The sequence below is a fragment of the Peromyscus maniculatus genome, chromosome 3 (genome assembly GCF_049852395.1).
Source record: "Peromyscus maniculatus bairdii isolate BWxNUB_F1_BW_parent chromosome 3, HU_Pman_BW_mat_3.1, whole genome shotgun sequence".
NCBI lineage: Eukaryota > Metazoa > Chordata > Mammalia > Rodentia > Cricetidae > Peromyscus > Peromyscus maniculatus.
The window spans coordinates 87409827-87481915 of record NC_134854.1 but is presented as its reverse complement, the minus strand read 5'-3'; the positions used below and the strand labels follow the sequence as shown (position 1 = coordinate 87481915).

At 38.3% G+C, this 72089-nt stretch overlaps 1 long non-coding RNA gene and 1 other non-coding gene across 3 annotated transcripts; one reads left to right on the top strand and one right to left on the bottom strand.

Annotated features, from left to right (window-relative positions):
* Positions 1-24606: 24606 nt before the first annotated feature.
* LOC143272166 (uncharacterized) lies at positions 24607-57331 on the bottom strand. Of its 2 annotated transcripts, XR_013049602.1 has the most exons (7): positions 57257-57329; positions 39006-39051; positions 34675-34844; positions 33236-33390; positions 29420-29578; positions 29001-29059; positions 24607-27479 (listed from the first exon to the last, which is right to left on the bottom strand). It is a non-coding gene; the product is annotated as an uncharacterized LOC143272166 (long non-coding RNA). The 2 variants fall into 2 exon arrangements; XR_013049601.1 differs by lacking the exons at positions 24607-27479; positions 34675-34844 and having other exon boundaries at positions 27669-29059; positions 57257-57331.
* Positions 57332-71591: 14260 nt separating this feature from the next.
* LOC121828462 (U4 spliceosomal RNA) lies at positions 71592-71725 on the top strand. Its single transcript, XR_013050264.1, has one exon. It is a non-coding gene; the product is annotated as a U4 spliceosomal RNA (small nuclear RNA).
* Positions 71726-72089: the final 364 nt, after the last annotated feature.

Below are 72089 nucleotides of genomic sequence, written 5' to 3'. Positions count from 1 at the left end.
CATTCTGTCAGACCAAACCAGGAAAAGTAAGCTATAGTTCAGAGCTGTTCTATTCCATTTACTATGCAAAGCCCATTCTTGGTGTTTGCAACTCTCAGTCCTTTTGAATATTCTGGCAGTGTTCACTTTTTCCTCCACCACTTTTAAGCATGCTAGAATCTCACTGCAGCCATGCTTTGAAACCCTTCCCTAATGACCAAGCTCCCTTAGACCCCCTGTTTCACCAGAGATAAAATAATCCTTCAAAACTCACCACTACTTGATGAGTTAAGCATTGTGGCTCTTGCCTGCTCTGCCATGGCCTGTACATGGCCATCCGTAAATACAGATGCTACAGTGATTTGTGGAACTCTCTTCAAATGCAAAGCAGGAAATAGAGACAGACAGAAGTAATGAGAGTGAGAAAGAGCAAGCAGCAGACACGGGGTGGAGTTGGTGATAATGGAAATGATCAGCCTCGTTTCCTTTGAAATTAGTTTATGCTTTCAAGTAATTAAAATGTCAATTAAAGATAATTAACTAACAATGTAAGGAATATTTCTACTCCTTGATTCTAAAAATCCAGTAATACGAAAATTTCCACCATCTTTTTACTGTGCCCCTCTTCTTCCCCCTTCAGCTAAAATGCACGGCTTATGATGGTGTGCAGAAGGCTTGTGCCCACTTTCTTGCTCCTCTGCTCCTATGCATACACCTAGGTGCATAAATGCATTGTTTTCAATGGTTTACATGGCTGAGTCCTACCATTTCGTGTTGCTGGTAATTTCACAGACTGGCAGATTGATGGATTACATTTCTTTGTGTTTGACAGTTACACTGGATATAAATATGCTTAAACATTAAAACATAATTTCGGGGTTGGGGATTTAGCTCAGTGGTAGAGTGCTTGCCTAGCAAGCACAAGGCCCTGAGTTCGGTCCTCAGCTCTGGAAAAAAATTTAAAAAAAATTGAAAATAAAAAATAAAACATGATTTCATTATGGTTTTAACATCTTTTTTCTACTAGAAATCATGCATGCATTGTACTAGATTTTGCTAGTACAGAGCCATGCTTTTAATTCTGGCTTTTCTTCTTCCCTCAGATGCCAGTTATAGAACTGGGGAACTGAAGAACAAGTGGGAAGGTAAAAACTGTGGAATTCAAGCAGTGTTGGGAGGCGACCCAGGGCTCCCTGGCCACCTCTGCTGACTCTGTATGGCTGGGACAAAAGATTGAAACCCAAAATTCCAGATGGGACAAAGAGCTGCCAACTTCCCAGAAGGAAAATTTCAATCCTAAGAACTTTTTTCTTGGAGGTGCTTTGTGGCAATGCATAAAAGATAAATATTTTGAACATAAGTTTGCAAGCCATCCCCCAAAAGCACATGTTCACATTTAGGCTGTGCACACTCCACTCCATGCCTGGTGTTCTTCGGTTTCAATTTGTTTGACCCAATGTGTAGATCCTGGTGCTCTCTAGGACTTCTGTATTTCAAAGGGAAACTTGTATGTTTAAAGTAGAAAAATATATCCAGATAGCAGCCTTTAGGGCCCTGCCACCTCTTGGTTATACTGAACTTCACACATTGAAATCCCTTCCAATTTTCGTGGAATCTGATTCTACAAAGCTCATAGGCCTGACTTCTGTTTCCAGGTAGCCCCATTGACAAAACTGAGGTAATAGAATACAAATACAAAGAAAAATCAAAATTATCTGGCTAAGAAATGTCATTTGAAAAGAACAAAGAACATTAAATTAAGCTACAGGCTTTTCAAGGTGACACGCCATCATGTGACACTCAAGGACAGTTTGAGGCAACCTTGTAGTTTGGGGACCAAAGGGACATAGTTATTCTTTGCTTTTGTCTTTTTATAACATGATTTGAAGTTAAATATGAATGTTTCATTTCTAATATTGTGATGGGATAGTGAACATTTGAAAACTGAAATCTGATTTTTTTAAATCTGATTTTTTAATTAACAAAGATAGTACAGAAAAAGCATAAGAATATATACCATATATAATATTTCAATAGGTTTATTGATATATGCTCTGAAAGTACCTGTGATTAGTTTAACAAGAATTGGAGGGGCTGGAGAGATGATTCAGTGGTTAAGAGAACTGGCTACTCTTCCAGAGGACCTGGGTTCAATTTTCAGCATCTACATGACTGCTCACAAGTGTTTGAAACTCCAGTTACATACTTCTGCCCTCCAAGGGCACTGCACACATGTGGTGCCCAGACATTTATGTAGGAAAAACACGCATACTCATATATGTAGGCAAAACACTCAAACTCATAAAGTAAAATAATAATATTTACTATAATTAAAAAAAGAGTTGGAACAAAAAGATTTTCTTTTTTTAAAATCACCATCTATTAAAAATTTGCATAAATCCCAATGTAGTAACCTCTGTGTATATTATAGTATACTGTGTGACATCTTCACACCATTCATGCATTCCAATCCACATCAAAATGATTGTTACAGCGTGTGAAAATGTTCATGCACAGTATAACATAAATATGTTTATTTTAGAGACATTCATTCTCAATCTAAGAATGCTTTGGCTGGGTTTTTGGTAAATATCCACATATTCTTCACCACCATGCAAAGGGAATTCCATTCTGAATTCAGTTATAAATAGTCCTTTTTATCGTTTTATTTCAATCCTTTCCTAACTTAGTGCTGTGGATTGAACTCAAGGTCTTGCTGGGAAAGCCCCCTCTCATGAACTTAGGAATATAGGCTAAAATGTATACTGCCATCAAAGAGCACTTCTTTTATTCCTCACTTTTAAGAGAATGATCTGTAATACTGACAACACAAAAGCTGCTGGGAATATCTGTTCAAAGGTATGAAAAATTTTTAACAAAGCCTATCAGTAGAAACATTATTTCAATATTCAGTATTTACCATTTAGTGTCCCTAATGTTTTTAACTTCTAAGGGTACAATGCCAGGTTTCTCTAAGGCACAAATTATTCCTCTCTTCATTCAGAAATAGCTTCTGAGCATTCCAAATAGCAGTCTCATGGTGGTACCACACTCAAAATGATGTGTGAAACGTGCATTTTAGAACAACCACATTGTTAAAGGAGAAGAAAAAAAGACCCATAGCTTCATGTTTCATCTATATATCATCAGTGAGTGTTACTCATAAAGGATTTGAACTCCCTACACACATGTGTCCTTTCCACCATTAAAATGGATTCAGGTGCTTGGCATGGCTGTCTCAAGACAGGCTTTCTGTAAATAATTGATGGTGGCGGTCTCGCTGCTCCATTGAACTTATATCGGGATACACTCACATTGCATTTACAAGACCTTCATACAACTGCCTGGTCTGCAGAACATGTGGGGAGTACCTGATAGGTTATTTTATTAATATAAATCATTTTCACTTTCTCCAGTGACAAATTGCCTGAAATTAGTTTTTTTACACCTACTACGACTGAACATGATGAGAAATTCATCTGTAGGCCACAGCTGTGTGTTACAAAAATTACTAACCCTTTGCTAGTGAAGGAGGTGACTGCCACAACACAAGAACCAACAAGAAATTTATTTAATGGGAGAGAGAAATTCTATATTTCAAATTCCCACAAAAAGTATAAAAGATTGCTTGTTGACATTTTAAAATCTAAGTTAAAACTCTATCCAAAAGTGTATTGTTTCCAAACATTTTGAGCCATCCATTAAAAAGGAATATTTATGATTGAATTCAGAATGGAAATCCCTTTGCATGGTGGTGAAGAGCATGTGGATATTTACTAAAAACCCAGCCAAAGCATTCTTAGATCAAGAATGAATATCTCTAAAATAAACATATTTATGTTATACTGTGCATGAACATTTTTATGGCTCTTTATATGCTTCAATATGCAAAGCCCAGTGCATGCACCATTCACTCAAGACAGAAAAGAGGCCTTTGTGAGGAGAAGAACACAACCCATTTGTGCACACATGCCACATGGCTCCAAACACGGGGCACACACTCTGACAATTACTTCCACCTGTCGTCCCTGAATGACCACTGCCCTCCTACAAAGTCTGTCAAAGGAATCTAATGGTCTGACTTTGGAACAGTTGATTGACATGGAATGAAAAAATAAAATGCAACACTACCATCAAACCTTATAGTAAAATTAGGGACATCATTGAGATATCACAAATATGTCTAGTAATATTCAGAGGGTAATAAGCTTGTGCTTTTGTTGGTCCATCTAATGCATTCATTGATAAGATTCTAATGTGATTATTCTCTGAAAGAAAAAAAAACTTATTTCTACTTACTATTAGTAAGATTTGTCTTCAAATGAAAGGTAAAGCCAGTGTTGAAGTTTTGTGATATGGCATCATATTTCACCATAAGCCCAGCACTAGGTATGCTAGGTACAAACATACAATAAAGCTAGACTAATGAATGACACAGTTCTGAGCTGTGGCCTTCAGCCAACAGTCACCTCCTAGAGCAAGGATTGACTCTTCAGTTTCAAGCATGGGAATAGAACATCATGTTTTAAATGAATTTCTAGAGGAAAAACAAAATGCAGGTCTGGAGAGATGGCTCAGCAGTCAAGAAAGCACACTGTTCTCCTAAAGGACCAGGATTTGGGTCTCAGCACCCACATAGCAGCTCACAACTGCCCGTTACTTCAACTCGTGGGAACCCTACAGCCTTTTGGTCTACACGTACTTGGTGCACATAAATTCACTCAGGTTCAGACGTACACATAAACAAACAAAAATCTTCAAAAAGATAAAACAAAATATATAATAAAATATATTTGTGGAAATTCTAGTATATTTTGCTTTAGTTATTAGATTTTGTTGGATTTGGGGGGGTTGTTTTGTTTCATTTTGGGGTTTTTTGTTATTGTTGTTGTTTTATGTTTTGTTTTGTTTTGTTTTGTTTTGTTTTGTTTTGTTTTGTTTTTTCGAGACAGGATTTCTATAGGGCTGACCATTCAGCACAAGAACAGTTTTAGGTCATGAGAATGGATTAAAAATTGTCATGTATTGAAATACCCTAGGACCTAAAACCTTTCTTGTAGAAGTGAGCACATTAAGAACATTTTAAAATCAGCTCAATACTGCATATCAGCAAAAATGTGCTGAATGGTCAGCCCTATAGTAAACCTAATGATGAATTAGCTAAATTGTATGATATTTCACTGGAAATTTAAAAAATGAATAATTACAATAAAATTATAATCTTAAAATTATTTTTTCCTAAATATAATGAGAACATTGAACATGAACCTTCAAGATTTAAAAAAAACAAACAAACAAAACTATCAAGGTACTTGAGAAATGGCCCAGTTGTTAAGAGTATTGGATGCTTGCCACAGGACCTGGGTTCAATTTTAGAACCTGCATAATGGTTCACAACCCTCTGTCACTTCAACTTCAGGGAACTTGATGCCCACTTTTGTCTCCCATGGGCACCAAGCACCAGACCAGACATGTATGTATGTGGTGCATGTACATACATGCAGGCAAAACACCCATACACATAAAATAATAATAATTTTTAAAGTATGACAGTAGCTTTTTAAGATCAGAATATTAAATGGGCTTTTAATTTTAATTCTTTTTAAATCATGAACAACTAGTATAATAGAGAATAACTGTTCAAAGTTGTCAAATCTGTTTCAAATTATTTCTTAAAACAAGGTATATACAAATAGGCAAAGAAAGTAACATGATTTTAGGAGGTTTTTAATTTTTTTCTGTAGAATAGAAATCCTGAAAAATCAGGAACCTTTTCTCACATATGGTCCCAGTAATACTTAATTCCAAAAGCTCGTCAATATCCCTCCTCCAACAAACCAGAACACTCACCAATTGTTCAAAATGAGACAACGGGGAATATTTCTATAAATCACCTTGAAACAAAATGTAAAGGACTGTCATGTTGTTTGGGAGATCTTTATGAGGTTTTTATGACTAGACACAAATAATCAAAATAAAACATTAAGGGTTGAAAAAATTCAATTCTCAGAATATTTTTAAATCATCGTAAGAAAAGGCATGTTATTAAAAGTTTCTTATGGTAATTTGTATTCTGTCAACTGAACATTTATTAACATTTAATTACATGATATTTATTAGAAAAGTTTTAAAGTTGTGTGTATAAATAAAAGCAGCAGCGATCAGCAGTTGTTTGTGTATATAAAGGAAATTCATTGTACAGGTTCACTGTAACCTGTTAGTCTTGCCATTTCTCGGTGCACTTTCCTGCCTCGCTTGTTTATCACTCCAAGACAAGCCCCACTTAAGTGGTCCTGACAACACTGAGTGTAATCAAGGCCCTTCGAACCAAGGAAACAGAATTTATTTTGTAGTTTGCAGGGTCATCAACCCTTAGCTTCTGGAATCTTGTGTGTGTGTGTGTGTGTGTGTGTGTGTGTGTGTGTGTGTGTGTGTGTGTCTTTATACAGGAATTTATTCACAGAATTAGCATGGAGTATGTACCTGAGGTTTCATTTTGTATGTATATATGATATTTAAAGGTACAGGAACACCATCAGGGCTCGAGAGTCTGGGAAGCCACTGCATCCGTAGTTTGACTATTCTTTCTTTACTCCACTTGTCTGTAAAATGCCCTGCTGTAGTAGGGCAGCTGGCTCAGCTAAGCTGGTTATTCTATAACTGCGGTATCAAAAAGAGACACTTTTTCTTTAACCTTTAAGGAATCATAAGGTGAAAATAACTAAAGCACTGAAGCAGCTTCTTCATCCTCAGGGCCTTTTACCTCTTTATTATTATTATTATTATTATTATTATTATTATTATTATTATGCTTTTTAGTTTTACTTTTTTGTCTTCCAGTCTGTTTTAGAGTACACTAATCAGAATTGTTATGTGGGTGTTGACTTCCAAAGGGATCAAATTTATTCTGTGGGTCTAAACAATCTCTTATCAAATTCCAAAGAGCAAATCCATCAGCAGGAGACTCTCTTGGCTCCTGCAAGTGATATTGTCTTTACATGTTCACCCACAAGTCCCTCTGTCCAAGTACTTTAGCCATATGTCACAAGAACAAGAATGCAGATGAAAAATCTTAGGGAAAAAGCACTCTTCAAAATTTTTGTCTTAAGTTTTATTCTTGATTCTTCTTTGCCCGTTTTTGTAAGCCACCCTCCGGGTCCAACTTCTCCAATTTATCTATAAATTACAGCCATACTTACTCTTTCTCCCATACTCAAGTTTCCCTGTTCTGGTGACAGTTGGGGTCAAAATAGGGCATTGATCCTCTGGAACTGTAATTATAGACAGTTGTCAGTCATCATGTGGTGCTGGGGATTGAATCTGGGTCCTCTGGAAAAGCAGCCAGTGCTTTTAACTACTGAGACATTGCTCCGGCTCCCCTTTCACTTTTTAAGGTACAAGTGGTAGCTACAACTGATGATTACAATTATCTCTTTTATTCATTTTTTCCCATTATTCTAGTCACAAGGTATACTTTTACCCTGCCCATACCCACATTTCTTTACACACACACACACACACACACACACACACACACACACACACACACACACACACACAACTTTCCAAGCAGAGTGACACATGACTGAAGGATGACCGCCATACATGCTTGGGTTGAATCCATCATTACAAGTGCTCAAATATAGATACAAGAATTATTTCATTCCTTCCCATTTGTGAAAGGGTGAAAATATTAGAGAGCTTGCAGCAGATGTAATCTGCCATGCTGTTGTCTGGCACTTGCCAATGTACAACAAGAAGAAATCGAGCTCTTCTGAGAAGGGAGGAGAAGTTTGAGGTAGAGAGGGAAGCACAATGCTCTTACTTCTGATTCAGGTCACTGTCTGTTCCCATCCTCCACCCTCCACCATTAGTAATCACCTGAGCTAATTTTTTTCTTTCCTCCAATACCACCACTAAATGAATTTCCCTAAACATGCTTTGATATCAGACTCTGCTTGAAGGGTTTATATTCTCCATTTGAGCAGAAAGAAGATATATTAGTATCACATCTTGATTGAAAATTCTGAACCCTATAAAATCATATCCTAAAGTTCTCATTATTGTAGTTACATGTTAATTCTCATTTGTTACCTCATTTACTTATCCACTTAAATAAAGAAATACCGCTTTCATGATAATGTTGTTCAGTGATGAAATCAATGAGATCAGCACCAAGGATTGAATCTCCAAGTTCAATGTTGAGATCTAAATTTTGTGATTTTTTTTTCTTGGTAAAGTCATAGGCCCCCAAAACAGAACTTCTGACACAAAGAACAATGTAATATCTTCCCTTAATTTGAAGACATGTCCATGTAATAATAAGAAATTTCATTCATATGAAATTTTATACACATTACAAGATTTTACTTAACCCTGCCACATTGCCAAAAAAAAAAAAAAATACCATGTCTTTCTATCAGCATTCTTCTGTTATTGACAAAATCTAGTAGTGATTTTAAAACTTTGGGATACATTAATGAGACTCTTTCAGTTCTATGCATGTCATGAATCATGCTAAACCAGCTCACAGAGGCCATCTATATGCTGGTGTGTGAATCCAATGCTAAGCTGGTGTTTTCTTCTAAAAGAAGGCTGAAAGCAGAAACAGCTGGCAGCTGTAACTTTACCTAGAATGTTGTACACCATAGTGACATCCTAATGGAAAAATAGTATCAGGAAGCCCTCACCATACATGGAGAACCATGGAACTTCCCTCTGCTTGCTGGGGAAGTCTAGCCCGGCACACAGCTGACCAGGCACACACTCTGAGAAACCCTGATTCATCCTCATAGCCCACTCCAGGGTGTCTCCAGAAACTCTCATTCTCCCCAGAGCAGAAAACCAGACCAAAGATTTAGGTTTGAATTTAAAGATTGTCATTCTGGATTTTATTGCTTTCATACCTTTCTCAAATGATTGGAGGTGGAATCAAGGCAAACCTTTTATTTCAACAGTTTTTGTCTTTTGTGGAAAGGTTTTTCAGTGCTCTTGGAAAGAGTTTCCAAATACATCAAGAAAAAAAATTTACCACTTCTTATCTTAGAAAGAAAATGTCAATTTTCAGCAATTGTGAAAAAATAAGATGTTAATTTGTAAACCCAAATCTACTTAAAAACAAAAGGGGTTCTGTCTTCTGTGGGTGCCTAATAAACAGAAGAAACAGTGTTAAGTAGAGTTAACTTTTCAGGCTCATTCAGAGTCCCCTAGGTTTTCTTCCATATGGTAGCAATTGTATTTTAATAAGGAAACTGATGGGGTGTTTATAGTATTACCAAGAAATCAGAAACTGCGGAGTCTACTTGGCTTGGGATTGTCTATATGACCTCAGGCAAGTTAGCTTGCCAATATTCATCTCAGCTTAATTATCATCCACACTGTGATTTGAGAAACGCAGTGAGCTCTAAGGTGTCCTGCAGTTTGATGTTATTTTCTTTTCTCCTGCTTTGCCAGTAGCTCTTCCAGACACAGCTCTGGGCTCTCCAAAGCATGGGTACTTTGAATATTAAATGCTTTGGAGAAGTTTTAATAGGTTCAGATGTCAACTCTGGCTACCTTTCGTGTGAAATTCTCAAACGCTGTCTGTTAGTAAGACTGATATTTGAAATGACTTGTTGGGTCATTAACAACCAAAGTCAATATTTCAGGAGACCTCCTCTATTAATATTATTTTCCATATATGTTGCAGGACATTTGATCACATTGTGAACCCCAAGATTATTTTATTTGCATTATTTACTAGGGGGAAAAACTGTTTCTAGTTGGGTGTGGCTCAGTCCTAGCACACACCTTTAATCCAAGAGCTTTCTGTTTGACTATTGTAAACAGTGTTAAACAAAGTCAACCATAGATTAAGAGGTGGAGGAAACAACCAGTTGACAGGAAAGAAAAAAACAGAGAGAGTAAGAAGGAGTCAGGAAGTCAGAGAGACACACAGGAGTAGAAGGGAAGGGCATTCAGTTTGAGTTTTGTTTGAGGGAAAAAAAAATCTATCTTTTGAAGGAAAAAGCTATCTTTGAAGGAAAAGTCACCTTTCTGGGATGTTGCCAGATAAGGAAGGTCAGCCATTGCTTTCTCTGCCCCTATGAGCTATCAGGTTTTTACCCCAACATCTGTCTCCCGAGTCTTTATTGGTAGAATCGAACAATTGAGATTTAGATAAAAACAACACATCTATTAATGCAGCGTGCCTAATGTTTTGGCAAAACAGGGTGAGTGGGCACATTTTCTCTTATCTCATAAGAGTTTTATATATAGAAATCAATTGCCAATCTTCTCAGCTTGTTGAGAAAAGATGTGTCTCTGATTTTTCCTTGCACACATTAGCTGTGCATAGAACTAAACCCTCAGGAGGCTACTGAGCCCTTTCTGCCCACCACAAGACAAGTTGTATTGGAGAAATTATTTTGGCCACTCCACGTAGTTAAAAGGATATTTATTTAATGGCGTAACTCACAAATTAAGTAATGGGTAGGTCGCAGGGTCTGGGGAAGGTGTAATGCAGTCCAGCGGTGTTTTCCGGAGCTCTGCACAGTCAATCTCCACCGGTCAGCGTTCCGGCACCGAGAGTGCCCAGAGAGAGCGCTGGCCCATCGAGCTCTCGGGTCCCCAGGCGCCTCCCCTCGCCCCGCCTCGCCTCGTATGCGTGACAGTTGCCAGAGTCTCAATGGGGGTTGGAACTTCCAGAACCAAGCTGGAATGGCTACCCACTACAAAGTTGTTTGCAGAACAGAATCCTCTGGTGACAGCAGGGCTGGGTGAAACTCTGACTACCCATTTTGCTTCCAGAGTACCACAGTATGATGTTCTTCACACTTGGTCTTTTTCTAACATCCTCTGATGGTTTCTCCCCCAATGTCAACAGGGAGGGCTTTGCTCTCCTCTCCCTCCCAAGAATGGGATTAATGACCACATATCTGACAATGCAGCCCAGATCAATTTTCTCAGGTACTTCCTTTAAAAATCTACCTGCCTTGGCGTGCATCTGATTCATTGATCCTTACATTCATTTCAGTTTTGACAGGACCAATGCCGAGTGTCATGGTCCACTACTGTCTCAATAGAACTGTTTTCTTGGACTTCTCTGCCTCTATAATGACATCGCCATATGTCTTATTACTCCAGCCAAATCCTCTGTCCTGTGTGTGCTTTAGCAGCAATCCTGTCTGCTTCTTCTGAAAGTATCCATGTCCCTTGTCTTCTGCATCCACCTGCTCCTTGTCTCTGCCCATTCCTTCATCTTCTGCCTGATCTCCTGCCTCACTCTTGCTCTCGCTATATACAAACAATGTCATTGCTTTGAAATGAAGATTGACATTTTTCTCTTTAAACTCATATTCTTCTGTCATTGAGTCCTAAGTAAAAACTCATCATAGACCACAATACCCTGAATAACCGACCTTCCATACCCCTCTAAATACATGTAGGACCTACCTGTCCTTGATCACTAGTCTCCAGGCACATTTGCCTACCCATTGTTGGAATATGATTGAATTACTCACCTTTATCATTGTCATAACAATGTACCTGTTGTGATGGTTTGTTTTATAGCTGGCAGAATACCTCCTATTTGAGTTATTGGCCAAGGAAGTCCAAAAGATCTCCCAAACAATATACACTGTTGCCATGGTGCTCAGTTACATGTTATAACATGACAATAAGACCTTACTGTGGAAGACACCACACACTTAAGTTCCATAATTTGTATGAATAAAGATAGTACTGACCTGGAGGTCTCTTCCCTGAGGGTAGTTATCAGTGTCAGAAGGTGATATGAAAGCTTCCAAGGTTGAGAGTTATCAATAGTTCTATCCAGCTCTGAAATCTGAGAACCATAATGATGGGACTGGCAAGATGCCTAAATAGTGCAACAGTCTCACTTCTATTTTGAGGTAACCAATAAGTGTATAATTGAACCTGAACCCTGCTCAGTTACAGAGAACTTGTGTACTCTGTACTCCAAACCTTGACAAAAACTCATGGAAAGGTCATAGGCCCTAGAGGAGAACCTACTAATACTATATTACTAAATAATATAGTTTGCAACTGCCTTCCAAGTAATGATCCCTATAGCCTCAGATAAATGTAGTTCTCATGTGTCATCAAAGAATACTCTCTTTGAAGCAGATGAGGACTATTATTGAAATACACAACTTGTCAAAATACAGAGAGTAAGTGACTGTGGGCACCCACTCCCAAATGAGACATCTATATACAATCCTTACAACTAAGGCTCATGAAACTTTGTGGAAGAGGGGGCAGAAAGATTGTAAGCTTAAGGGCTGGGACAACTGCTGTGACAGTATCTTCTGGACAGGACAGGGATGTTACTCCCATGGATTATGCACAGTATGGCTGCCTAAACAAGACTTATAGAGAGTATAGCAGTTGACATTCCAACATGATGGAGGAAATTTCACAAGGTCTCACCCCTAGATGAAGTGCTATAGACAGATAATGATTGCTGAAGGAGGGTGAATCAGTTTTGGGTGTTTATTTGTTTGTTTGTTTGTTTTGCTTGTCTCAAGGATGAGACATCAATTCTAATTGATCCTATCTAAACACATGCAAAAAAAATAGTAACACTAATTGGACTCAGTAGGCGTGTGTGTGTGTGTGTGTGTGTGTGTGTGTGTGTGTGTGTGTGTATTGGTGGAAGTATTAAGGCAACTCTACGTAGTTAAAAGGGAGGTTTATTTTATGGGGTAACTTAGAAGTAAAGGGATAGGTTACAGGGTCCAGGAAAGGTGTAGCACAGTCCAGCAGTGTTCTTTGGAGAACTCTGATTGGTCTACCTCCAGTGTCCAGGATCCAGGAAGAGGGCTGGCACATCTGGATTTTGGGTCTTAAGTACTCCTGTCTTGGCCCTACTTTGTAGGCATGACAGCCTCAATTGGGGTAGTACTGTCAGGGCAAAGCTGGAACAGCTACCCACTGTGTGTGTGTGTGTGTGTGTGTGTGTGTGTGTGTGTGTGTGTGTGGTCACCACATGGATTCAGATTGTTGACTCTCCTAGAGCTGGAGCTGCCCAGAATGGGTGCTGAGAACCAATCTCCAGTTCTCTGGAAAAACAAGAGCTCTTAACAGCTAACTCATCTCTTCAGGGCCATGATGGTTACTTTTACCATCAACTTGATAAAACCTAGAACCATTTGGGAAGAGAATCTTAATGAAGAATTGTGTAGATGATGTGCACCTGTGAATATGTCTGTGAAGGGTTATCTTGATTGTTAATTGAGGTAGAAGACTCAGCCTACTGTGAGCAGCACTATTCCCTTGGCTGGGCCCTAAACTGCATGAAAGAAAGAAAGCTAAGAAGCAAGAAAGCAGGCAGCATGAGTGCATTCATTCATCTCTCTTCTTTACTGAGGATATAATGTTATTAGCCAATCTCAGGCTCTTGCGTCCGTGACTTCCCCTCAACCATGGACTGTAATATAGAGTTATAAGCTAAATAAGCATCTTTATTCCCTAAGTTGGTTTTGGAATGATATTTTATTACAGCATCAGAAATAAAATTAGTGCACTGTGGTGATTTAAATGAAAAGGCCCCCATAGGCCCATAGGGAGTGGCACTATTAGGAGGCATGGTGTGGCCTTGTTGGAGTAGGTGTGGCTTTGCTGGAGGGAGTGGGTCACTAGGGGGTGGGCCTCGAGGTCTCAGAAGCTCAAACCAGGCCTAGTGGCTCAACTGTCTCTTTCTGCTGCCTGTGGATCTCAGTTCCTTCTCCAGCACCATGTCTGCCTGCATGCCACCATGCTTCCTGCCGTGACAACAATAAACTAAATCTCTGAACTGAGAGCAGGTGTCAATTAAATGTTTTCCTTTATGAGAGTTGCCATGGTCATGGTGTCTCTTCACAGTAATAAAACCTCAACTAAAATAGACATCTAGGAGCCTCATAGATAGTAAATTATTTAAGCATATATAATTTTAGAAATTATAGTCTATGGTCACCAGATTCCATTGTTTTAGGCCTCATGCTGGTGAGACCAAACATCATGATAGGGAGTCTGAAATGGAGCCAGGTACCTTGCCTCAAGGTGGACAAGGAGCAGAAAGAGCTATGATGAGGGTTTTAATCAGGCTTCACATTCCAGTTTCCATCATCTCCCAATGATTCATTAAATTGTGGATAATCATTGACTAGGTCAGAACCCATATGATCTAATCTTTTTCTAAAGCCCGCACCTGAACATTGCATTGAGAATCAAATGTTCAACATACAAGCTTTGCTCTGTCCAAGATAGTAAAGACACATCATGTCACCACATAGTAAGCATGGCTGTCTCATTCATATATCAGCTTAGAAGTCAGCTCTTCCAAAACAACCATTGCAAAGTAGATTCTTCCCATTTTATATGTACCACGGCACATTTTACTTTATAGAAGGCTTCCTGCTGCCTTCAATCATTGTGTTAATTTATCTGCTACTGTTTCTATTTATTGCCAGTCTCTGACATTGCAGCATAAACTATAAATAAACGCTTCTTTAAATACTCATTTTCCAAGCCAAGTGTCATCTAAATATAGTAGCTTCTCAGTAAAAAGTTTATTTTTAAGATAAGCTAGTGAATGAACTGACTTCATTCTGATTCTTGACTTTTTTGTTCTGTTATTCATTAAGATGATCATATATCACCTATAGCTTCTATTTTTTTTTTTTTTAGTTTTTTTTTTTTTTAGTTTTTTCGAGACAGGGTTTCTCTGTGTAGCTTTGCGCCTTTCCTGGAGCTCACTTGGTAGCTTCTATTTTAACAACACTCAAAACAATATAGCTTTCTTTCTTACCAACATTTGTTTTAAGTATGAAACTTGAGCATGAAGATTTATAATTGTGCATCTCATAATTGAGAAGCTATGTTGTGGTTTAAGGGTACACAAACTCTGCCTTTAACTTATTAACTCATTGATCTTTTATCAAATAGTATGTATGCTTTATTTCCTGTGTTCAGTCTCTCTTACAAGAAAATGAGCTGGGAAGAAGCTCTGTTCTGTTCAGATGCCTGACTTTTCTGAAACTGACAATGTCATCTACATAAACTTCAGGAAGCCTAGTAAACAATTTGTAGAGCCCATCTTTGATTCTGAATTCTAGCACTAAGGTTTCCATTGCTCATCAATACTCAGTTTGCTCCCACAATACAGGGAAAACAATTCTTGAAAAAACAAACTTTTCTCTTATTTGTTTATAAACACACAGTCTTGATACTGTCTTCATGCACAAGTTTGAGCAGTAGATTATGACTTATTCATACCTGAGTTTTTGTACTTAACATATCCAGACATTGTATAAGACAATTGGTAAATAGTAACAAATAATAAATATTCATTATCTTGAGGGATGTTGCTTTTCAGGAACGCACAGTCATAATCCAGCATGCTAAGTGTATTTATTATAGGCAGACACAAGTGATCACAGCAAAAAAATAGAGGTGATGGATATTGGAGCACTGGGTTGAATCTTTCTTACATTCTAGGTAATTTACATTTTTTGTACAAAATCTCAATTTCAGAAACATTCTGGAAATCTTAGAAATTGACATCATAAAGTGTTAAACCTTGACTGAGGTTATATACCTAGAAGATGGTCTAGAATGCCAAGCCAGGCAAACCCGACTGCAGGTTACAGTGTTGAAAACAGACACTGGAGGATGACAAATGGTTTTAGAGTATTAATATCAGATGGTGACTTACTCTAGACCAGTTATAGAGTTGGCAGGTGGACATGCACAGCATATGTTTAAAACTAGAGTCCCCAGGTCTTTTCCACATATTAGAAATGGTCTAAGGAATGGAAGGCTGTGGGACCATATCTATCAGTGAGGAGATCAGGCTGCCCCTAACCCAGGGCATGTCAATCAGCCTGGTAAGGCCGTTATTAAAATAAGGAATAAAGATAATGAGTGCTGGGAGGATGTGAAGATAGGGAGGCACTGGGCACACTTGATGGCAATGCAAATTAGTACAGCCATGAGGGGAATTGGCACAGGGATTCCTCAAAAGAGTAAAACAATTGATATATGATCAAAAATTCCACTTGCCACACTTTGATTTCTGTTGCTGTGATAAACAACATGACTAAAAGCAACTGGGGGACAAAAAATGTTTTATTTCATCCTATAACTCTCAGATCATAGTCCATCACTGTGGGAAGTCAAGGAAAGAACATGGAAGCAGGCATTGAAGCAGAGATCTTGGAGGAACCCTGCTTACTGGCTTGCTCCCCATAGCTTGCTCAGCTTACAATCTTTTAGCACCATAACCACTTGCCTAGGTGTGGTATCACCCACAGTAGGCTGGGCTTTGAGCCAGTAATCATTAATCAGGGAAAGAACACCTTTCACAACAGCCTCAAATAATCTTAAGTATCTTAGCTTTAGTAGCTTGGTGCTAACTCTAACAAAGCAAGTAAAAGAATAGAATAATAAAAACTTGAAGACACTGAAGGAAGAAATTAAAGGGGATATCAGAAGATGGAAAGATATTCCATTCTCATGAATCAGTAGAATTAATATAGCGAAAGTGTCCATCATACCAAAATCAATCTACAGATTCAAAGCAATCCCCATCAACATTGTAACGTAATTCTTTACACATCATGAAAGGACAATTTTCAGGTCCACACAGGAACACACACACACACACACACACACACACACACACACACACACACACACACACCAGGATTGCTAAAATAATCCAAAGCAATAAAAGAACAGCTGGAAGATCATGACCCCCAATTTTGAATTGTACTACAGAAATACAGTAATAAAAACAGCATCGTATGGGCACAAAAACAGGCACTTTGATCAATGGAATCAAATTGAAGACCCAGACACAAATACACACACCTATAGACACCTGATTTTTTTTTTATAAAGAAGCCAGAAATACATATATACTGGGGTGAAAGGACAGCATCGCTAACAAATGGTGCTGGTCAAATTCAATGGCTACATGTAAAGAATGTAAATAGACCCATACTATCACTTTGCACAAAACTGAACTCCAAATTGATCAAAGACCTTAAAATAAAATTGGATACACTGAACCTGTTAGAAGAGAAAATGAAGAGTAGACTTGAACTCATTGGCATGGGAAAAGACTTTCTGAATGGAACACAACATAGGCACTAAGATCAACAATTAACAAACGGGACCGCCTGAAGCTGAAAAGCTTCTGCATGGCAAATGACACTATCATTTAGACAAAGCGGCAGCCTAAAGAATGGAAAAAGTTCTTTTCAACTATACATCTGATAGAGGGCTAAGATCCAAAATATATAAAGAACTCAAAATACTAGATATCATGAAAACAACCCAATTTTTAAAAATGGGGTGCAGTTCTAAACAAAGAATTTTCAAAAGAGGAAATTTATATGGCTGGGAAACAAGGAAGTGTTCAATGTTCTTAGCCATCAGGGAAATGCAAATCAGGACTACATTCTGATTTTATCTTACACGGGCTGGTATGGCTAAGATCAATGACATTTCACGCTGTTGAGGATGTGAAATAAGCAGAACACTCCTCCTTCTCTGATGGGAAGACAAACTAGCACAGCCACTATGGAAATTAGTGTAGTGGTTCCTCAGAAAGGTGGGAATCGATCTACCTCAAGATCCAGCTGCACCATTTTTGAGCATGTACCAAAATGATGTTTCCACCTACAATAGAGACATTGGCTCAACCATGTTCACTGCTGCCCTGTTCATAATAGCTAAAAACTGAAACCAAACCCTCAAAGAAAAATCAGCCAATAAAGAAAATGTGGTATATTTACACATTGGAGTATTATTCAGCCTTTTGTGAAGTTTACATGTAAATGGGTGGAACAAAAAAGAAAGGGAGGGAGGGAGGGAAGGAGGGAGGGAGGAAGGGAGGGAGGGAGGAGAGAGAGAGAGAGAGAGAGAGAGAGAGAGAGAGAGAGAGAGAGAGAGAAAGAAAGAAAGAAAGAAAGAAAGAAAGAAAGAAAGAAAGAAAGAAAGAAAGAAAGAAAGAAAGAAAGAAATCCTAAATGAGATATCCCAGACCCAGAAAACAAATATGGGATATATTTGCTTATATGTGCATATTTGCTTTTAAGTAAATGATAAACAAGCTACAACCCATAGGACCACAGAGGTTAGGTATAGAGTAAAAGACTGGGTTGGGGGCAGATAAATCTTCCTAGGAAAGAGAAATAGAATAGAACTTGTGGATGAGTAGGAGAGGCTTGAATAGTATTAAGTGGGAAGAAAAAGAGGGAACTGAGGACGGAATGGAGGAGAGACAGATAAAATGAAGGATCATTTGAAGGGTAGTATGGAAATCTAATACAGTAGAAACTTCCTAAAACATAATACATATATGAAGCCAATCTAAATGAAATTGCCAAGTAATGGGAGAAACAAAGCCCCAGATGATCATCTGTTATCTTCATTACTGGAATTGGGCTACTTCTAATTGAGTTCTTGGCCAAGGGGTCCCATGGGAACCCCAAACAACCCCAGGCTGTTGCCAAAACTGTAGGTTGTTCTTCAGAAACTGACAGCAAGACCCCATTTCTGGAGACAAGACATACACAACTCATCAAACGTGGAAAAATCCAGCTGGTGCCTACATAGAACCTTCACCCTTATGTTCTGGTGTCTTTGTTACAGGAAAGTACTCTGCATAGTAGCTAAGGAGAAACATAAACTCCAGCCCAGCCATAAACCCTTTGATCTACAATGGTGTCCTGCCTGTAAGATATGCTAGTGCAATGGTGGCATAAAATTTGTGCCAATCAATATCTGATTTGACTTAAGGCTCATTCCATTAGGTGGGACCCATACCTGACACTGTTTGGGTGACCAAGAACCTGAGACTAGATAGCCCAGAAACCAAGGGAAAACCAAATGCTGTTGTTCTAAAATATAAAAACAAGACAAAAGAGCAGCAACAAAATAACTCCTAATGACATTCTGCTATGCTTTGTTCAGCTGACACCAGAGAAGCCCCCCATTCTTGCCATTCCTCCTGCAGCAGACGTGAACAAACACAGCCAGATGTTGCTCAGAGACTGAGAAACCTTGGAACACTCAGCCCTAATGTGGATGTCTCCCTCAGGGCTCATGGAATCCTGAGGAAAAGGTTGGCAGAAAGAGAGTAAGAGCAAGACGGGATGGAGGACACCAAGAAAACAAGCCCCTCTAAATCAAAATGGCCATGCATATATGAATACATAAAGACTGAGGTAGCATGCACATGGCTGTACGAGTCTAAACCAGATGGGATCCTAGCGCTGAAAGGAGAGGTGGGGACATGCCCCCATCCAAAACCCAAATGCAATCTCCAATTGATAACCACTTGCATATGAAAATTTCACTTCCTCAAAGGAGTTTCAGTAGGAAAATAAAGTACTCTTAAGGGTAGGCTGCATGCCCAGTGGTAGATAGCTAACAGAAAACAAACTCAATGCCATCTTGAGAGGGTCCTTATCTTACAATGTTCTGTCAAGGCTTTTGATTTTTCATTTTTTTATCATATTATTTTTTATTTTACTTTACATATTATTATTTATTTATTTATTTATTATTTTCATTTTCTCCCTTTTTACCCTCTCAAGGCCCTTTGTGTATATTATAGTATAACTTCCAGATTAGTGTTTCTATGGGATTCTGGAATGCAAGAACACATGGGTCTGTTTCTTCTGCCTTCTTTTGGGTTCCTTTCCTTCTGTTTATTTGTTTTGTCCAATTCCAAAGAGTTAGTCTTAGTTTTATCATTCTATTTTATTATTATTATTATCACTTAGAAGCTTGTTTATTTTCTAATGAGAGACAAAAGGAGGTTGGATCTAGATGGGTGGGCATGTGAGTAGGAACTGGGAGGAGCAGAGGGAGAATCAGAATGGCTATATATACATATACACATTGTGCATGCGAGAGAGGAGAGAGACAGAGAGACAGAGACAGAGAGAATCTACTTTTGATTTAAAAAAAAGAAAATTAGCATGGTAAATGTTAGGGAAAATAACTTGTTATATTAGCCTGCCTTTCATAAAAGCAAAGTTTAAAAGTGAGGACTCATCCATGCAGGATTTTTCCTAGTTCTGTTTTCTCAGGAAACATCAGCAGTTTGCCCATGCCCATGGTAAAATTCTCTTTATTTCTAAGAAGGAAGGTTGATGCACAAACTCTCATCCTGAAGAATTATCCTTAATACCTATCTCCTGATCTGTGTTGCAGTTCTCTGTTAACCCAACCATACCCTTGTTTTAGTTTAATTTCTCAATGAATAAAAAGAGAAAATAATTTAGATTCCATGTATTCTGGATAGTTTTGTGTTTCTTTCATTTTTATGTATGTATGTATGTATGTGTGTATTCAGGTGCCTTTAGAGATCAGAAAGGGGTATTGGGTTCCATGAAGCTGGAGTTACAGGTGATTGTAAGCCACTCCATGTAGGTGCTGAAAACAGGACTCAGGTCCTCTACAAGGGCTGCAAGCAATTTTAACTTTTTACCTGCTGAACCATCTCTCTAGATCCTGCCAGCTAGTTTTAATTACCAACTTGACCCAACCTAGGATCACCTGGAAAAAGAGCTTCATTTGAGAAACTACCTGGATCAGGCTGGTCTAAGGATACACCTGTAGGGGAGTACTAATTGATTGCTAATTAAGGGAGAAGACCAATATTGAATGTGGGTGGCACTGTTTCATGGCCTGGCTGGGCTCTAGACAGTGGAAGAGTAGAGAAAGCAAACACAAATGAGCAGGTAGCATGGATGCATTTGTTCTCTCTTTGCTCTTAAATGTGCCTGTGAAATAACTAGTTGCTTGAGTTCCTCCCCTAAGTTTCCCAAAAACCTGGAACAATAAGAAAAACTAAACCCTTTCTTTCCTAATTTTCTTTTTAAATTTTTAAAATAAACTTTGTTATAAAATTCTTGCCCTTGGTTGACTCCCAAAGGTGGAAGATGAGTCCACATTGCTGACAACATCGTGCATTTCAGAAACAGGGTTCAGAAGCCACTAAACTGGAATTGACCTGAATGCCCTCTCTCTGAGGACTAACTTTCACGGTACCAGAAGGTGCCATGCAAGCTTCCAAAGGAGGGAGGCACCCAACAGTCCTACCGAGCTGTAACTCCTATGAGCCACATCAACAGCCGTGGGATGGGAACCCCATGTGTGCAGTAGTAGCATACATAACTCAGGCGCAACCAACAGCTCTCTAATTGGATGATTGGATGTTAACTGCTCAACAAGAGGGAACACTTGACTGGTACTGGAAATCTAGCTACCTAATCAGTGCTAGTAAAGTAGTGGTTATAGATTGAGGAGAATCTACAACCATGAATAAACAAAACAGCATAATCCCTAACAATAATCTGTAAACATTTGTTCTTATACTCATAGGTAAGTGTAGTCTTAACCCCCCATTAAGGAAACTTTTCTTTGCAACAGACAGAGACCACTACAGAAATTCACAACAAGTCAGTATGCATAGTATGGAGCCCAGTCCCAGTGGATAAATATACAAAATACTCCCATGCCTAAGGCTCATGGAATATTGTGTAAGAGAGTGGAAAGATTGTAAGAGCCAGAGGATTAGGAAGTTTGCTGTGAGATTGTGTCTCCTAGTAACATCAAAAATCTATACCCATAAAGTCTCACCAACATGACCCCCTAAACTGAGTAAAGCTGGAAGTGGGAGAGGTGGTACCCCCAGGGAATGGCAAACCTACTGGTTGTCCAGCACCAAAAGGCTAGCCTTGAAAACAAACATCCAAGTAGCATTATACAGGTTATATTTAAGAATATAGATGTATACACAAATGCAATAACAATAGATTTTTTTAAAGCCCAAAAATTTGGAGATGAGCAAGAAGAGATAAATGGGATAGTTTAGATGGAGAAAAGGGAAAAAATTGTAATTAAGTTATAATTTCAATATAAATAAAAATTTCAATATAAATAACAAAACCTAACATGATAGAAATAGATCTAGAATAGAGTGTTTGACAATTATCTTTCTCAGTAATACATTCTTGTTCTGTTACACATTAGAATTGTTTGATTTGATTCCTGTACAACTCAGAACAAATTAACCATCAAGACAGAATCCCAAGACCAAAAGGAAAAAAAAATCTCTTTAATGTAAAATAGCAAATGACAAGGTCCAAGTTATGTTAATTATTTATCTTCTTAAAATTTGGTAAAAATAGAAGACACCACCATTCCTTCTTTCTGTGAAATTGCCTCAGAATTAAGTAGGCCAAGAATCTATTGTGTATGTTGAGTTTCAACTCCAGACAGCAGCTCTGATACAAGAACAGCCTTGTCATAAAACCACTATGTGCTGCCACTCACTGAACTGCAGCAACTCTCTCTCTCTCTCTCACAGCAACATTCTCTCTCATGTGTCTTCCTTTCCTACATTCCTTTTATTAAAAAATCCCCCAACTTAATTCTGTAACAGTATTTATAAACAAAATACCAATTTTGCATATTTATGGGCATTGGAAAATTATGTTCCTTTGTACTTAATGATTCTCATTAAAATACATTTTTTCAAAGTCTGTGAATGCATGTTTTACTATATACATAACCCCAACACACAACTCCCCCCTCAAAAAAAAAAAAAAGAACCTTGAAAGTGAGTTGTTAATTTGAAGTATTTCTCTGAAATTCTTCAGGGAGCTATTGAGATTATACAAAGATAATGAGAATTCTTATGACTTTTTTATGACAACTGTTAAGATGCTTAAGTGCAATTAAACTCAGTCCAATTGCCTCTCATTCGCCTCTTAATGGAAAAGCCACAGGGTGACCATGTGTTTCCACTGTAAACTTATAGTTCATCCCCTTTAGCATAGTTGAAGGATGTAATGCACATGACACCCTCTCCTGAGCATGGGGAATGAGCACTCACCTAAGTGACTGGCAGAGTGCATCACTGGAGTTTCTAAAAAACTAAAATTCCTATCAAGAATCATGTGTGTGCTTTTTCCGTTGCTTCAGCTCTGAGTTTATGGCCCTTGATGCAAATGAATACAGATTTCAAGTAAAACTATAGACAAATTAAACACATAGATAATTAAATGGTAAGAGCTAGAGACATGCCAGGCGGTGGTGGCGTACGCCTTTAATCCCAGCACTTGGAAGGCAGAGGCAGATGGATCTCTGTGTGTTCGAGGCCAGCCTGGTCTACAGAGCAAGATCCAGGAAAGGCACAAAGCTACACAGAGAAACCCTGTCTTAAAAAACCAAAAAAGAAAAAGAAAAAGAGCTAGAGACATGTCAGGGAGTGGATGTGCATGGGCTAAACAAGGAAGCCAGAGAGTGGGGATGGTAGGAAAAGAAAAGAGGGTGGACACCTCTCTCCTTCTCCATTCATAATCATTTGCCAGCCCTTGGAAAAACACCGTCATACCCTTGAACTCTATAAACTAATCATTAAATGAAGCAGAGGGTGCATTACGAGCAGAGGATTCACCAACAGACACAACACCTAGAATGCAGTCATGCTTTGTGGTGAACTCCTTTGAGGCTTCTTCTGTCTCTCAGCTTAGGTGTACATTCCTGAGTGTACCTACCTGAGTGAGTGAGGTTCTGTGACAGTGTTGGTTTGGGCTCCAGTGTATCACGTGCACATCCATTCTCTTCCCCAGGTCCCAGCTCCCTAGAAATAACGGCTAGCAGTGTGGCAAGGCCTCCTTAACTCACAAATCACCATTCCATTGCTGAAAGGGTTTCAAAAAGTACTGTTCAATTGGGTTATGATATTATCTCTCACGTATATATGCCTCCATTTACTGCCCTCCTCTTGGAAAATTAAGGACACTAAGTAGGACACAGTAGGGAGTTATGAACTCTCTGCTGTTGCTTTAACACATTACTGTGATTCCAGGGCTTGAAGTAAACCAAATGCATTATTTCACATTTCTAAAGTTCAGAAGTCTGAAATGGGGGGCTGAGTTTGCGGTAGAGTGTTTGCCTTATATACATGAGGTTGTTTGTTTGTTTGTTTGTCCATACAATAATATAATCTCATCATTTCCCCCTTCCCTTTGTGTTGCACCAGTCCTAATTGGTCTTATAATAAAATCCTGGAGCCAGATATTGGGGTAAATGCTGAAAGATCAGAGGAAACAAGCCATAGCCACTTCTCATCTCACCAACAACTTGGCCAAAGGGGAAGAACCTGTCACCACGAATCCTCAGGCTGAATGCCCCTGAGTCCTCAGCTAAAAGGTCTGAGTTCCTGTCCCCTCCTAACTTATATGCCTTTCTCTGCCCAGCCATATCACTTCCTGTCTCAACCTTCCTAGTGCTGGGATTAAAGGCATGTGACTCCCAAATACTGGGATTAAAGCTGAGAGCCATCATCACCTGGCTCTGTTTCTCCTTTAGAATGGATTAATCTTGTGTAATCCAGAATGGCCTTGAACTCACAGAGATCCATATGGATCTCTGCCTCCCAAGTGCTAGGATTGAAGGTGTGTTCCACCACTGCCTAGCCTCTATGTTTAATAGAGTGTCTGGCTCTGTCCTCTGATCTTCAGGCAAATTTTATTAGAGTACAAAGTATCACTGTACCTTTGCTTGCTCCAAACCCTCCCATATACCTCCTTGCTCTCTTTCAAATCATGGACTCTTTTTTCACTGACTGTTGGTATGTGCATATATGTATACATATATATTCCTAAATATGTGAATACAACCTGCTCAGTCTATATAATAGTAGGAGTAGGTATGTTTTCAATGGGGATCATCTGGTATTGAAATACCAGATGGTGTTCTCTTCTTAGGGAAGACTATTCTCCCACTCTCAGCAATCCTTAGTTGCCTGTAGTTCTTTGTATAGGGTTGAGGCCTCCTGAGCTTTCTCCCATTTTTGGCGTGTCTATCATGGTTGTCCTTGTTCAGCTTGTGTCTAGGCAGCTGTGCATGGCATTGTATTAAATGAATATGTATGACCTCATATGTAGTGTCTAAAATAGATCACTTATATTGGTGCTTTAATTGTTTTTATGTCTATATCATCTTCTAATACACAGCCAAAAGAATCTTTTTTGTTAGTATTTGAAAAACTCTTACTGAATTAAATGCTTCAAGAAATACAAAAGTATTGTTCTTTGTTAGTTCAAAGTTAACATCCTGTGGGTTTTATGTACTTTTATTCTTTAGGAAAGAAATTGTCATTTTGGTTTGAAATTTAGAGATGCTGTTCAAAACCTCAAACTCCAAAATGATTCACCATAGAAGTAATTCACTGCACTTTTTCATGTTCTGTATTAACTTGTATGAACACACTTCAAAGATATTTTAAAACAGAAAATAAAATTTTAGTATATCACTAGTTTGCAAAGTTTATTCCTTGTTTTTTGTTTGTTTGTTTTTTGTAGTCCTTGACATCAACAATTAAACAGAAAGAAATTGATCCCATTTCTATAGTAATACCCCAAACCTGATACTTTCTCCATTACTTCTTAAAGAGAAATGTTCATTTCTAAAGAAATATATGGATTAAACAATTTTTCTGTCCCAACTCTACCAGGAACTTGCCTGGATGAACAGAGCTGACCTTCTGACGTCTTTCTCCACCAAGAGCAACACTTGTGACAGAATATCCAATTATTTTTTATTGAAGATGTCTATCATCTTTTTACAGTTCTTTTTATTCAGATGATTAGCTTAGCGACTGTGTGCTCACTGTTAGATAGTAGAGGCCTAGCCATAGTCTGCTGTCTCATTAAAGTCACCTTCTGATGTCCATGCTAGGGACATGGTCACAGCACCAGTGAGCTGCAGGCCCCACCTTTGTACCATTTAATGTTATAATTTAAAGAGATCAGTAATTTATCACAGACAACCTAGTAAATGCAAAACGACAACTTAGAGATTTCATTATATCTAAAAAAAAAAAATTCACAAATACAAACCCATAATGAGTACATAGGCCATACACAGCATAGAGGGTACCCCTCCAAACCCTGATGTTAAATTAATAACATGATGATTTATTAATTTTAAATGGTGTTTCCAGAAGCTGGAGAGAAACAGGGAGTGGGGAGTTATGGTTTAAGGGGTATGAAATAGTAGTTTTATAAGACAAATGGAATTCTAGGTGCAGTAATAATTGTACATTTATATGTGTAGTACCACTAAAAAGTATATGTAAATGATTACATTTTATTTTAGCATTTGATATTTACGTTTACACTTTACTGTATTTTGCCACAGGGGCTGGAATGGGGCTTAGCACTCAAGGGTGCTTCCTGCTCTTCCAGAGTGTACAAGTGCTCACAAACACCCGTAAGTCCAGCTCCAGGAGATCCAACAGCCTCATCTTGCCACTGGGTATCTGCACATATGTGGCATATATACACATAAATAAAATAAATAAGTAAATCTATCTTTTGATGCAATAAAAAAATGTGCCAAAACCCAATTTTGTGAGCAACAATAAAGCAAAAGTCACCTCAAATATTTCAGGCCAGGGAAGATTTACCTGTAACCTAATCAGTAGTGTTAACAGTAGAGAAATGATCAGCATGGAAACATGGTAAGATGAAACCCAGTGTCAAATGGAAGAAATAATTTTAAGGCTACACAGTTATCTCTTCAAAATTCTAGAAAAGTTCAAAAATCTCATATAAGAAAATTAATGTTTTCTTCCAGTCTGGCTGTAGTCAGTAATGACTAGGCCAGTTCAATAGTAACTTTTAGCAAGTAACTATATACATTTGATTTCCAGACAAATCAAATCACAGACTAGAAACTACTATAAGAGATATCTGCCCATTATACACTGAAATTGTCTTCAATGTTTTGTTTTAGTGTGAATTTATATTGGTTTTTACCATCTGTCTTCCATTTTAACCACCAAGCTCAGTCTCCCTTCACAAGACGACTCAATGAGAGACACAAAGCATTTCTGAGACCTCTGGACCTCCATCCCACAGGAGATCCCAACTGTTCTTGTCTGCCAAAAGAAGGTAATGATGGGGTAGGAGACAGTACAGAAAATCATGACAGGTTGGCTGTGCCAACATACAAACTGTACTGAGATGCCTCAGCTGCTCCTAGAGCAGCCTTTGGAAACACCATCCTCTGGCTTTTGTCTGGAAACCACAACTGCTTCTTATGGAAGGTTCAGTGGCCAAAGCTGCCAGTGGTAACTTTCCACACAGCACACGGAGTAAATAAATGCAGCTTTTGCTTTTGAAAAAGTTAGCTAACATTACTGACTCCCAACTGTGGGTAGAAACACAATGGTCAGGATCCTCCTGGGAGGACTCTCCTTCTTCTATTTCAAAAAATTGCTGCTATTAATGTACCCAGCATGATTAATTGTCACGCCCAGAAACATCAGAGCAAGCACGACAGACAGAATTCTTGCCTGGAAATAAGTAAAGCATTGTTGATGCCCCATGGCTCTTTCCATTCATTTCCATTCTCTGCAGTGCTGCAGATGTGTGGAGCTGGAAGGGTGCTTCCAGATCATTTAGATTCCCCATGGTCCTTTCCTGAGCAGGAGAAAGAAAGAAGTCACAATGAGTAAAGCTACTTATTCAAATTCACAAAATATATAGCAAACCCACAGCCACAACTTGGTATTCTTGTCAGCATATAAGCATCGGGGCACAGCTATAAACCCTCAAACTAGATGGTGTTCTGCACTCCATTCAAGTGAGAACTCTGCTCTCCCTAGGGGGACCATCAACCCACTTACATTAAATAGCTGAAGGATGAAGGGTGCTGTGGATATCGCTCTGTATGCTGTGAATGTGTTGCTCTGATTGGTTGATAAAATGCTGATTGGCCAGTAGCCAGGAAGGAAGTATGGGTGGGATAAGCAAACAAGGAGAATTGTGGGAAGGCTGGAAGGCTGAGTCAGTAGATGCCTTCCTGCTGTCCAGGGAGCAGCATGTAATGGCACACAGGTAAAGCCATGGAACACGTGGCAATATATAGATTAACAGAAATGGGCGGAGTTTAAATGTAAGAGCTAGTCAGTGGTAGGCCTGAGCTAATGGCCAAACAGTTTTAATCAATATAAGCTTCTGAGTGATTATTTTATAAGTGGCTGCAGAGTCTGTGGGGCTGAGCAGGACAGGAGAAAACTCCAGCTACAGAAGGGCACTTCATGTTGCTCACATCACCTGCAGCACAATATCTCCTGTAATTTAACCTTTAGTCCCCAAGTTCAAGACAGTTAGTAGATCCCAAAGCCATGGTGATAAATAATTTCTAACTTTCGTTAACCTCTGTCTTATTCAAAATATCCAGGTCTTCCTGGTCCTGATGTGGTCCACAATGCCAGCATCCTGAAGCATGTCCTAAGAGTCTGACAAGAACATCAAGACAGAACTATGTTGGTTTGAATGAGAATGGCCCTCATAGGCTACATTTGAATGCTTGGTTTCCAGTTGGTGGACTGCTCAAAATGATTAAGAGGTGTGGTCTTGTTGGAGGAGGTATGTCTCTGGGGGCAGGCTTTAAGGTTTCCACCAGGCCCAGCCTCTCTCCGCCTGTTCCCTGTAGATCAGATGTTAGCCTTCAGATACTGGTTCAGCACCACGCCTGAATGCCTGCATTCCTGCATACTTGCCTGCTGCCATGATGGTCATGGACTAACCCCTGAAACTGTAACCAAACCCCAATTAAATTTTTTATTTTAAAGGTTAGCTTGGTCATGGTGTTTCTCCACAGCTAAAGAACTGTAACTAATACAAGATCTAAGTTCTTTAGAAGTTCTGAAAATTTTTGTTTTTCTAGAACAATTTAGAAGTAGCTCAGTTCCTCACCAACAAGCTCTTAGGAAAAATTTTTTCCTCTAAGTTTTAACTTTTGTCTTTATTGCTTCAATCCCTTTATTTTGCCTTATATGAGAATCCATTTATTTCTTTTTCTCAATGCTGTCTTATTCCTGTTTTCTTCCTAGAAATTTCTAGTAGTTGATGTAATAATCATTATTTATGTGCTTTGAAACTCTTAGCAAGAATCGGTTGCAACTGGGTGCAAATGGCTGTTATCTAGCAGATTACCTAGTCTGTTCCCTGGCATGGACAGATAATGGATCCACAGGGAAGGACAGAAGACCAAACTGCAGAGAAAAGAAAAATAACAACTTTATACATCCTAGGAGTGTGAAGACTAAGACTAGACATCCCTTAAACAGGCCCTGGGTTCTAGGGCTTCTAGATCTTTGCCCTATTGGTCTTGTCTAGATCTGCCTTCTTTTCATTTCTCCTCTGAGAAGGCTGCTTTTGCTTTCCTCATTTGTCTATGTTCTTCAAACTCTGTGCCACCTTAGCCTCAGATATTCATATCTAAAAACTGCTAGAAATCTCATATATGTCTTTATTTAAAGACTTAGCTAGAGTTTTAAACTGATGCTCAAAATATTGGACATTGGAATGGGAGAAGGCTTAGCAGGTAAAAAGTTCTGTACAAGCATGAGGACCTGAGTTTGGATATCCAGCACCCTTATAAAAGTTGGGCAGAGCAGCAAGCACCTGTAACCCTGGCACTGGGGGCCAGAGAGAGGAGCAAATCCCAGGAACTCTCTGGCCAGCCAGTCTAGCAAAAACCAGGGAGCTCCAGGTTCAGAGAGAGACCGAGTCTGAAAAAAATAATGTAGAGATTAATTAAAAGAAGATAGCCAACATCTTCAACCTCTTACCTACACACGTCTTCAAGAGTGAACATGCCTGCACCTACATGTGCATACACATGCATACAACACATATAACACATACAGCACAAACATCTATAAAAAGCTTGAAGCTACTTCTTCTATGCAATCAGATCCTCACAATTCACTGACCCTATGCCTTTGTGAATATCATCTTTGCCTTCAGTGACTATATGTGTGCCCACCCACACATGTATGTCTGTGTGTGTGTGTGTGTGTGTGTATGTGTGTGTCTGTCTGTCTGTCTGTCTGTCTGCTTCCATTCTCCTTTCCTCCCCTTCTTAGATGCCCATATAAAATATTTCTTTTATAGTATGGAATATCCATGGCATTCATTTTTTTCTGTGACAAGTGTCCACAAGTTATATTGCTAATTTGTCTTGAAACTGTATTTTGATGACTCAGTATTGAGTGATTATGAACTACTGGAGCTGACTGTATAGGACAGTAAAGTTGGCCAATTATTAAATTCAGTAATGGATCAAACAGCGGACAGATTCTGGGATGAGGCACTGTCTTGGTTGTGCAAGGTGCAAATGGCTAACATAATAGTTATAAAAATTAGAGAACATAAGAAGCTACCAAACATATTTTCAAAGCTCAGTAGCTCCATGCACACATTCAGAAAAAAGTAAGAGAGAGGTTCAGTTACCCTAAGAAGACAAGCTTCCTGAAGTCTAGCCAGAGAATAAACTCAGTTACTCCAGTTGTATGCTGCTCTTAGGAGATAGCACGTTGGCTGTGTTTTATATGGTTTCAATGAACTTTAAAAGCAGCTGTCAGAAAGGGAGCAAGTGAGGAAAGAGTTCTCTGAGATAGGAGTTTTTGTATTTGTGGAAGTCAAAACAACTGCAGTATTTCCAGAGCAGGGATGGCTATGAATGCTGTGTCACAATAACAGCACGTGGCACTCAATCAGAAGACTGTGCTCACAGTGAGAGCAAGGAAATGTAACTGATCATCTACCTGGTATTCAGTAACTCGGGTATGAATATTAGCCCCTCCTAGAATAAAATTTTTGTCTCAAATAAATTTCATCACTGTCTGTAGAGCAATATTTTTAGCAAACACCCCACAGTTCCAATGGAGCTTCTCTGGTGATGACAGTATATGCTGTGAATGTTTACTGCCCTTCACCCAAGGTTCAAGGTCACCATGACACACCAAGCTTTATTTGGTATCCTAGACATTTCTAGTTTTCCAGAATGTCCCACCATAACTGCAGATAAGGTGACTTCTTACTAGGAGTTGTCTACCTCACTAGTATGAGTGACTAGAGTCAGAGATAAATTTATAAAAGAAACTTGGTATTCATCTTGTGACATTCAGGGCAGAAAAATTAACTTGGGGTGTTTTTAATCTGACTCTATTCAGCAAACCCCTTTAAGCTAGCCTTTCATGAGTCCTCTCAACAATAAATGGATGTGTACAGGCTAATTTTAGAGGCAACATTCTTCAGTTCAGTGGATAGCCCTCCATGATAGGCATATAAAAAAAAAGCTGTTTTGTTGCTACAGACAGTGTCTACCCTGAGGTGTAGAGTTGCCACACGGGGCTGAGTAGTTCCAGGACTTTCAGCTTTACTGAACATCTGCTTTTCACAACCTCATTTTAAAGAGGAAAATCTCAGAGACAGAAAAATATTCAAAATCTGCAGGACAGAAAAAAAAAAAAGTCCCCTCTTCTCATCCATAAACCAACACCAGATTTCACTGTGAGCCGGCTGGCCACGCAAGGGCTTTTTTGAGCTCTTGTCTTGGATCACCTCTTTGGTGAAGCAGGATTTGGAGCACAGGTTTGGAAAATATTCTGGGAAAACTAGTGTCCCCAAGGTAAAATGGAGGAGGGGCCTTCAGGATCAGACACCATGCTCCTCTCCCTCTCTCCAGGTTCAAGCTCTGCTTTCCGTCTACCTCCTGTTGCGCTCAGCCTCCTGCCATATAAGGAAAGCCAGGAAATAAAATGGCCCAGACAGAAAGAGCTGCAGACAAAACACTGGCTGTCAAGGGATTGCCAGAGCCAGCCAGAGGCAGAACGCCCTTCCACAGATGAGAGAAAAATGCCTCTCTGTGAATTCTGGGGGACTTGTCTTCTCCTCTTCTACAGATAATGAAAATATCTTCCTGAAAAGTAACATTCACTGTCTGTTCCGTGCTGCAAATAATAATTGCTTATCCAGGGACTCCGGGACTAAACTTTGCTCCATGAGACAATCATCAGAATTGTGTCTGAGTTACCAAGTATGCATTAGTGAAAACATTTTTCCTTTGGATTTACATTTGTGGAATTATTATTCTAACGTGTTTTATAGGACCAAGACCTAGAGCAGCACTGATCAGAAAAGCTCATTCTGTATGATTTAATATCCATCCATTTGAATATAAGTGTTCCTCAATTTACATCTAATAAACCCCTTATATAGTAATATATATGCATATATATACATAAATATATGTATATATATGCATATATATATTTTAAAGCACTTAATAAAACTCACCTACCAAATACCACAGTTCAACCCAGCCTTCTGTGCATGAGTTCAGATCATGTAACAAGCTTATGGCTGGGCAAAATCATTTCCACAAAGCCTATTATATAATAAAATGTTGAATATCCCATGTGGTTTGTTAAATACTGTGCTGATTTGAAAACAGAACTATTGTGTGTGCTTTCTTTCATGCCACGATGAAGATGCGAAGTCCCAAGCTGAACTACCTTGAGGCATGCTTGAGTCATCTATGTACATTTGTTTCCTACTTGTTTGGGAATATCTATGCTGGAAGCTTTATACTGTAACTGTCAAACTGTAATTATATCTGTTATAGATTAATGAACCAAAAACAGAGAAGAAATCACAAAACGAGAGCATGTTAAGCTGTGGTTGGGGAATAACTCAGCAAGGAAGAGGAGCACTGGCCACACAAGCCTGAGTACCTGTGTTTACATGCCTGGAGCCGATCTGACAAGTCACATGTGGTCCTGCACCTGTGTTTATTACTTGACCCAGTGTGAGACAGGAGGATGACTGGGACTTGCTGGCTACCATCCTAGCTCCAGGTTCAGTAAGGCCTTTTCTCGAGGTAATAGTGTGGACAGTGTTAGAGCAGGGCATCTGATGTCCTCCTCCTGCCTATCTGCACATTCGGAGTCATCTATGAAGGTTGTTAGCACATTTTCATCTTCAAACATTCCCCTCTACTCACTAACTCTCTCAGATTCCCATGGAGGCTGAACTCACTTCCTCATGGGTGCACATACCACACATGTACCACACACAGACACACATACATGTGCATGCACATGCCTAAAGCAGAAAAAAAATCATCTAAAAACCATTGAGAAACCTTAAGATGGGACATCTTGAAGAAGTGGGAAAGACAGCTGCTGAAGAAAGATCCAAGGCTTTTCTCTTATGTTAGCCATATTCTCTTTTCCTAGCAGAACATTTCAATAAAACTGTAAGATCTTCCTATTACAAAACAAGCAAACAAAAGGCCCTTGCAAAACAACAATAACAGCAAAAATCAAAACCAAACCCAGCAATAAAAGGCAGTCCCAGCTGTATTTGCCCTTCATACTCACTAGCATCTATGGAGGCTGTCATTACTTCATCTCAGAAATCTCCCCTTTACCCATCTGCTCAGGCTTCCAATTCCTACTACATAGTTGAAGCTGAATTCACCTCCTCAAGTGTTCCTCATGTTGCAGCCACTTGGCACAGATCTCCTCCATCATCTCTGAGGAACAAAATGGATATTCATTAAGACTCACTTGGAAAGAATGTTTTAATTGATATATTTAACCTGACATTTATATGATACAAATCACTGGAAGAGTAATAGTGAACACTGTTGCAAACACCAAAAAAACAAAAACAATTATCCAGATAGCATTTTTTTCCTGTTAGAAAAGGTTAAAATAAGGAAATTTACTGAAATATAAGAGCAGCTATCAAGTATACCTATAAAATCAAAATGGTTAAAAAATAACTAGGCAGTGTATTCACACTCAAGCAAACTCAAATAAATGATTGTAGGCACATGCAGAATAACTGGCTAGCTGAGGCAAAATAGGTGAATTTTGAGACACAGCTAAAAGTAGATAGACAAACATGAAAAAATACACTACTTCTCTCAACATCTAATACTCAACTTCAATACTAGACTATAGCTTTATTTGATCAGCTCCCCTAGCTTCCATAATCAGCTTTAACAGAGAAAACCTCCTCTGAGAAGCAGATCCTGTGCTTGGGCAGTCTAAGCTGCTTTCCACATTACAAGGCATGGCCGCCACAGGACTGTGACCTTTTCTCTTAGTACTATGGACTACTGGGCAACAGTTGACAATTCAAAGCTGTCCAACAGCTATTGATTATCTGACTTTTCATACACACTGCAACTCTGAGAGGAGTGTATTATTATTAGCAGCAACACAGAGGGAAAAGAGAGAATCCCAGAGATTAGAAAGTCACTAATCAACAAGAAACAAAGTTGCACTTCAAATCTGTGACATCATGATATAAAGTCTAGGCCAACTTTCCAAATGTGTTTCCTCAACACTTAGCATATCCCAGGGATATAGGCAGGAATTGTGTAAGAGATAGAAATATGATTGACATACATAAAGTACAGGAACCCTACTGAGAAATAATAAGCCTAACAGATACTCTGTTCTCTCATGTTTTGCCATAAGCATTTAACTGTCCCCCTCTCTCTTTCTCTCTCTCTCTCTCTCCTCCCCACCTCTCTTTTTCTCTGTTTTTTTTTTCATTCTTCCTTGGTGATTTCAGTCACTATAGGAAATTAAAATATCATCTCTCCAACTGCATTTATAGGCCAAATAATCTTACAAAGTCACTGAAGAGTCAGTCCTCTTTTATCTGTTGAGAGCATTCCATTTTAAGAATAGCATCAAGCATTCTGTTCTTGAGGAATTACTGGGCATGGCTGATGGAGTTTTAGAACCCTGGCTTATATATAATGAGTTCCTGAATGTGGTATTAAACTGGCACTATAGCTTACCTTTCAGGACTTGCCATATACAGGTCCACTGTCCAATCTGACCATGCTCCATGTTTTCATTCTTTGCTGTTACTACCGTATTGTTTCTATAGATAATGTATAAAGATTTCCTCAGTCTATTCATGAGGGTCCAGACATATCAATGAAACAATCTGAGAAGTTCCAAAAACCTGAAAAATCAAAAAAGTAACCCAGAACAAAGTGATGAGGCACTAAGGAGGCAAGACGATGGAGACTGGGAATAGGAGGTCCTAGGGGACCAAAGTAGATAGGCCCAGAGAGCCAATGCTTACCAGGTTGCTGCTGGAAACCAAATGCTAAGAAGGAACCTGAGGACCTGGAGTTCAGGGCAGTGAGGACCTGTGACCTCCCTACTGTTATCAGTGGAGCTCCAGCAATGAAAGAAGTGCAGGGTAAAATCCATGCTGGTTGACTTGTCTCAACCAAGCTCCTAACTTTCAAGACCCAGGAGGTCTCTGCACATAGCTGCCAAAGTGTTCTCTCCAATAACGAAACACTGTTCCTGACTCATTCTTATCTCAACTACAAGGATTTCCGGTCGACTGGTGTGGAAAATATGGGTTCTTCTCTCTGGTGTCAAAGGCCTTCTAGAATGGCCCAGGGCTTTTTCTCTGCTTCTTTAAGGTTCTGTGTGCTTTAAGAAATGAACAAATTACCATTGCTCACATCTGTTACATCATAAATCTCAGCTTCATCTTATCCCCAAATTTATTTTCCCAAAGCAGTAATACATGTATGCAAAATAAAAAAAGTATCATTGACTTTCAAGTCCAATGGGCTACCTCCACTGTGAAACACATAGTTGCTGCACAATTAAATGTATAGTTTCATGCAAAATAAGGAGGCCATTTTTTGCTAATTAAAACTTAAGTGACAACTAAATGTGTCTCTAAGTCTGAAATAATTTAACTGTTAAAACAACATTGTAACACCCTTTCTGATTTTCACAGGTCTGAGTGCTAGACTGGTTCAAAGAGAAATTTTCAGCCAATCAACAACTGGGGTTCTGCTTTGGGGTCCTGTGTGAGGATGCACTTCCTGCCTGTGGAGCTAACTGCTTTCCACCGTGGAAGCTTCTAAAGCAACAGTTCCCCCATTTGCCCTCTGAGTTGCAAAACCAGTTCTCAGCAGGAAAAGAAAAATCGCTACTTATCCTTGAAAAGTGTCTCCTTTATGTGTGAAAACACTGAGGTGAAAATGTCAAAAATTTCACATTTCTTTGAGCCTGTGAAATCTAAAGGGATGTGAAATTTGCCCATGACCCAGAAAGGAGTGAAGGGTGCTTCTCCTGGCCATTAGAAGAAATCCTCCTGCTGTGCTTTCATTTCATTTTTAAAAGCCAAATATTAAAGATGCTCTTTCCTTTAAGATAAAAATTATTATCATCTTTCTTTATATAGGATTTTTTTAAATCCTGAAGTTAAACCATCAACTAGAAAAGGCAAATACTACATACCATCCTAATGCTTAGAACACCTTAAGTCCAATTTCTTCGTGTAACTTCCATAGCCAACTTCTAAATAATGAGACTCTAGTTTGGGTTTTTAGTTTTTATTCTGCTAAGAATTTGCTTACATATCCAAGTTATGTTAACCTGTAATTTAGTAAATGTCAAGAGCCATTCATTCATTCATTTAATCCATATCAGGTGCCTCCTGCCACCTGCTCTACCTAATGTGCAACTTCTTATGTCATTTCTGGGATATTCCAAACATTCATGAATCATGGTGACCAAGGCATCCCCCAGATACCAGTCAACCACTTGTTTGCAATGGTAAGCTGTACATGTTGGCCAATGCTACCACAATTCAATGTTTCAGTTCTCCTCTATCTTGAATGGATGGTATCTGGTCCAAATTTTGTGTACTTTTGAAGATTCAAGATAGGTAACTATCATCTGGATCAAAGAGATGCTTAATCAGCCAGTAAGTATTCCCAAAGCTGGGAGGTTTATGCAGGTAAAGTTAGTATTAAAAATAAACTCAGTATAACAAGCCACAGGAACTGGAACCAGCCAAGATCTTATCAAATAAAAATAAACTGAGTTGAATTTTAAATTTTGAAGATTAAAATCTAAAAAATTTACTAATGTCTATTAAAGCTTCTCTCTGTACTGAAAATTTTCACGTTGTGGAAAATGAGTGTTTAAAACATGAAGTAGTTCTTGACTTTACAAGCTAGTCCCTTCCATTGACTAGCACAAAATCACAGCCTGTCCCTTCTCCAAAGGTAAGTAGGAAGAGTTCATGCTACTCCTCAACTAAAATCTCCCGTGTTACCGTAAGATGTATCAGAATTAATGCTTCTTAGTTTATCATGAGAGGCATACCATTTCTTACTGTTCACAGAGAATGTCTCATCTTAAATTCACTTTTCCAATGTTTTTTCTATTTTACATGTGACTCTTTTAAACATATCTCGATAGTATCCAAAGAAAACTCAATCACACATATTAGAGGATAAATTAGAGGATATTTTCCTGATTTTTATTTTGTATATGAATAATAAGCCTGAGTAAAAGTTATTATCTGTTCATTATTATGTTTCTTACCATTAAGAAATTTCACAATAGAAAAATACACAGTGCTAATTAGAACTATAAGAGTTATCCCAGAATTTGAATTAGAATAGATGTTTCCTTGTATTGCAAACTTATTCTAAAAGATTATTTACTTTCAGTGTTGGAACTAATTCTAACATACAGAATTCAATTAAAAAACATCCTGCCTCTGGACATATTAAGTTGAAAGTGTGCCTAGTCTCTGGTTGGTGGAGTAGATGGAAACAGAAAACCAGAGAAGGTTTTGGCTTTTGGGCTCAATAAATATACCCCTACAACTTTTCACAAATATTCAAAAGTCCTATAAGGAAATAAAGAATTACTTAAAAATGATCAACAACCCACAACTCCAGAGAAGTTAACTAACAGGTAAGATCCAAAGAGGGACACATGGACCGCCCTGGGAAGGGGAAATAGATAAGAGCTCCATGAGTAAACTGGGGATGAGGAGGGAGCAATGGAGGGTAAGGGATAAGGGATGAGAACATAAGGGAATGGGATGGTTGAACTGGAACAGGGAGGGAGGGGAATGCAATGAAAGAGATACCATGATAGAGGGAGATATCATGGGGAAAGAGAAGAAGCCTAGTGCTAGGGAAGTTGCCAGGAATCCCCAAGGAAGACCCTAGGCTGCGCTACTAGCAATAGTGGAGAGGGTGCCTGAACAGAACTGGCTTGCCACAGAGATCAGACCTGTGAGTACCCTAACTGTCATCACAGAGCTTTTCTCCAATGACTGATGGAAGCAGATGCAGAGATCCACAGCCAGTCACTAGAAAGAGCTCCAGGAGTTCAGTCAAAGAGAGAGAAAAGGAATTCTATGAGCAAGTGCATCAGGATCATGATGGGGAAACATGCAGGGACAACCAAACCAAACTATAGGGAACTCATGAAAGTTGGATCAGTTGCTGTGGGGGGACTGGACTAGGCCCTCTGCATGGCGAGACAGTTGTGAAGCTTGATCTGCTTGGGAGCCCCCCTGGTGGTAGGATCAGAATCCATCTCTGGTGCATGAGCTGGCTTTGTGGAGCCCATTACCTATAATGGGAAACCTTGTGCAGCCTTGAGACAGGGAGAAGGGCTTGGACTTGCCTCTACTGAATGTGCCTCCCCATGGAGGCCTTGCCTTCTTGTGGGTGGGAGTGGGGGGTGGGTTGGGAGGTGGAGGCTGGGGGGGCAGGAGGATTTAAGAGGGGGATCTTTGATTGGTGTGTAAAATTAATGAACAAATTGTCTTAATAATAAAAAATAAAAAATTACATTTCCAGAGATTCTGTAAGATCAGGGAGACTTAATAGACAGTGTAGAATACATACACACTTGCAGAGAAATTAATGGGAATGTCACTTTGTGTGGGCCAAATGTTAGGTTACATCGTTTCAAATTAAAATTTTAATCATAGATTATGGCCATATCTTCTCCAAATCAAGTGATTTTAAAACCAATAAAGTCACAGACTGCCACACTCTGTACTTTACATAAATAAAAGATTTCTATCAAAGTCACTATTTTGTCAGTATGGGTTGGATGACAGCTTTTCCAATTTCTCATTGCTGGCTTCTTTATACTTTGTGGAAAACATTAGAGGAATTAAAGCTTAAAAATTACATGAAGAGAACAATAATGAAACATTTTAATATAGACTCAAGGGAGCAATGGCAGTTACTTTATGCTGCATTTCCCAGAAGCAACATGTCTAGTGCCCAGCATGTGTCCAAAACATTAAATACAGAGGCACAGGAACACTTACATCAGAAGCAGAAAGGCTGTTCCTTCTATTTTGCAAGACAACTTTCCTGCAAAGAAAAGGAAAATTTTTCATTCATCTTCTAGCTGTGTCATACCAAATAATTTGCTGTTTGCTAAATACTATCTTATTGTTGCCTGGGGGACCAGCTTCCAGACAGCCCAGGGCTGGAAAGGAATCCACAGTGTTGGTGTGTACTAGACTTTTTTATCTGAGGGGATTAAGGAAAAAGACACTCACACAACTCTCTTGGTGGTTTCCTTCAGGCCTTTTCCTTGTTCTTCTTTTGAATTCTCTATTCTTTATTTTCTGGTGATTTCCTTCTCTCATTCTTGATGTTTTCCTTCTAGCCTACTTTAACTCTATCTAACTCTCTCTATTATTTCCCTTACAGCTTATATACCCCAGAAAATCTTTCAGGCAAAATAAAATTTACAATGTGATTACACTTTATTTTTCAAATGAATGATTACAATGAATACAAATAAAAAACAACATGTCTTCTATATTATTTACATGGTTAAATATTTTACATATCACAGGTGAAAAACCAATTATCCCAAGAACCCACATGCATACATACCTAAGCAACTTGTTACAAATTAACCCTGTAGGCAAGCAAGCTATTTTTCTCAGTCAGTTCTTTTACTGGCAGGCTGTAGTTTGTAGTTAAAAAGGAAGGGCCAATTACTTTATTACTTATCTTGAAAAGTAATCTTATAAATGGATACAAGGAATTAAGAATTACTTTTGGTTATCAACCAATCCTAGCAAGAAAAGCACATCAGCTAGTAATCATTGGGCTGTTTTATTCTTGTTCCCTGACCTTAAAGAGTTCCACATTCAACTATGTGCCTTTCTAAAACTTTAGATTATCTTCTTGGATTTTTCACCTCAAAGCTATTTGCCAAAAACATCTTAGTCTAATTATAAGTTATTTTCAAAGCTTTGTCTCAGCTGTGAACACATCTCCTAACATTAAGGTCAAAAGAATTTAAGCTAGCTGGGCTGCTGGGACTCAACTGTTTTTCTTAATCATTAACCTAAGCCACAGTCTGTATGGCTCCTCAGAAGAAATTCATGTGTTGTAGCTGTGTGATACTTCCTTGTTTATACTTTTAATCATCAAAACTCTATTTAAACTAATATTATTATTATTATTATTATTATTATTATTATTATTATTACTATTATTTAGACAGCATATCTTAGGAAGAAATCATCTTCCTAATAGTCCACAGGTAAAAATGCCCAGTAGTACGGGATGTTTCCATAAGGTAAACATACTACATTACAGGCAGTGGGGATCTCCCCACACCCATTCATACCATCCCAGATACCAGAAAAAGAGTGCAGCAGCACACATGTAAAGGAACAGCAAAAGCAAAAGACATTCTGGGGTCTTTGGTCCTGGGATCTTGCCTGCCCAAGGTTGACCCATCAGAGAGTTTCTTTCTGCTGGGCTGACCCCTTGAACTTCAGTTGCCACTTGCTGCTCCTATGACATGGCCACCAGCACTATCTATTCCTGGAAAGCTGTTGGAAAGCTTTTGGAAAGTCCTTCCTATTAGGAATTCCTATTTATGCTTCAAGATGTTGTATGTCACCTTCTCGGACAGTACTGTCCCAATTTCCCTTTCATGTTATCATCTTACTGGAAATTATAACTTTAAACATTTGTCAGTTACTGAAAAGATAGTTCCTAAATATTCAAGGAGAAAATAAACATGTTGGTTCATTTATTTCCCAATAACTATGCTGAACATTTATCTTTGTTTTATCTTCTCATGGATTTTAAGAATTATGTTTTAAATTGTTCTATGTGCAATTTTATGTGTTCTAAGAACATCTCAGGATATATATATATATATGTATATGTATGTATTATGTATATTATATATCATATATATGAAGATACATGCACACACACACATATGTAATTACCTATTTTGGTCAAATTTTTAGGGCTTTTGAAAAGGCAATAACTTAGATAATTAACCTATAGTTTCTAGTCTTTTCTTACTCAGATTTTATTTGTTATTTCTATATTTAGTTCCTTGGAGATATTTATCATATCTATCTGTCTTATTCTATTCATTCATCCAATATTGGTTAAATGCAACAAAGAAGACAAGAAGCCGTGAGAAGATGGATGCTACTTTCATGAAACTTATATGTCTACATCTTTCTGCTTCATACCTTCTGTCTTTCAATTAAGTGCACTGAGCAGCTTTTGTAAAACATTTTTTTTCTCCAGGTTCTCATGTGGACAATTTTTTAAATAATTCATCCATGTTCTTAATGTTTATAGAAATTCAGTGTTTTGAGTGAAACAGGTGGGTGATCTTCAGACTTCCACTCTTTCGCCTCTCCTCCATATGCAACCCTCCAATCTCATACCCAGCTGTGCAGCCAACTGCCTACTGTGGCCTCCCCTTCCTCTCTGTCTCCACCTCCAGAAGATCATGCAGATTCTCTCCCACACTCCATTCCTTTGTCTTATCCTCCATCTCCTGCAGATATTCCCTCAGAATGCACAGGCCATGCTGGTCAGGGAGGCAGATAGGGCAGGGAAGCAAGTAGGTGACCTTCACATTTTAACTCTTCCTCTTGTCCAAATCCAATACAGAAGTTCCATTGCCAGCTGCAGCAGACTACCAGCTGTGGCCTCTCCCCCATATCTGTACCCATGCTTACGGAAATAAGCAAATCCTAGTACCACACTCTGCATTCCTCCTGCCTAGGGAGCCCCTCATCCCTGTCACTATAGCCCAGCTCCATCCCTAAGGAAGGTCCCAATGCCAAGAGATATATTCTAATGAGACTCCCCAGTGGCCACACCTGGCAGGATCTCAGAAGCATTCCCTACCAGGCAACTTACATCTACCACACTCTCCTAAGAACCAGAAAGATTAACAGAAACCAAGGAATAGAACATCTACCCAAGAAAACAAGACCAGATATCAGCACCTAGAATTACAATCTTCCCAAACCCAGATGCCCAGATGCCAGCATAAAAACGCAATCAATAATCTTCGACAGCCAAGATGGTATGTCTGCTAGAGCCCAGCAACCCTACCACTGTAGGCCCTGAGAAATGTCACATAACTAACACATAAGATGAGGACATCAAAATAGTCTTTATGACTATGTTAGTGGTCCTTAAAGAGGAAATGAATGAATCCCTAAAAGAAATCTATGAAAATGTAAACAAAAAGTGGAATGAGATGAAGAATACTGGTTAAGACCTACAAGTGGAAAAACAATCAATAAAGAAAACCCAAGGTAGACAGGCCCAGCGGCGGAGACAAGCAGACACAGGTAGGCCTGTGGCAGTGGCCCGGCCGACAGGAACATTCAGGCCTGACGACAGCCGGCAGAGACATACAGGCCCAGCGGCGACCCGCAGAGGTAGACGGCCCCGGTGGCAGCCAACAGGGATATACAGGACCTGCAGAGGTAGATAGGCCTGGCAGCTGAGACAAACAGACGCAGGTAGGCTCACGGTGGCGGCCCGCAGAGGTAGACGGGCCCGGCAGTGACAAGCAGAGGTAGGTAGGCCTGCAGCGGCAGCTGGCAGAGACATACAGGCCCTGCAGCAGCTGGCAGAGACATACAGGCCCAGCGGCAGCCCCCAGAGGCAAACAGACCCGGCGGTAGCTGACAGGGACATACAGGCCTGGCGGCGGACCGCAGAGGTAGACAGGCCCGGCGACAGAGACAAGCAGAGGCAGCTTGGAACAGGGATGCCTCTAACCCCAACACCCAGGGAAGAAACTATCTCTGTGGGATGGAACCAGAACGAATCTGAACACTCCGTCTGAGGACAACCCAGGGCCCAGCTGCTGATCCTGCGAAACCCAACAACTTGGAGGTGTTGGTGAGACTACCACACTCAGCTGAAACCCATCTGGGAGAGGATTCAGATGCCTACAGTTGGAAGTCTGAAGAAACAAGATCAGCTGAGGAGTTGACGGATGAACAAAACGTGACCTGGGAACACAGAAGAAGGCGCTGCCCAGCCACCAAACCAGATCACCAGAATCATAAGTATATAATTCACCGACTGAAATCAGCTGCCCCTGAAGAAATAGCCCAATAGCATGAATTTAACCAAGAACTCCTACTAAATCAAGACTAAAAATTAGAACAAGAGAGGCACTCTCAGACACAGACACCACCTGCACCACACAGAGGAAGAGATGAGTAGACGCCAGTGCAAAAATACAGGCAACAACATAAAGACCTATATGGCAACATCAGAATGTAGTGATTCTATACCTGCAAGACCTGAATATACCAAGACAGAAGAAACAGAAGAAATTAACCCTAAAAATGACTTTAAGAAGATGATAGAGGCCCTTAAAGAAGAAATAAAACATTCCCTCAAAGAGAAAATAAAAACTTTCCTTAAAGAGGAAATGAAAAACTCCATTAAAGAGGAAATAAAAACTTCCCTTAAAGAGGAAATGAAAAACTCCATTAAAGAGGAAATAAAAAACTCCCCTAAAGAAATGGAAGAAAAAACGAACAAAAAATGGGAAGAAATCAAAGAAAGCCAAGAAAAAGCAATTAAACAGATGAAAGAAACATTCCAAGAACTGAAAAATGAATTTGAGACAATAAAGAAAATACATGCTGAGGGAATGCTGGAAATAGAAATCCTGACTAAATGAACAGGAACTACAGAAACAAGCATAACTAACCGATTGCAAGAGATGGAACAGAGAATCTCTGACACTGAAGACACAATAGAGAAAATAGATTCGTCAGTCAAAGAAAACACTAAACACAAAAAAGTCGTAACACAAATTGTCCAGGAAATTTGGGACACGATGAAAAGACCAAACCTAAGAATAATAGGGATAGAAGAAGGAGAAGAATACCAACTCAAAGGCACAGAAAATATATTCAACAAAATCATAGAAGAAAACTTCCCTAACCTAAAGAAGGAAATACCTATGAAGATACAAGAAGCTTACAAAACACCGAATAGGCTGGATCCAAAAAAAGAGTCCCCTCGCCACATAATAATCAAAACACTAAACACAGAGAACAAAGAAAAAATATTAAGAGCCGCAAAGGAAAAAGACCAAGTAACATATAAAGGCAAACCCATCAGAATAACACCAGACTACTCAATAGAGACTATGAAAGCTAGAAGATCATGGACAAATCTCATGCAGACACTAAGAGACCACAGATGCCAACCCAGACTATTATACCCAGAAAAACTCTCAATCACCATAGGTGGAGTAAACAAAATATTCCAGGATAAAACCAGATTTAATCAATACCTGTCCACAAACCCAGCCCTACAGAAAACACTAGAAGGGAAAATCCAACCCAAAGTGGCTAAACACATCCATGAAAAATCAAGCAATAGATAATCCCACACCAACATACACCACAGAAGGACAACACAACACAATCACAAAAAATAACAGGAATTAACAATCACTGGTCATTAATATCCATCAATATCAATGGTCTCAACTCACCTATAAAAAGACACAGGCTAACAGAATGGATAAGAAAACAGGACCCATCCATCTGCTGCATACAAGAAGCACACCTTAACTTCAAAGACAGACACTACCTCAGAGTAAAGGGCTGGGAAAAAGCTTTCCAAGCAAATGGACCTAAGAAACAAGCTGGTGTAGCTATCCTAATATCTAATAAAATAGACTTCAAACTAAAATCAATCAAAAGAGATCATATTTATCATATTTATCACGGGAAAAATCCACCAAGATGAAGTCTCGATTCTAAACATTTATGCTCCAAATACAAAAGCACCCACATTCATAAAAGAAACATTACTAAAGTTTAAAATGCACATCAAACCCCACACATTAGTAGTGGGAGATTTTAACACACCACTCTCACCAAAAGACAGATCTACCAGACTGAAACTTAACAAAGAAATAAAGGACCTAACATGTTATGACTCAAATGGACCTAATAGATATCTACAGAACATTCCATCCTAACACAAAAGAATATAACTTCTTCTCAGCACCCCATAGAACCTTCTCAAAAATTGACCACATGCTTGGACACAAAACAAAAAAAATTAGAATAACCTCCTGTATCTTATCAGACCACCATGCCTTAAAGTTAGACCTCAACAACAACAAAAATTATAGAAAACCCACAAACTCATGGAAACTGAATAATGCCCACCTGAAACATCAATGGGTCAAGGAAGAAATAAAGAAAGAAATTAAAGAGTTTCTAGAATTTAATGAAAATGAAAGTACAACATACCCAAACTTATGGGACACTATGAAAGCAGTGCTAAGAGGAAAATTCATAGCTCTAAATGCACACATAAAGAAGATGGAACAATCTCATACCAATGAATTAATAGCACAACTGAAAGCTCTAGAACAAAAAGAAACAAACTCACCCAGGAGAAATAGACGCCAGGAAATAATCAAATTGAGGGCTGAAATCAACAAAATAGAAAAAAAGAGAATAATACAAAAAAATCAATGAAACAAAGAGTTGGTTCTTTGAAAAAATCAACAAGATAGACAAACCCCTAGCCAAATTAACCAAAAGGCAAAGAGAGAGCACCCAAATTCACAAAATCAGAAATGAAAAGGGAGACATAACAACAGACAACGAGGAAATCCAGAGAGTCATCAGATCATACTTCAAAAACCTGTACTCCACAAAAATGGAAAACCAGGAAGAAATGGACAATTTTCTGGATAAATACCACATACCAAAATTAAATCAAGACCAGATAAACCACTTAAATAGACCAATAACCCCTAAAGAAATAGAAACAGTCATCAAAAGTCTCCCAACCAAAAAAAGCCCAGGACCAGATGGTTTCAGTGCAGAATTCTACCAGACTTTCAAAGAAGAACTAATACCAATCCTCTTCAAAGTGTTCCACACAATAGAAAGAGAAGGAACACTACCAAACTCTTTTTATGAGGCTACAATTACCCTGATATCCAAACCACACAAAGATGCAACAAAGAAAGAGAACTACAGACCAATTTCCCTCATGAACATTGATGCAAAAATACTCAACAAAATATTGGCCAACCGAATCCAAGAATACATCAAAACAATCATCCATCATGACCAAGTAGGATTCATCCCAGGGATGCAAGGATGGTTCAACATATGAAAATCAGTCAATGTAATACACCATATAAACAAACTGAAAGAAAAAAAACACATGATCATCTCCTTAGATGCTGAAAAAGCCTTTGACAAAATCCAACACCCCTTCATGATAAAGGTCTTAGAAAGATCAGGAATACAAGGAACATTTCTAAACTTAATAAAAGCAATTTATAGCAAGCCAACAGCAAACATCAAATTAAATGGAGAGAAACTCAAAGCGATACCACTAAATTCAGGAACAAGACAAGGCTGTCCACTCTCCCCATATTTATTCAATATAGTACTAGAAGTTTTAGCTAGAGCAATAAAACAACAAAAGGAGATCAAAGGGATACAAATTGGCAAGGAAGAAGTCAAACTTTCACTATTTGCAGATAATATGATAGTATACATAAGTGACCTCAAAAACTCTACCAGGGAACTCCTACAGCTGATAAACTCCTTCAGTAAAGTGGCAGGATACAAGATCAACTCAAAAAAAAAATCAGTAGCCCTCCTATACACAAATGATAAAAGGGCTGAGAAAGAAGTCAGAGAAACATTACCCTTTACAATAGCCACAAATAATATAAAATACCTTGGGATAACACTAACTAAACAAGTGAAGGACCTTTTTGATAAGAACTTTAAATCTCTAAAGAAAGAAATTGAAGAAGATATCAGAAAATGGAAGGATCTCCCATGCTCATGGATAGGTAGGATTAACATAGTAAAAATGGCAATCTTACCAAAAGCAATCTACAGATTCAATGAACTCATTGCATGAGTTGGCTGTTTGAAACCTGGAGCTTATGCAGGGACACTTGCCTCAGTCTGGGAGGAAGGGACTGGACCTTCCTGGACTGAGTCTACCAGGTTGATCGCAGTCCTCGGGGGAGGATCTGCCCTGGAGGAGGTGGGAATGGGGGGTGGGCTGAGGGTAAGGGGAGGGGGTGGGAGGGGGAAGAATAGGGGAACCTGTGGCTGATATGTAGAACTGAATGGTATTGTAAAATAAAATTAAATTAAATTAAAAAAAAACCAAACTCAGGCAGAACTGGAAATTAAAAATTTAGAAACTTAGACAGGAAATTCAAAGGCAAGGCTCAGCAGCAGACTACAAGAGATAGAAGAAAGAATGTCAGATATTGAAGACATGATAAAAGAAATGGATAGCTCAGTTAAAGAAAATGTTATATCAAAAAAACAAAAAACAGGACCAAAGCATCCAGGCAATGTAGGACACCATGAAATGGTCAAATATAAGATTAGTTGGAATAGACAAAGGAAAAGAAACCTAAGTCAAAGGCACAAAAATTATTTTCATCAAAATTATAGAAGAAAATTTCCCCAACCTAAAGGAGGTGCATATCAAGGTACAGAAAGAATACCAAACACCAAAATAGACTGAATCAGAAAAGAACTTTCACTCAGCACATAGTAATCAAGACACAACATACAGAAGAAAGGATGAATATTAAAAACTGTACGGGGAAAAAGACCATATAATTTATAAAGATAGACCTATTAGAATTACACTTCACTTCAAAGGAGACTACAAGCCTGAAGGGCATGAAGAGATGTTCTATAAACTCTTAGGGACAAATATGCAAGTCCAGACTACTATACTCAGCAAAACTTTCAACCACAATAGGTAGATAAAGAAAGACATTCCATGATAAAGCCAAATATAAGCAGTATCTATTGACAAATCTACCCACACAAGAGGGGCTAGAAGGAAACTTTCAACCTGATGAAGCTAACCACATCCAAGAAAATACAGGAATAAACAATTCCAGACAAGCAAATCAAAAGATGGGGGACAAAAACCCATGCCACAATAACAAAATAACAAAAATCAATAAACACTGCTCTTTGATAACTTTCAAAATCAATGTTCTAAATTTTCCAACAAAATAACACACTAATAGAATGTACTAAAATACAGGAATCATCCTTCTGTTACATCTACGAAATACACCTTAACATCAAGGATAGACGGCACCCTCAGGATGAAATGATGGAAAAAGATATTCTGAGAAAATAGACCTAAGAAAGAAGCTAGTGTAGTCATTTTAATATCTGTCAGAATAGACTTCAAACAAAAACTAATAAGACATAGGAAAGTATACTAAATGTTCATCAAAGGAAAAAAAATCACAATTCTTCACAGAACTAGAAAGAATGTTTTTAAGCTTCATATAGAAACATAAAAACCACAAGATAGCTTAAACAATTCTGAGTAATCAAACAGTAGGTTTCTAGAGGAATCGTCATTCAGACCTAAGATTGTACTGTAAAACAATAGCATGTTATTGATTCAAAAACAGACATTTTGCCCAATGGAATAGAACTTAAAATACAGACATAAATCCACACACCAATTGACAACTGATTTTTGATAAAGAAGCCAGAAATGCACACTGGAAAAAAGATAGCATCTCCAGTACAAACTGGACAGCTACATGTAGAAGAATACAAATAGATCCATACTATCACCCTGCACCAAACTCAACTCAGATGGATCAATGACCTCAACATAAGGCCACATACACTGAACCCAAGAGAAGAGAAAATGGGGGAAAACCTTGAACTCATTGGCATAGGAAATGACTTCTTGAACAAAACACTGGTAACACAGGCACTAAGATCAACAATTAATAAATAGGACCTTATGAAACTGAAAAGCTTCCATATTTCAAAGAACATCTTCATTCAGACAAAGTGGGAACCTACAGAATGGGAAAAGTTATTTATTTATGTAATTAGTTAGTTAGTTAGTTAGTTAGTTAGTTATCAACTACACATCCAATAGAGGGCTAATATCCAAAATATATAAAGAACTCAAAAAAGGAGATATCAAGAAAATAAATAACCCAATTTAAAAAATAGGATACAGATCTAAACGGAGAATTCTCAAAAGAAGAAACTCAAATGACTGAGAAACAAAGAAATGTTCAACAACTTTATTCATTAGGGAAATGCAAATCAAAACTGCTTTGAGACTTCAGCTTACACAAATCAGAATGGTCAAGATCAATAAAACCAATGACAGATCATGCTGGCGAGGATGTGGGGTAAGAGGGAAACACTCATCTGTTTCTGGTGGGAGGCCAAACATGTACAGCCACTATGGAAATCAGTGTGATTGTTGAAAAACTATGGCTGTGCATGAAAGAAAACTGAGTCAGACTTTTATACTATAAACTAAACTTCACAGAGCATGGTAAATTCCCATTTAAGACTTAAAACCACAAAACCACTAGAAGAGCAGACTCTATGACATTGGTCTTGACAATTAATTTCTGGCTATGATACTAAAAGCACTGGCAACAGAGAAAAACTTAACAGAAATCCCTTCAAAAGTTAACTATAGAAAACAGACAACACAGAATGTGAAAAAACAAGCTAGAAAGTAGAAAATATTTGAAAACTGTAGGTCTGATAAGGAGTTAATAAATATCTCATGTACCCTAGTAGCAAGAAAAAAAAGTCACTTTAAAAACAGTCCATCTTTTAAAACAGACAAATGGCTTGACTAAGCATTTCTCCATGAAAAACATAAAAATGGGCCAAAGTCTATGAAAAGGTACTTGAGTTCATTAACCAATGGCGAAGAATATAGTTGTTAAACAATGTAAGAGATTTCTCATTGAACCTACACTTGTATCCCCAAATTATCATTAATGTATATGTATCCAAACTGTTTTAAATGACCAAACAACTTTTATTTCACAGTTAAAAGACATTTACATTTTCATTTGCAACTTTTCATCAGTTACGGTTCATAAGGCAATGCATGATTTAAAAACCAAATATATTTAAATGCATACACACATGATGAGTGCGTTCTCAGTTCTTTAATAAAAGAATAGAATTGGGTCCTTTTTGTTTTTGAATCTATTTCAGATTCTAAATAGCAAAAAGTATTAAAAAGGACTTCTAGTGTCCTGCAGCAAGTGGCAGGGTCTTGAGCTGTCCCATTGTGGTCGTCTGCATCCAGCTGCAGTCCTTGCAGCATCTCTGGAGACCGACCATGAATGCCTGCACATTGTTCCTCTGCTGGGTAAAAGGGGACATGTCCTTAGATCAGCTTGTTCCATCATGAAAATGATCAACAACAGAAGGCTATAATGTGCTACCAGGCTAAAAAGACCCCCAAAGATAAGCTCATAGATGAAGCTTTCACCGAAGAGCACTTGTTTCCAAAGTACAAATCAGTATGTGCAGTTCAGCTGCTGGAAGGCATTATGTCAGAGGTAACGCCAGCCTGTTTGTAAGTTCGACTGTCAGGAATCACTCGACATCAGCTTCTGTATCTGCTCTTGCCTTTTTGTCTCACTAACTTAATGGTTAGTCACATTCCCAGAGCTTTGGATGTACTCAGGATAGCAATTGTGGGGGAAAGGTCCCTAGTGTTTAGACGTCTGGAGAAATTTATACCCTTGAGTTTTGGCTATTAGACAACAAGGGTTGAAAATGCTCAAGATTTATTTCTTTGTTCAACTTAATGTTTATGTGTAGCTGAAATCTTATTAAAATATTAGATATTTTAAATGAGCATTTTTTCTTTATGTAATTTCTTCAAACTTAGCTAAGTTAGGGACAGTAGCTAGTACCACTGTTCTACGCTTCATGGATGAATTCTCTCTAGAAACCTGTACTTGAAGTGTGGACCACAGGCATCCTCTGTCATTCATTGTTCTTACAGAATTCCAATTGACTGTGTATGGCAGCACAAACCTGTCATCCCAGCCCTTAGTTGGTAAAGTCAGGAAGATCGTGTGTTAGAGAATAATCTGCTATAAATGGCCAATCAAGATTAGCCTGAGCTAATGAGTGAGACTGTGTGGTAGTGAGCTTGTGCAGGGTGTGGTTTTGTATGAGAATGTGCATTTGAATACTTGGTCCTCAGTTAGTGATGCCATTTGGGGAGGATTAGGACATGTGGCCTTGTTGTAGTGTTGTCACTGGATGTGGCTTTGGAAAGTTCAAAGACTCACCCTTTCTATTTTGTTCTCTCTGTTTTGTGCTTGTAGTTCAAGAAGTAAGCTCCCAGCTTCCTGTTCCTGCCACCATGCCTGCCATGCTTCCCTGCCATGACAGACTTTTATACCTCTGGAATCATTGTAGCGTTAGCTCAGGCTCCTACAATTTCTTACCTAGACCAATTCCTGTAGAATTTAATTATCCACCAGGTTACCTCCATCTGTACAACTTGGCAAAACATAAGTCTGTTTATATTATGGCTAAGCCATCAAAAACCAAAACCAAGATCTGTTTACTAGCAGAAGTCTAGGTTGCTACAATATTTCATTCCAGAGATAACACACATGCATACTCGATAATATACTTGCTAATACAAGGTCTCCTTTGAGTGTTACCCATCATTAGCATTGTTGTATTACAGACATTAATTGAAAATTAAAGTTATATTGGGTGGGATGTGCAGTCTAATGTGTTCTTCTGTACTCAGAACATTTTAAAGTGCTTTTTTTTTTAACTTAAAAAAACAAACAAGATATGTAATTACTCATTTGGAAAGTGAAGTGAAGGTATCTGTGCTTAACAAAAAGGACTTTGCTAAATATCTAGTTGTCCTATACTCTTTGTTAATTAACTGTGAGAGTAATTAACAATATCCCCAATACAACTCTGTTGTTCTTCTGCAGTAACCGGGTGGGTTTTTCAGCTTAGCTCTGACACACATGTGTCATTTATAATTAATTCATAAAAGATGCTCTGTTGAAATGACTAGTGAGACAAGACGTTAAAGGAAAACAGAATCTTAGCTGGATGTTCTATTTGTTGACTCATTTTAGAAGGCTAATACATTATGGTTACAGACTGAATCTCTATATGTCTCCTCAAACCCACATGGTAAAGCCTTAACCTTTAATGTGATATATTTGAAGATGGGTTCTTGGAAGGTGATTAGGCTTAGATTAATCATAAGGAATGCGGATCCATGACACTACTTCTGTCTTTTTAAGAAGACACAGCAAGGGAAGGGGAGCCTCACCAGAACCTGCCTGTGCTGTCCCCAGATCTCAGATGTTCAATCTGAACCGTCAAGTTCATAACAGTTTGTTCTACAGTGCAAGGTGAATCAACAGTGGTATAACTTCATGATATATATATGATCATATATTATACATTATATATATATTGATGCATTTCAAAAATGAAAAGACAGTTATTAATTTGCAATTGTTTTTCTTTCTCTCCTCCTTCTTTCCTTCTCTCCCTCCTTCCTTCCTCCCTTCCTCCCTCCCTCCCTCCCATTCCCCCTTCCTTCCTTCCTTCCTTCCTTCCTTCCTTCCTTCCTTCCTTCCTTCCTTCCTTCCTTCCTTCCTTTTTTGAGACAAGGTCTCACTAGGTAGCCCTTGGGGCCTGGAATTCTGTGTGGAGACCATGCTGGTCTTGAACTCACAGAACTCCACCTGCCTCTGCCTCTGAGGTGGGGGGATAAAAGTGTGCACCACCCAGCCCAGCAAGACAGTTACCATTAGTCATCAAAAAGTTTTCAGGTTAGTTAAAAAAATTCTTTTTTTCTAATTAGCATTGTATTTAACTAATAAAATAACGAAGTCCAAAATGCTCAGAGACTTTTTCCTACCTATACCTATGTTCTTTGTTGGTGATATTTTAGTTTCTATGTTTTTAACAATAAAGGCAGTGTTGGTTGGTATTCATTCAGTAGTGGTCTTAAAGCACTCTCTTCTCCTTTCAACACTGATGGGTGTGGATGAGTCTAAAATACTACAAACAAGTGTTTTACTGGCTTAAGAATTGTGTACAATAAGATATTTGTATGTAAAAATCATGAGATGTACTTGGTTTTTCCCTGACAGCTTTTCTAACTTGGATTTCCCCTTGCTCTGTATACATGTTGTGATTTTTCACTCACCCAGACAATTATCAACAAAGAAATATTACATGATGCCTGATTTTTTTTGTCCATGTTATGGAGCACACACCATAACCTGCATTCAGAATAACTAAACCATAATTATTATTAGTATTTGTTTTAAAAGTGTATCTTTTGGGCTGATAGGATGGCTCAGTGGGTACAGTACTTGCCACCCAATTCTGAAAGCCTAAGTTTGATCCCCAGAACCCACATAAATGCAAAAGGAGGACTGACTTTACAGTTATCCTTGTGGCACATATGTATATATGTGTACATGCCCACACACATTGTGATGATAATAATGGATATTTTTAAAAGTGTATCCCTATTATGTCATGGATTTAATACTGAGCATTAAAACACAATATAGACTATTACCATTACCGCTGACTTTCTCACAATGCAAAGAGAAGCTGATCTTTGCAATACATACCACTATCATTAATATACTATTTTCACATATTAGTGCTATTGGCTTCAAGTTAATACTCATGTCTGGAAGTAAACAGCTTTTGCAAAGCTTTTTGGTGATGTTTGAAAGTGGTCTGTGAGATTCAAAGAAAAGACCATGAAAGGCAAGTCTTGAGTTTCCACTTCTCTTTGCAAAGATCAAAGATCAAAAGGAAATATGGAGGGAAATATCGCTTTTCATGCTATAATATTTATGAGAAACAAATTTTAGTGTGGACACATCAAAAAGAAATAAAAATGCTAATATTTGGAATGTTCAGTCCTAAATCACTCAATTTTTTAAAATGTCAATGGTGGTATTTATAAGGAATACGACTTTTGTTGAGGAAAATTTGATTTGTTGGTATAAAACATGTTAAGTAGAAACAAATAAGTTGTGTGTTCCCAATATATTTAGACTGACTGCCATAAGTCTAGTCGATATACTTGTTCTTGCACACAAATAGTGTTCATAAAGTATTAACTTCAATGCATACATTACATCCTGAATTTCAGAGCTTTCAATATTAAACATTGCATTTTAAAAATGACACCATTCAATAACAAACTGAATGAAGCATTGTATTTACAGCAAAAAAAATACTTCATTTCCCAGTGATTTTTTTTTATTATTTTCATATGCATGGAAATACCTACTAAGATTTTTCTATGAATAATAGCTACTGCTAGGTACAAAATTACCTCCAAACTTAGTGTAATAAGATAACCATTTTGTGAGGTCCTTGGATTCTCTGAACAGTAATTTAGACAGGACCTAGGAGGGCTGCCTAGCTCCTGCCCCACTAACTCTGGGGCTTCACGAGGAGAATGTAAAGGCTAGGGTGTAACCTGATGGCTAAAATCACATGGAAGGGCCTTCCCTCCCATGTTGAGTGGCCAGTGCTGACTGTCCACTGAAATTACAGCTGGGATGTCAGCTAAAACATTTACATATGACTTCCTGCTGTGATCTCTTCTTGTGGGCTAGTATGGGCTTCTTCACAAGCAGAGCAGTAGAACTCACAGATCCAGTCCAAAAAGAGTAAGTAAATCTGTGTTCCTTCTTTGAAGTAGCATGAAAAGTTGTACTGTGTTCAAAGCATATTACCTATACCATTTCATTTAATCCCTCTGACAACATGCAGGGGTAGTCAGATGTGGGCTGATTGAAGCTGCCAGGACAGATATCTGAAGCAGCTTTCTCACAGACATAATTGGTCCTGGCAGTCAACTCAGAGCTCAGGTGAGCTGTTATCTGTAACATACTAAAGTAGTTTTTTTGTTGTTGTTGTTGTTATTTAAATAGTCATTCATGGGAAAATCAACAAGAGCTTGTGAAACTGTATAATTTTTTCCAACTCAGCTAGGCTGGCTAATGGTACCCTCAAGCCATATGATCTATGAATATATCTCTTTAATATTGTAAAGAAAAACCTGCAGGCATGATTAAATAAGGCTCTTGGCACGGTGAGATTGTTTGGAATTATTTACATGGGTACTAGTGTAATCACAAAGGTTCTAATAAGAAAGAGGCAAGAGGTCAAGGACAGTAGAAGAAAATGTGACAAAAACAGAGGTCAGAGTGACACACTTCAGACAAAGCGGAAGGGACTACAAGACAAGGAATAGAGAAGCAGCTACAAGACAAAAGGATTCTGGTTCTTCCCTCAGTCTTCCAGAGGTTAGCCTGGGAAAACTAAATGGAACTCTGAACTTTAAAGCTAATGAATTTGTATTGTTTTAAGCCACCAAGATTCTGGAGGGTTGTTCCAGACACAATGAGGAAATAAAATATTAATCTAGCTGCATTTGACCAGTTATTAATGAGAGTCAAGATTCAAGAATAATACAGCTCCTACCTCTTAAAGTGAGGAATGCCCAAGAATTTGCAGCTATATTTTATAACTGTCTTCTTAAAATAATATTGACCATGTATAATTTAAACAGACTGTCAACTTCATTATCCTCAAATGGTGGTATTAGAACTATTAAAACAATGCCATGTACAGCATGGACCCTTGTCTATCAATGTGGTTTCTCTGGAATTACGTGTAGGAGTGTCGGCAGCACTTTTCTTAGAGAAGTCACACTATCTGGAGTAGTGGCTCTCAAGTGCTTTTTGGAAATAGCACATCTGGAAATCTGGATAATCTTCCTCAAAAAGACCCTTTAGTTTCTTTAAACCTTAGTTTCCTTAACTGTAAGAAATCATAATAATCAGTAACTCAAAGTCGTGTTATCCTGTTAAGATAATGTTGCAAATGCAGCATCTGTACAAGGCAGCCTCCTGGAGAGCAATGCTGCCCGTTAACCAGTTAAGACTGGCATTTCCTCAGGATAAATGCCACTACCAGTGATATATTGAAGGAAGAGCCCTACATTTTTTTTCTTTCCAAACAAAACACAGCCATAAGTCTACTTTTACTGATAATATAGAGGATAGTATGGGCCGTTGATTCTAGGATTGAGTTATGAGGTTCCTAAATAGAGTTGGCTAGAGATGGGAGATGATCCAGGGGCCATAAGTGCTTGCTGCATAAGCTTGATGACCTGAATTCGATCTGCAGAACTCATGTAGAAATTGGACGTGGTAGCACACATCTGTAATCCTGGCGCTCTTAAAGGCAAGATGGAAGTAGACATGGGAGAATCACCTGGAAGCTTGCCTGTCAGCTGGAAGTTATCTTCTGACTTTCTCCCAAGAACTCTGGCATTCTCGTTCTCATTCTCTCTCTCTCTGTCTCTCTCTGTCTCTCTCTCTCTCTCTGTGTGTCACACACACACACACACACACACACACACACACACACACACACACACATACACACTATGTCTAAAAGAAAGAAAGAAAGTTACAGTGGTGCAATCTAGGAAACCAAACAGACTGGAACTTTCTAGCAAGGGCCAGCAGGTAGAGTGGTGAATGCCTTTTATCTCAGCACTCAGGAGGCAGAGGCAAGTTAAGAGCAATTAAATCAAAGCAAACCTGAACTCCAACAAGTAAGTCACTTGGTGTCTAATATGTGGGATTCACTTACAAGCTTCTGAACTCCAAAGGGTTTGGGTGTTTCCACCTCTCTGGCTCCACTGCTCTGCAGCAGTCATCCCACGGCCCTGGCATCTCTAGTATCCTGTGGTGTCCACTGCACCTGAGGCTGCACCCTCACCAGTGGCCTACTTTGGCCACTCTTCAAGGACTCCAGCCATGTCACATGGTTGCCATGACTCTGCTTCTTTTAATGACCTTTTCATGCCTACAACTTCCCATGCTCCCAAAACCAGTAGCACCCTGGAGATTCTTACACATTACCAAGATCAGGTACCAGCCTTGGCCTTTCTAGGTGCTGATCTTGAGAAAGTACTCCCAGGAGATTTCATGTCAATGATCATGGTGTCTTGTAAAGTACAGCTGATTCTTAGTTCCAGCTAACCATAAAGCATAGATTCTAAATTTAAAATAGTATAAACATCCCTCATGGGGTCTTTGCTTTCCTCCAGAACTTCACAATCTAGGGTCCCATCATCTGCTTTCTTCTCTGCATTCTTATCTTCTAAGATCCCCCAGAACAGTCCATTTAGCTCTAAGTACACAATAGCTCTTCCAGTCCAAATATTCCCTCCAATATTCCCTCCCCAAAATAACATTATCAGGTGTATATATCCCACTCCTAGCATAATTTATGGTCTTGGTTGGGCTACATATATCTCCAATCTTGTGGAGGCATTTTCTTAGTTGAGGATCCCCATTCCCAGAGAATCCTACCTTTGTAAAATTGACAAAAATCACATCATGTCAGCACATTGTGCCATGTACCATATCTTAGCTGGTTTCTCTACTCTGACATAGAAAGTGTTCTAAACAGAGAATGCTGACATTTCACAAGTCACTATTGTGGAATAATTGGACATGCATAGAAGGCTCTGATCAATACTGTTTACAGAGTATATGCTATGGCAGAAGCATCCATGGATGTTCACCCATGGGTTGACAAAAATGACAAAAAGATCTTGGTAGCCTTTAAATTTTCTTGAGTAATGTTAATGAATATGTTTACCACATATATTCTAGAAATAGTCAATACATATATGATGCTTTGCAAATCTAATAACTAGTCCTCACTTCAGCAAGAAAAACATCTATCACAACCTAGGAATGGGTAAACCAGCCACCTTGGTGGGAATAACATTGTCCCATCAAATGGCTTCACCGTGGCCCCAAAGCAGGTGCTGAAATTTGATTAAAGTTTGTTCAAGATTTCAAGGGTTGAATTTCTGGATCTTCAAACCAGATGTAGCATATACCTATAGCTTCATTCAAGCATGTAGTGGATCTTCTGAGTAACAAAAGGCTAATTGTTCGATTTATTTTATTGTAGATGACATAATAATCACTTTATACCATAGATACCTAGTAATCAGATCTCACTAGGTACCCAAGGTATTTCCAGCTGGACCTACTCTCATAATTTGTTGCCCCCAGCTGTGTATGTTTAACTGGTGACTTCTAGTAAGTAGGGTACATATAGAAGGTTTCAACTGATGTCCTGTTGCAAGTTACTGCTCTTCTATTTCATGGTTTGCTATTTGTAAGTTCAAAAGCGTATAGAAAATTAGTAAAGAAGTAAACCATGGTGGGATTTCATAACAGAAAGAAGAAACCAGAGTGGAATTCCTTAACAGAATTTCCAAACAAGGTAGTTATGATACCAGGGTTGGTGGAATTGAAAGAGGAACACTACCAGGGTAGAGTAGAAATGCTTCATGCTTAGGGGCTTCCATCCTTAAAAGCCTTTATCCAGTAACTGATGAAAGCAGATAAGAGATCCACAGCCAAGCACTGGGCCAAGCTCTGGGAGTCCTCCTGAAGAAAGGCAGGAGGAATTGTATGAGCCAGGGGCATCAAGGTCATGACAGAGGAACCCACAGAGACAGCTGACCTGAGCTTGTGGGAGCTCATGGACTCTAGGCCAACAGTTAGGGAGCCTGCATGGGACTGACCTAGGCTCACTGTGTGTAACAGTTTTGTAGCTTGGTCTGTTTGTAAGGCTCCTAGCAGTGAGATCAGGACCTGTCCCTAGCATTTAGATGACTTTTGGGAACCTGCTCCCCATGCTGGATTACCTTGCCCAGCTTTTATACAGGGGGAGGAGCTTGGTCTTACCTCAACTTGATGTGCCAAGCTATGTTCAAGGCCATGGGAGGCCTGCCCCTTTCTGATTGGAGATGGAGGAGGAGTATGGGTGGAGGGGGAAGAAGGTACATGGAAGTGGAGAGGGGAAAATGTGGTCAGTATGTAAAATAAAGGGGGAAATGTTAATAAAAAATGCTTGCTGATGAAAAGATGAACAATACTAGGACCTGTGGGCAGAGAGACAGTCAAGGATCCCATCACATTCTACTGAGTTTTGTTTCCCACTTTGAGTCTGTGGCTTCACTTTCAAAATTTCCCTTTCTTTCTGAGGCTGGAGTGGGTTTTTGTGAGCTGAGGTTCTGGAGCAATAACCTCACAGGGAAGAAGAGAAGAAGAGCTGATATTACATTTTCTGTGAAATAAAGTGGTCCACATGTTTAATAAAACCATTATGTTATAATAACAAATTTTTTTGAGTTGGCTGTATGGAAGCTTTCAGAGGGTTGTGCACCTCCTTGCCATGAATCATGAACATGAGCCTTTGTGAGACACACCATGTCCCCGTGTCCTATGATTCCCCATTAACTGTGTCCTTCCAGCATCTGGTTACTCTAAGACCCTTGTTCTTCCCTTCATTTTACCCCAGGTTCATCTCTAGTGACCAGAGTCTAGATCACAACTCTAAACTGCTTCCATTAAAAGTCGTTCATTCTAATTTCCCATTCACTGATCACAGCTTGTCCCACGGTTATTTGTGTAGTTCCTTGTCCTACAGCCACTTGTCCTATCATTTTCTCACGGTGCATTGGACGCCCTATGTTGTCTATATTTTTGTTCAGAGTAGATTCAATGGTCACCTGCTATAAGCAATCCATCACCTGTAAGGACCCACAGCTCTTGATCTCATCTCTCCCTCCATAGTGCTGACTGCCTTACCAATTCTCTGGAAACAGCCAATACCCCTCCTTCTCTGTAAATGGATGTGTAGCTTGAGAGAGACCACAGTGACTCAGATGCATTTTATTCTAAACCCATAGGCACAAACTTCAAGTTCATGTTTACCTCCAATGGCAGGCTTGTTTTGTCTTCTCCTTCGGAGATGAGAGTTATCAAGATATAACATTTCTTCTCCGCTCATTTACATAAAAACTGCCTGTTCATCTTTTACTTACATCCAGTCTCAGAACATGACCTGAGAAAATAAAATCAACAAGATCTTCATGTATGTGTCACCCAAACTACAGCTTGTTTTTACATATACCCCTGTCTTTTTCTTTTTGTTGGAGAAAGGTCCTTTCTTCTCTCAACACTTTCTATAATATACACTCTAGAGATTATTTCCTAAATTACTAAACAGGCTAATATTAGACCACCCTGTATCTATTATCTTCCTTTCCCCCTCATTCAGTAACAGTCCTTTTCTTATAGTATAGTATTGGAATAGAGCCTGTGGTTGGAGATTGGGCTTGGGAGTCGAGCTGCCTGGCTGCAGATCCTATATTCACTATTTGCTATTTTCAGATTGTCCAAGTTTCTTTATTTATATGAGGCAATAAGATAATATGTCTTATAGTGCCATTACAAGGATTTTATTATTCTTGAACATACTGGTAGCTGAGCTCCAAGTACTCTGTCATGGCAGTATGTTACTCATGCTCACACAAAGCCTATTACATTTAGGCCTCACTAATTACACCACTCCATCAATGTACATTACTTTAACTGTTGTGTCATTTGGAGCTGTGTGTCTAAAAGGTTACATCAGTTTCTAAACTGCCCTACTACATGCATCCAAAAACAATCTACAAATGAGAAGAAACAGTACAGAATTTTTATAGTTACATAAAACTATATATTTAATTAACTATAACTTTTATAGTTAATTAAAAGCAAATAAAATGTCTATAATGTTAAATTAGCACCTTTTACTGTAAGAGACTCGTGTTAGCCATTTTTATATGCAGCTACCATGATACTAACACTCTCTAATGCATTCTTAGTTTTCTATCTGTGAGGCACAGTGAACTCCTCAAAGCTCATGCAGCTGAGTGACAAACCCAGATTATGTCATAGGACTAACTTACCAGATAGGCTTAACCACAAAGCTCTAAACTGGACTGACAATTGTCTCTGGTTTTAAGTATTAAAATGTGCAAAATAGCTCTTGATTATTAAATGGGAGTGTGGGTGCCTTAGTTACTCTTTGTAGTTTAAAGTTTTTAAGGCAATTGTTATAGTTGAACAGCTTTCCAGCCTTTCCCAGCTCATACTCTGCTTTGCCCAGAAAGTGCTGCAAAGTCTGGAAATTGGAGAATAATGTTATAAAGCAGAACAATGTGTGTGAAACCTGGAAAGATTAAAGCACAGACACAAGATACATCACTTAGAAGAGCAATTGACTTTTTATAATTTTGTTTGTGAAAGAGATGGGAAAACATGTCAGTAATTAATTGACTTGGATTTTTGAGGTTACAGAATACGAATGATTTAACCACCTCTTTTTTTCTAGATGTATAAACCCAGAATTCGTTGATTAGAAAATAAAACATGTTATAAATTTTAAACATAACCCTATGAGCTAGGATAGCCACATTCCAAATGATGAGTAATATTTGCTTTAGATTGTCAAACCTTTATCCATCTAATAGTTGGACCATTTAAAGGTAATTCTGTCAAATAAAGTTCTTTGGCTTCATTTCCTATAAATAAAAACAGTTCTATCATGTGGCCATCTGTTACATCAAAAATCAGTATGTTCTGTTTAATTTGTGTCTGTTCTTTCCAGAGTCAGTCTTTTTCACTTCCAATTATGTAGTCTAAGTGTGACATTTAGCAGAGTAAAGTGTAGCCATTGCTGAGAGAATCAGCTTCTTAAGGTGTACTATTCAGTACATAACATGCTTCAACTTTCTACAACTAAACTGAGTTGTTTAAAGCTTCTGCCATAGTTAAAATTCAGAATACTGGATTACAATCTCCACCAAACAATGTGTTAAAACTTAAAATAAATGTGCAGAAGATCATTTCTGTAGCAAAAAATGAAGTTTCATATACTTAGTAGAAATTAAAATAAAATAATAAATGTAAATATTTTGACAGATTAAAAACTATCCCTTTCAAAAACTCATCATTATAAACTTATAGACACATAAAATCACTCAATATATTATATATGTATATAAAATGCATGCATATAACATATATCCATGTACCTGCTGGTAATCCAAAGGTCAGAATTAAGAAGTTCATAAAAGTAATGAGAGTCACTTTAATAATAGATCCACTTAGCAGAATAAATAATAGTAGGTTCTTTCCTAAGGCCTTGGACCTGGCTAATAACAAGTTCTTGACTGAACAATGGAGCAAGATATGAGTTTCATATTGTGAAGTGTGACTTAAATCCACATAAAGCAAAAGGAGTTTGTTACTCCCATGACGTTGGTGCCACTGTTACAACAGCAGCCATACCTTGTCAGGCCAATCTTTATTGTAGTTCTTGAATGCACAGCTGATAAAATTGATGATTACCTTTTCCTCCAATAGCATGCATAGAACCTTCCAACACTATAAAACCTAGCCAGTAGGGATGAAACTTCTAGGTCAAGGTCAGCTTGCTATCTCCATATTTATGACCCAAGTTGAGTACTGAAGGGTAGACAACAGTATTGGCAATATTCTTTAGTGTTTAGGTGTCTATGAGATCTCACTGGATAACAACTCTGAAAGAGATAACCTTTTTCTGGCACTGGGTTTTTTATTTGTTATTATCAACTAGTTATAGAGAAATTCCATTTTAACTCATATATATATATATATATATATACATACATACATATATAAAATTTAAAGAAGATATTTAGTGTTGATTATCCTTTCCCATATTCCTTCCTTTGCCCTGCCCTCCCAACCCTAATCCCAATTTAACCCTTCCTGTTAAATTATTACTCTTCAAGCCTTTATACCAATTTCTAATGACTTATCATACCACAGATTGATACATCTCTCAACTCTCATCAGAGAAGTTTCTATTTGCTATAAATTATTATAGTAGTTTTAATGTTATTGGCCCCAATAAGCTCAAAGGGAGTGGCACTATTAGAAGATATGGCTTTGTTGGAGTAGGTATGACCTTGCTGGAGAAAGTATGTCATTTTGGGGTAGACTTTGAGGTCTCCTATGTTCAAGCTACACCAGGTGTTTTAGTTCAATTCCTGTTGTCTGAGGGTCAATATGTAGGGACTTCTCCAGCACCATGTCTGCTGCATGCCACAATGTTGCACCATGATAATGGACTAAACCTCTAAAAATGTAAGCCACCACAATTAAATGTTTTTCCTTTAAGGGTTGATGTGATCATGGTGTCTTTTCACAGGAGTAGAGACTCTAAGACAGTGATGCTCAGTTCAGAAACCCCATAACTGGTCAAGGTGCGAAATAAGAGACAGAATTCTCAGCCCTAAATGAGACATCCTTATCACATCCCCGCCTCCCATGACTCAGAGATAACTGCAGAAGAGGGGACAGAAAGAATGTAAGAGCCAGAGGTGGTGGATGACTATAAGGAAGCAGTATCTTCCAGACACAGAAGGGCAACTGAACACAGAACTCACAGAAGTTATGACAATATGCATAAGACCTAACCAGGCCCAAGCCAGACCAAATCCACACAGGAAGATCAAAGGAGGGCATGAAGCATCACACCAAAGCGAGGGCTATTGTCATCGATGCATGGAGAGAAAGCGTTTTCTCAGAGTGTGGGCTCTGGTAAGTCAACTATGCTCCAGAAAAAGGACAAAAGTTCTGGATATATGGGTATCATAAACTGGGCTTGGTAATTAGGACAAAAAAAAAAACAAATTTTGGTGGATAGTGAAGGAGTTATCGAATTAGAAGCAGTTAGGAGGGATTGAATATTATCAGAACACATTGTATGGCAACCTCAAGAAACTAATAAAAAGTGAAAAATAAAGGAGGCTTAAAAAGGGAAGAGCATAGCATGAATATCTTTGAGTCAGAAGAAAGGAAACTATAAACTCAGAATAACACATGTGTACTTAGTATAAACCAAATAATAAATATTTAGAACTTACAATGTTTTCATAATATAATTCTACCTTAGGTTCACACCCCTCTGACAAACCTTTAGGTCATCTATCAAAGCATCTTAACTTTAAGTTTTCACTTAATTCTGAGAATATTAGAAATTTAATTTTCCAAATCATACCAAGTTTCAAGTAGTGAATACAAGATTATAGCTACCTTAAGTAATCATCCAGTTCATAGATTTTTACAATTTTTTATGATGTTTGAGACACAAAGAAAAATAAACTTTGAAAGTTATAAGTGTTTGATAATTTCAAAAAGTGTATGTACTATTCCTAAAACATTCACTTGTATAATCCCTCAAACAATTGAGAAATTGACTCTATTAAATTAACCTATGGGCATGCCAGTATGACATTTTCTTGGTTAATGATTGATGTGGAAGGGCCCAGCCCCACTGTGTACAGTACCATCCTTGGATAGGTGGTCCTTGATTGTATAAGGAAATAATGTGAGTAAACCATGAGGAGAGAGAGAGAGAGAGAGAGAGAGAGAGAGAGAGAGAGAGAGAGAGAGAGAGAGAGAGAGAGAGAGAATAAACAGCTTTCCTCAGTGACCTCTGATTCAGTTCCTGCTTCCAGGTTCCTGTGTTGAGTTCTTACCTTGGTTTTCTCGATGATGGAGTGCAAACTGCCAACTAAATAAATCCTTTCATCCACAAGCTTCGTTTGGTCAGGATTTTAGCACAGCAACATAAGGGCAAACTAGGACAAGTAGTTTCCAATTTTAATTAGATTACTTCTTCATCCCCCAAAGTAAAGGGTGAATTAGGAACAGCATTTCTTTTTAAGAAATGTATTGTCAATGATAGAATAATACGAAATGTATTTGTCAATATTGACAAAATATCGTCAATAATATTAATCCAGTAAAGCAATTAATTAATGCCTGAAGATGATTTGTTAAACTATTATGTTTTTGATGATGCCTTTCTTCTGGATTTAGAGCACATTCAGAAAATGATAATGATGATGGTACCCATGACTTATAGTGATCCTTAGAAATCATCAGAAGTAGAAAAAAAAATCTAATGAATAGAAAAAAGAAGAGGGACTTTAGTATCTTTAAATTATAAGTGTGAGCCTATTTATTGAGTGCATCTCTGAAGCCCATCAAGCTAAGACAGTTGCTTTTACAAATATTGGTATGAAATGGGACTGAACATCTACCAAACCATATTTAAAGGAATTGGTACATTTTAAAGCTAAAAAGAACTGCGTGGAGAATGTTTTACTAAGCCACAAACTCATTTTACAGGATTATAAAATAGTCACCTCATACACATGGGTTATTTCTGTACACTTTCACTTAACAAATTTTGTTAAATTGGTGTAAGAATCATAAAGTACTCTAAATCTGATTTTTACTTGTTTTGTTAACACATTATGCCTATTATATGCAGTTATAGATAGCATATGTCTCTTTCAAAATTCAAATGCTGGAAGCTAACCCTAAAGTGGCGTACTTGGAAGTGAGGTTTATGGAAGGTGATGAGACTATGAGGGTACAGACTCCATAAATGGCATGAGTGCTCCTATAAAGGAAGCCTTAGGACTGACTCTGTAGCTCAGCAGTGGGGTTGTTGCTGGCATGTGCAAGGCCCTGGCTTTGATTCCCATGTCAGAATGTTTTTAAAAATTAGGTCCTTCGTCTCCTCTTTCTGCTCTTGCTCCCTTGTCTGGAATTGTACCTTTCTTCTACAGGGCAGGCAACTGTCTGGTTACTGTATATAGTATACTTGGTACTGGAGACCATATCTGTTACTTTGAAGCAGTTCCCAAACTGGTGTTACCCACTCTGTGGTTGAAGATCATTCTTTATTTAGCTGGTATCACAAGCTGTTATATCCTAGGCCCGGAGTAAATGGTGACTTTTCTTTTGTTTTTGTTGTTCTGTATTTACTGTTTAGACAAAGTCTCTCTATGTAGTCCAAGATGGCTTAGAAGTTGAGATCATTGTGCCTCAGCCATGGGAATCATGGACATGAGTCATTGTGACCAGGAAGATAATAGATTGTTTATCCAGCCTGTCATCTAGACACTATTACATGTGTTTAAAGAATGATCCATCTCTAAGTCATTAACTGTTCCTACTATCTTACAAGGTCCTCCATAGAAATGTCTTTTATGAACTTTTTGCTGATTTTCACCAAGTGATGCATTCCAGCATTAATGCTTCCTAGCAATTTTTCCATAGTAACCTTGTTATCTTACAATAGTTCATTTAAAAATTTCTGCTAATATGTAAGGATAATAATGACCATGTCAATTAAGGAATGGTCAGGAAATTCACAGCCTCTCTCTGTGTATAATGTTTTGACAAAAAACGGCATCTCTGAAGAACACAACGCCATGCTCTGAGATACTGGGGGTTAGAATTTCAACATGATTCACTCTATGATACTAACCCAGTATTACTAATGGCTTGTGTTAATACATTTATTATCCCTCATAGTTTCTGCAGTCAGGAACTTGAAAGCACACAGATTGGAGCATAGAGAAAATCTCTGTACACTGAAATCTGAGCTCTCTGGAGTTTGCAATTACATGTCAGTCAGAGATGCAGGCATTTAAAGTCTTGGAGGGGGTTAAAAGACCCTCTTCGTGATGAGTCAGTTACATGGATGCTAGTAGGAAATCTCAGTTTCTCTCCTCTGACTACAAGTTTGCTTTAATATCCTAAGGATACGGTGAATGTCTCCTGTTTTTATGTTGACTTGGGTGCTATACTTTCTCAGCAAAGGCATACTAGTCCCTATATTGTTATCTACATGCTTTTATGGGAAAAGCAAGGCCTGAAATTTCCAATCTAATGTCTTATCACCACTGTCATTTTTATAATCTGTCTAACTTCAAAAATCTTTATAAGTTTTAACTATGCTGAACTAATTTTTAAGGAGGTTTGGCCTTAGGGATGCTCCTATAAGACTCTAGAAGGAACTATTATCTGTGAATCAGAACACTGCATCCAAATAAAACATTTAAAGATGTTTATGAAATATATGCTCGTGTAGTACTGGTTGCAATCCTTTCTATGTAGTTTAACTTAGTGTCAGTGCTGTAGGTAATATTTATGTTTTTACATTAAAAAGTAAAACTATTAATAATAGTAATAAATTAGTCTGGGTCTATGTTTAGAAAAAAATGGCATCTGAAAGTGGGCAACTTCTCCTTAACAGCAAGTATTTCAACATTCGTGTTAAATAGTCACCCTTAGAATCGAGGATATTTCTTCATGTCTTTGGGCCTTAGAGAGGTTAACACTTCAGCTGAAAAGAAGTATTACTGGTTGATTTGCCACTGAAAAAAAGTTATTTCTTTTGAGATCTTCTCTTGGAAAATTAAAAACAAACAACACAAATGTCCAACTTTCCTACTTATTTGTTTTAATTGCCATAGACAAGACTTGGTCCATTATTTGTTGAGTTGACATTTTAAAACTTGGGATATTATAGATATTATAAATATCTTTAACACAAATGCAAATGTATAATGTAAAGTGACAGATGATCACAGCATGTAGTTTGTCAGTAAAATATAAATATAGAATACTGTATACTCATCAACTGTGTTTCATTTTCCTGGAAGAAGTCATGAGTAATTGAAGAAAGATAAAGAAAATAATCAAAGTAAGAATAAACACAGGAAAAAAAAGAAGAGAAATAAAAAGAGAAACACAAGAAGAGATGATGGGGAAAATGAGTGCAAATGAAACCCATAAAGAAATTCAAAAGACAAGACAAGTGATGTTAGGATATTGTGATGACTCAGTCACAGCAGAAAGAGCAAACACTGCAGGAGACTACAGAGTATCAGCCACAACGTGTCACAAACTGTACAGTGCAGGAATGATGGGAACAAATGGAATATCTGCCACTGCTCTGCGAGTGACTTCATTTACCCATTCACTCAAGTTTTGAGCGTAAACAGGAACAAGCACTGGAATCTATGTGGAACTGATTGTGTATTGTTAAGAAACAGAGAAATGCCGGGTGGTGGTGGCGCACACCCTTAATCCCAGCACTTGGGAGGCAAAGGCAGGTGGATCTCTGAGTTCTAGGCCAGCCTGGTCTACAAAGTGAGTTCCAGGACAGCCAGAGAAACCCTGTCTTGAGGAACTCCCTCCCCCCCAAAAAAAAGACAAATAGAGAAACTTTCTTCTATTGAGATATATCTATATTAATTCTAGTGAAATGAGGGTCAATAACTTGGACAATAAACAAGATAAACAGATACATAAATAATTATTGACACATTGGAAAATAGATGGGTTTCTCATTTATTTTTCAAACATTTTACATTAGTAAGCAGGCAAAATGAATCAAATGTCATGACTTTCAGAAAAATAATAGACTGTTGTCATGTCCCACACTATATGTAAGGTTGTGTGTGTTTAATGTTAATCTGAACCCTGTTCCAAACAAGCCCACAATGACACATTTGCATCATGTGTGTCTTGTTAATGCATCTTTAGGAAACATGTCCAATAAGCTGTATCTATACATATTTTTCCCATATGCAGATTTGAAGTAAAATGCAAGAAATAGTAATTATATAAGCAAAACCAATTTTCTCACGAAAAGAGTTCACAAACTCTGTGTACCCAGAAAAGAGCCAGAACTGGCTGTGTTGGCAAGGGAAAGAAGGGCCTGTGCTGATGAAATAAACCACATTACTTAGCGCTGTTTAGTTTATGATGTAAATGTGGGCAGATAATGTGGGTTAGAAACATTAGTGCCTCCACAGGCATATGGTAATTATACCCACATTAAAGCCCTCCTGTTAATCTCACACACACACACACACACACACACACACACACACACACACACACACACACACACGTTTGCAGCTGATGGGGTACATGTCTCACACTGGGCTCATCAACACTTCTTTCTCTGTGTGTCTCCTACCTAGGGGGCTGGTGTAGCTCCTCTCAAATGCCTGCTTCCTGCAGCTCACCATACAGAAGATTACAATATAAACACAAAGCTAGAAGAGAAGCGCCCCATTTCAGAGAGGAAGCAGCTCTGGAAAACTACTGTTGCTAATCTGAAATGGGCCACCTGAGTATTAGTTTGTCGTGACTAGTCTGTGACACAAAGATCCACAGCTGCACAGAGCTATCAGCCAAAACTCAAACACAAAGCAGAACATGGGCATCAGCCACTCCACAAGCTATCTTAAGTTTCTTCTGTATGCTACACTCTGAACTCTTTTAAATATGCTTTTTTAAATGTCCCCATAATGGTATAGGATATAGATAATTATTCATACTTGCAGACAAAACTTAGAAAGAAGACATCAAAGGAATAAGTTGATTCAAAGAATCAAGATTCAAATACTGGACAGTTGAGAAGTTATGCTTTCTCCACTATATTCTCGGCCATATTCAGAGTCATACAATTAAAAAAAAAAATTATGTCCTGCAGCATCCAACCCACACCATACTACAGAAGGCAAAGTAATACTCCATTTAAAAAAATTCACAAAGCCCCCATGTAGATGAAACTAAATCCTCCTCGGCTGTAGCTCACTATGTCTGAGATTCTGGGTAAGCTCATCACATGTGTGCTCTGTGACTCTGTTTGCATCTGGCATCCTTGTTTGCCCATGCCCTGAGTGAGTACATGGCAGCCTGATGAGAAGAAGTCTGGCAATGATTCTCCTGCACTGCTGCCTGAGAGGACGATATCTTAATATGAAGCTCATAATACAAATAATTCTGAGCTTCACATGCTCTCACCAGTGTTTTAGGCTTTTCCTGCCCAAAGAATCATCTGAAGTCACATTTGGTGTGCTTATTTTGATGTTTGCCTTGATCCCTGTGGGGCTTAAAGAGATTAAGACCTTGTGATAGCCAGATTGTTGGCATTTAATGCTCCATTACTCAGCTTTCTGCAGGGCTCAGAGTCAGTTGGCAGCACAGTTCCCAGAAAGCAAGCCCAGCCCTGATGCTCTCCAGGAGGGAGTGTGTCAGGGTGACCTCAAAATAGGAAACATGTGCTTTCCAGGAAAGGTGATGTGGAAATGTCCATACGTTAGACATGCCTCGGTATTCTGTTTTGCCTTTGGAGAATTAAAGGCCAGATGATTCTGATGAACACTGCTATGCACCCTCCTCAGTCCATGTGCTGGGAATACATTTTCTAGCATCGTTGGGAGACAAGTCTCTTCCATTTCTGCATGTCACAGGAACAGAAACAGTGACTCCCTTTGTTCTGGAGTAATGCTCTAGAGATGTTTGGTTAGTAGCCTTGGTATTGACGGTCTCCTTCTAGAGCACAGAGCAGGTTTGATTATTACCCACAATGAATAAAAGTGTCTAGCTTTGAGGTTAAGAGAGACACATTTTAAAACCTGGAGTTCTGGAATCCCTGTGTTCCTCTTTGAGAACATGGCCTGATACATCTGCTGGAATAATAGCATTGTCTCATAGGAACTAGGACTCAGGAGTGGGTGAAAAAACTGGTGGGGCTGCTGTGAGTAACAAAACATCTTTTGTGACTAAACAAGGAATTCTGGGGCTTCTGGTAGAATTCTACTTGACAGGCTAACTGGCAAATAGAGCAAAACCTTACAATTCCTTGAACTTAACAAAGCATTCCGTAATCGTTTTACAAAATGCTTGTATATGTTTATGTGTATATTTTCATTCCTCTGTAAATTTATCTATGTGTATAGAATATGCCTATAATATTATATGCAAACATGTTTTCAGAATAATATTTATAGTTTGTTTCAATAGTATGATCATCATGATTTGAAAAGAGGGCTTAATTTTGTAGTAGCTTATTATGAAGGCAGAACTCAGAACTACACTAGTTTTCTGTAAAGTTTTCCTTATCTTTAAAGGTTCACTTATTAACAATCACAATAGCAATAATTAGTATTAGTCCCTGAAAGTTAAAGAAAGTAAAACAATTGACCTTTTGTCAAAACTAGACAGCAAATAAATACACCTTTATGTTGTGTGTAGGCCACATTCTGGAAGTATCCAGTCAAATACATCAGACCAAATTCTTCAGCATCTGAGAGGGCACATCCAATATACATTTCAGTCTCAGAGCTCTCAGCTTGGTGACCTGTGGATCTGTCTCACATCATAACCCCAAGTTTCCTCTATTAGCAACAATTTCTTCATTGACATGGGGGTAACACTAGCTTTAGCACATAGAAAGAGCCTAGGAGATAGTAGCTACAGCTCCTGCTCATCTTCATTTCATGTCATTTAAGCACATAACACTTCCAGTAGTGAGGAGAATCCAGTGGTTGGCTCCAATATGCCCCCACTCTGCATCCTTCCTTACTCCATACCTCAACTGCACTAGCCCACATCCACACTAAGAGTACTGATTTTAATACTTGGTTGTATTTGGGGGTTTGATTTTAAAAGAAGTGTAACACTTCTGTCTTAAAATGGAGCCTTTGATCTTATGTTACTAGATTAATAAGATCTTTTCTTCAATGTAACTATGGCTCACATAATTGTTTCTACTGCATCTTTGGTTTCCTAGTTGAATAAGAGAAAATTTCATAATTACTGAAGTTAGAAATAAACTAATACAAAAAAAAATCCTAGAGCCCTTCTCCACAGACATTAAGAAGCTCAGCAATTCTTTGTAGTCAACTATGCATTCAAAAATCTATTGCAAATAAGAAAAAGTCTGTATTGTCCGTATTTGAATATGCCTTTGACCACTTAGATTTTTGAATGTGTAATCCTCAATTCATTCATAAAATATGCACATACCTTACTATATTAATATATTACAAAATATAAAACAATGCATCTGAAAAGAATTTGGAGTTGAATATTACCAAGTCTTAACTTGGTAAAAATAGTGAATTCAGATAGACAAGGTAGCTTTGCACAGTGGCAGTATCGTAGCCAATGAGGTTTATCTGAGGCGCGATTATTGCTAATTGAAAAAAAGATAGACACGGTAATTTCAGATTTCAGTGTTATCTCATCAACATTCTTATCTTGTGATGGCATTGGCAAAACAACAATCAGAGAAATAGCAGACAGCGTTACCATCTTCTATGTTGGTTGCTTTTGCTTGCATTACTACTTATTGCTAGCCCATGATTTCCTTATTGACAAAAGGTCAATTGTTTTCATTTCTTTAACTTTGAGGGACTAATTATTGCTATTGTGATTGGTAATAAGTGGACCTTTAAAGATAAATAAAATTAAAAATCTTATAGAGATTTTTAGTGCATCAATCTATTTTAGGAGGCATAGTGATCAGAATTAGACAACAATCCATCTTTCAGATACTTACGATGTTTAGAAATAGCATGAAAGAAAATGAAGATGCCATAGTCAGTCCCTCCAGTTCATAAATGGTCACATGATA